The following is a 72,089-nucleotide window of genomic DNA, read 5'->3' on the forward strand; positions in this document are numbered from 1 at the left end:
TCATGGTTTATGATTCATAATTCAATTCATGATTCATGATTCATGATTCAATTCATTATTCATGATTCAATTCATGATTCATGATTCGATTCATGATTCTTGATTCATGATTCATGATTCGATTCATGATTCATGATTTAATTCATGATTCATGATTCATGATTCAATTTATAATTCATGATTCATGATTCATGATTCAATTCATGATTCAAGATTCGATTCATGATTGTTGATTCATGATTCATAATTCAATTCATGATTCATGATTCATGATTCAATTCATGATTCAAGATTCATGATTCGATTCATGGTTCATGATTCAATTCATGATTCATGATTCAATTCATGATTCATGATTCAATTCATGATTCATGATTCAAGATTCAATTCATGATTCAATTCATGATTCATGATTCATGATTCAATTCATTAATCATGATTCATGATTTATGATTCAATTCATGATTCAAGATTCATGATTCGATTCATGATTCATGATTCAATTCATGATTCATGATTCATGATTCGATTCATGATTCAATTCATGATTCATGATTCATGATTCATGATTCAATTCATGATTCAAGATTCGATTCATGATTCTTGATTCATGATTCGATTCATGATTCATGATTCATAATTCAATTCATGATTCATGATTCATGATTCATGATTCAATTCATGATTCAAGATTCATGATTCAATTCATGATTCATGATTCAATTCATGATTCATGATTCATGATTCGATTCATGATTCAATTCATGATTCATGATTCATGATTCAATTTATGATTCATGATTCAATTCATGATTCATGATTCAATTCATGATTCGTGATACATGATTCAATTCATGATTCAATTCATGATTCATGATTCATGATTCAATTCATGATTCATGATTCAATTCATGATTCATGATTCGATTCATGATTCATGATTTATTAATCAATTCATGATTCATGATTCAAATTATGATTCATGATTCAATTCATGATTCATAATTCATGATTCCTGATTCAATTCATGATTCATGATTCAAGATTCATGATTCATGATTCAATTCATGATTCATGATTCAATTCATGATTCAAATCCTGATTCAATTCATGATTCATGATGCGATTTATGATTCATGATTCATGATTCATGTCATGATTCATGATTTATGATTCATGATTCAATTCATGATTCATGTTTCATGATTCAATTCATGATTCATGTTTCATGATTCAATTCATGATTCATGATTCATGATTCGATTCATGATTTATGATTCATAATTCAATTCATGATTCATGATTCATGATTCAATTCATTATTCATGATTCAATTCATGATTCATGATTCGATTCATGATTCTTGATTCATGATTCATTATTCGATTCATGATTCATGATTTAATTCATGATTCATGATTCATGATTCAATTCATAATTCATGATTCATGATTCATGATTCAATTCATGATTCAAGATTCGATTCATGATTGTTGATTCATGATTCATAATTCAATTCATGATTCATGATTCATGATTCATGATTCAATTCATGATTCAAGATTCATGATTCGATTCATGGTTCATGATTCAATTCATGATTCATGATTCAATTCATGATTCATGATTCATGATTCAATTCATGATTCATGATTCAAGATTCAATTCATGATTCAATTCATGATTCATGATTCATGATTCAATTCATTAATCATGATTCATGATTTATGATTCAATTCATGATTCAAGATTCATGATTCGATTCATGATTCATGATTCAATTCATGATTCATGATTCATGATTCAATTCATGATTCATGATTCATGATTCAATTCATGATTCAAGATTCATGATTCGATTCATGATTCATTAATCATGATTCAATTCATGATTCATGATTTAATTCATGATTCATAATTCATGATTCATGATTCAATTTATGATTCATGATTCAATTCATGATTCATGATTCAATTCATGATTCGTGATTCATGATTCAATTCATGATTCAATTCATGATTCATGATTCATGATTCAATTCATGATTCAAGATTCATGATTCGATTCATGATTCATGATTCATGATTCAATTCATGATTCAAGATTCATGATTCGATTCATGATTCATTAATCATGATTCAATTCATGATTCATAATTCATGATTCATGATTCAATTCATGATTCATGATTCAATTCATGATTCGAATCCTGATTCAATTCATTATTCATGATTTAATTCATGATTCAAGATTCGATTCATGATTCTTGATTCATGATTCATGATTTGATTCATGATTCATGATTCGATTCATGATTCATGATTCAATTCATGATTCATGATTTATGATTCATGATTCAATTCATGATTCATGATACATGATTCATGATTCAATTCATAATTCATGATTCATGATTCATGATTCAATTCATGATTCAAGATTCGATTCATGATTCTTGATTCATGATTCATGATTCGATTCATGATTCATGATTCATAATTCAATTCATGATTCATGATTCATGATTCAATTCATGATTCAAGATTCATGATTCAAATCATGATTCATGATACAATTCATGATTCATGATTCAATTCATGATTCATGATTCATGATTCAATTTATGATTCATGATTCAATTCATGATTCATGATTCAATTCATGATTCGTGTTTCATGATTCAATTCATGATTCAATTCATGATTCATGATTCATGATTCAATTCATGATTCATGATTCATGATTTGATTCATGATTCGATTCATGATTCAATTCATGATTCATGATTCATGATTCAATTTATGATTCATGATTCAATTCATGATTCATGATTCAATTCATGATTCGTGATACATGATTCAATTCATGATTCAATTCATGATTCATGATTCATGATTCAATTCATGATTCATGATTCAATTCATGATTCATGATTCGATTCATGATTCTTGATTCATGATTCATGATTCCATTCATGATTCATAATTCATGATTCAATTCATGATTCATGATTTATGATTCATGATTCATGATTCAATTCATAATCCATGATTCATGATTCATGATTCAATTTATGATTCAAGATTCGATTCATGATTCTTGATACATGATTCATGATTCGATTCATGATTCAATATTCATAATTCAATTCATGATTCATTATTCATGATTCATAATTCAATTCATGATTCATGATTCATGATTCATGATTCAATTCATGATTCAAGATTCATGATTCGATTCATGATTCATGATTCAATTCATGATTCATGATTCATGATTTGATTCATGATTCAATTCATTAATCATGATTCATGATTCAATTTATGATTCAGGATTCAATTCATGATTAATGATTCATGATTCAATTCATGATTCAAATCATGATTCATGATTCATGATTCAATTCATGATTCATAATTCATGATTCATGAATCAATTCATGATTCATAATTCATGATTTATGATTTGGTTCATGATTCATGATTCATGATTCAATTCACGATTCATGATTCATGATTCAATTCATGATTCATGATTCATGATTCATGATTTAATTCATGATTCATGATTCAATTCATGATTCATGATTCATGATTTTATTCATGATTCATGATTTATGATTCAATTCATGATTCATGATTCATGATTCAATTCATTATTCATAATTCATGATTCGATGCATGATTCATGATTCATGATTCAATTCATGATTCATGATTCATGATTCGATTCATGATTCATGATTCATGATTCAATTCATGATTCATGATTCATGATTCATTATTCATGATTCCTGATTAAATTCATGATTCATGATTCAATTCATGATTCATGATTCGATTCATGATTCATGATTTATGATTCAATTGATGATTCATGATTCATGAATCAATTCATGATTCATAATTCATGATTCATGATTCAATTCATGATTCATGATTCATGATTCATGATTCAATTCATGATTCATGATTCATGATTCAATTCACGATTCAATTTATGATTCATGATTCATGATTCAATTCATGATTCATGATTCATGATTCAATTCATGATTCATGATTCAATTTATGATTCATGATTCAATTCATGATTCATGATTCAATTCACGATTCAATTTATGATTCATGATTCATGATTCAATTCATGATTCATGATTCGATTCATGATTCATGATTCATGATTCAATTCATGATTCATGATTCATGAATCAATTCATGATTCATGATTTAATTCATGATTCATAATTCATGATTCATGATTCAATTCATGATTCATGATTCAAGATTCATGATTCATGATTCAATTCATCATACATGATTCAATTCATTTGAATCCTGATTCAATTTATGATTCATGATTCGATTTATGATTCATGATTCATGTCATGATTCATGATTCATGATTCATGATTCAATTCACGATTCATGATTCATGATTCAATTCATGATTCATGATTCATGATTCGATTCATGATTTATGATTCATGATTCAATTCATGATTCATGTCATGATTCATGATTCATGATTCATGATTCAATTCACGATTCATGATTCATGATTCAATTCATGATTCATGATTCATGATTCGATTCATGATTCATGATTCATGATTCAATTCATGATTCATGATTCATGATTCATGATTTATGATTCAATTCATGATTCATGATTCAATTCATAATTCATGATTCATGATTTGATTCATGATTCATGATTTGATTCATGATTCATGATTTATGATTCAATTCATGATTCATGATTCATGATTCAATTCATTATTCATAATTCATGATTTATGATTCAATTCATGATTCATGATTCATGATTCATGATTCATGATTCGATTCATGATTCATGATTTGATTCATGATTCATGATTCATGATTCAATTCATAATTCATGATTCATGATTCAATTCATGATTCAAGATTCGATTCATGATTCTTGATTCATGATTCATGATTCAATTCTTGATACATGATTCGATTTATGATTCATGATTCATGATTCGATTTATGATTCATGATTCATGATTCATGATTCAATTCATGATTCATGATTCATGATTCGATTCATGATTCATGATTCATTAATCAATTCATGATTCATGATTCAAATTATGATTCATGATTCAATTCATGATTCATAATTCATGATTCCTGATTCAATTCATGATTTATGATTCAAGATTCATGATTCATGATTCACTTCATGATTCAATTCATGATTCGAATCCTGATTCAATTCATGATTCATGATTCGATTTATGATTCATGATTCATGATTCATGTCATGATTCATGATTTATGATTCATGATTCAATTCATGATTCATGATTCATGATTCAATTCTTGATTCATGTTTCATGATTCAATTCATTATTCATGATTCAATTCATGATTCATGATTCGATTCATGATTCTTGATTCATGATTCATGATTCGATTCATGATTCATGATTCATGATTCAATTCATGATTCATGATTAATGATTCATGATTCATGATTCAATTCATGATTCATGATTCATGATTCATGATTCAATTCATAATTCATGATTCATGATTCAATTCATGATTCAAGATTCGATTCATGATTCTTGATTCATGATTCGATTCATGATTCTTGATTCATGATTCAATTCATGATTCATGATTCATGATTCGATTCATGATTCAATTCATGATTCATGATTCATGATTCAATTTATGATTCATGATTCAATTCATGATTCATGATTCAATTCATGATTCGTGATACATGATTCAATTCATGATTCAATTCATGATTCATGATTCATGATTCAATTCATGATTCATGATTCAATTCATGATTCATGATTCGATTCATGATTCATGATTTATTAATCAATTCATGATTCATGATTCAAATTATGATTCATGATTCAATTCATGATTCATAATTCATGATTCCTGATTCAATTCATGATTCATGATTCAAGATTCATGATTCATGATTCAATTCATGATTCATGATTCAATTCATGATTCAAATCCTGATTCAATTCATGATTCATGATGCGATTTATGATTCATGATTCATGATTCATGTCATGATTCATGATTTATGATTCATGATTCAATTCATGATTCATGTTTCATGATTCAATTCATGATTCATGATTCGATTTATGATTCATAATTCAATTCATGATTCATGATTCATGATTCAATTCATTATTCATGATTCAATTCATGATTCATGATTCGATTCATGATTCTTGATTCTTGATTCATGATTCGATTCATGATTCATGATTTAATTCATGATTCATGATTCATGATTCAATTCATAATTCATGATTCATGATTCATGATTCAATTCATGATTCAAGATTCGATTCATGATTGTTGATTCATGATTCATGATTCATAATTCAATTCATGATTCATGATTCATGATTCATGATTCAATTCATGATTCAAGATTCATGATTCGATTCATGGTTCATGATTCAATTCATGATTCATGATTCAATTCATGATTCATGATTCATGATTCAATTCATGATTCATGATTCAAGATTCAATTCATGATTCAATTCATGATTCATGATTCATGATTCAATTCATTAATCATGATTCATGATTTATGATTCAATTCATGATTCAAGATTCATGATTCGATTCATGATTCATGATTCAATTCATGATTCATGATTCATGATTCGATTCATGATTCAATTCATGATTCATGATTCATGATTCATGATTCAATTCATGATTCAAGATTCGATTCATGATTCTTGATTCATGATTCGATTCATGATTCATGATTCATAATTCGATTCATGATTCATGATTCATGATTCAATTCATGATTCAAGATTCATGATTCAATTCATGATTCATGATTCAATTCATGATTCATGATTCATGATTCGATTCATGATTCAATTCATGATTCATGATTCAATTTATGATTCATGATTCAATTCATGATTCATGATTCAATTCATGATTCGTGATACATGATTCAATTCATGATTCAATTCATGATTCATGATTCAATTCATGATTCATGATTCAATTCATGATTCATGATTCGATTCATGATTCATGATTTATTAATCAATTCATGATTCATGATTCAAATTATGATTCATGATTCAATTCATGATTCATAATTCATGATTCCTGATTCAATTCATGATTCATGATTCAAGATTCATGATTCATGATTCAATTCATGATTCATGATTCAATTCATAATTCAAATCCTGATTCAATTCATGATTCATGATGCGATTTATGATTCATGATTCATGATTCATGTCATGATTCATGATTTATGATTCATGATTCAATTCATGATTCATGTTTCATGATTCAATTCATGATTCATGTTTCATGATTCAATTCATGATTCATGATTCGATTCATGATTTATGATTCATAATTCAATTCATGATTCATGATTCATGATTCAATTCATTATTCATGATTCAATTCATGATTCATGATTCGATTCATGATTCTTGATTCATGATTCATGATTCGATTCATGATTCATGATTTAATTCATGATTCATGATTCATGATTCAATTCATAATTCATGATTCATGATTCATGATTCAATTCATGATTCAAGATTCGATTCATGATTGTTGATTCATGATTCATGATTCATAATTCAATTCATGATTCATGATTCATGATTCATGATTCAATTCATGATTCAAGATTCATGATTCGATTCATGGTTCATGATTCAATTCATGATTCATGATTCAATTCATGATTCATGATTCATGATTCAATTCATGATTCATGATTCAAGATTCAATTCATGATTCAATTCATGATTCATGATTCAATTCATTAATCATGATTCATGATTTATGATTCAATTCATGATTCAAGATTCATGATTCGATTCATGATTCATGATTCAATTCATGATTCATGATTCATGATTCGATTCATGATTCAATTCATGATTCATGATTCATGATTCATGATTCAATTCATGATTCAAGATTCATGATTCGATTCATGATTCATGATTCATGATTCATGATTCAATTCATGATTCAAGATTCATGATTCGATTCATGATTCATTAATCATGATTCAATTCATGATTCATGATTCAATTCATGATTCATAATTCATGATTCATGATTCAATTTATGATTCATGATTCAATTCATGATTCATGATTCAATTCATGATTCGTGATTCATGATTCAATTCATGATTCAATTCATGATTCATGATTCATGATTCATGATTCAATTCATGACTCAAGATTCATGATTCGATTCATGATTCATGATTCATGATTCAATTCATGATTTAATATTCATGATTCGATTCATGATTCATTAATCATGATTCAATTCATGATTCATGATTCAATTCATGATTCATAATTCATGATTCATGATTCAATTCATGATTCATGATTCAATTCATGATTCGAATCCTGATTCAATTCATTATTCATGATTTAATTCATGATTCAAGATTCGATTCATGATTCTTGATTCATGATTCATGATTTGATTCATGATTCATGATTCGATTCATGATTCATGATTCAATTCATGATTCATGATTTATGATTCATGATTCAATTCATGATTCATGATACATGATTCATGATTCAATTCATAATTCATGATTCATGATTCATGATTCAATTCATGATTCAAGATTCGATTCATGATTTTTGATTCATGATTCATGATTCGATTCATGATTTATGATTCATAATTCAATTCATGATTCATGATTCATGATTCATGATTCAATTCATGATTCAAGATTCATGATTCAAATCATGATTCATGATACAATTCATGATTCATGATTCAATTCATGATTCATGATTCATGATTCAATTTATGATTCATGATTCAATTCATGATTCATGATTCAATTCATGATTCGTGATTCAAGATTCAATTCATGATTCAATTCATGATTCATGATTCATGATTCAATTCATGATTCATGATTCATGATTCAATTCATGATTCAAGATTCATGATTCGACTCATGATTCATGATTCAATTCATGATTCATGATTCGATTCATGATTCAATTCATGATTCATGATTCATGATTCAATTTATGATTCATGATTCAATTCATGATTCATGATTCAATTCATGATTCGTGATTCATGATTCAATTCATGATTCAATTCATGATTCATGATTCAATTCATGATTCATGATTCATGATTCAATTCATGATTCATGATTCATGATTCAATTCATGATTCATGATTCATGATTCAATTCATGATTCATAATTCATGATTCATGATTCAATTCATGATTCATGATTCAATTCATGATTCATGAATCAATTCATGATTCATGATTCAATTCATGATTCATGATTCAATTCATGATTCATGATTCGATTCATGATTCATAATTCATGATTCATGATTCAATTCATGATTCATGATTCAATTCATGATACATGATTCAATTCATGATTCATAATTCATGATTCATGATTCAATTCATGATTCATGATTCAATTCATGATTCATGATTCAATTCATGATTCATGATTCGATTCATGATTCAATTCATGATTCATGATTCATGATTCAATTTATGATTCATGATTCAATTCATGATTCATGATTCAATTCATGATTCGTGATTCATGATTCAATTCATGATTCAATTCATGATTCATGATTCATGATTCAATTCATGATTCATGATTCATGATTCAATTCATGATTCATGATTCATGAATCAATTCATGATTCATGATTCATGATTCAATTCATGATTCATAATTCATGATTCATGATTCAATTCATGATTCATGATTCAATTCATGATTCATGAATCAATTCATGATTCATGATTCAATTCATGATTCATAATTCATGATTCATGATTCAATTCATGATTCATGATTCAATTCATGATTCATGAATCAATTCATGATTCATGATTCAATTCATGATTCATGATTCGATTCATGATTCAATTCATGATTCATGATTCATGATTCAATTCATGATTCATGATTCATGATTCAATTTATGATTCATGATTCAATTCATGATTCATGATTCAATTCATGATTCGTGATTCATGATTCAATTCATGATTCAATTCATGATTCATGATTCATGATTCAATTCATGATTCATGATTCATGATTCAATTCATGATTCATGATTCATGATTCATGAATCAATTCATGATTCATGATTCATGATTCAATTCATGATTCATAATTCATGATTCATGATTCAATTCATGATTCATGATTCAATTCATGATTCATGAATCAATTCATGATTCATGATTCAATTCATGATTCATGATTCAATTCATGATTCATGATTCGATTCATGATTCAATTCATGATTCATGATTCATGATTCAATTTATGATTCATGATTCAATTCATGATTCATGATTCAATTCATGATTCGTGATTCATAATTCAATTCATGATTCAATTCATGATTCATGATTCATGATTCAACTCATGATTCATGATTCGATTCATGATTCAATTCATGATTCATGATTCATGATTCAATTCATGATTCATGATTCATGATTCAATTCATGATTCATAATTCATGATTCATGATTCAAATCATGATTCATGATTCAATTCATGATACATGATTCAATTCATGATTCATGATTCAATTCATGATTCGAATCCTGATTAATTTCATGATTCATGATTCGATTTATGATTCAAGATTCATGATTCAATTCATGATTCATGATTCAAGATTCATGATTCATGATTCATGTTTCATGATTTAATTCATGATTCATGATTCATGATTCAATTCATGATTCAAGATTCGATTCATGATTCTTGATACATGATTCATGATTCGATTCATGATTCATGATTCATAATTCAATTCATGATTCATGATTCATGATTCATGATTCAATTCATGATTCAAGATTCATGATTTGATTCATGATTCAATTCATGATTCATGATTCATGATTTGATTCATGATTCAATTCATGATTCATGATTCATGATTTAATTTATGATTCATGATTCAATTCATGATTCATGATTCATGATTTGATTCATGATTCAATTCATGATTCATGATTCATGATTCAATTCATGATTCATAATTCATGATTCATGAATCAATTCATGATTCATAATTCATGATTTATGATTTGGTTGATGATTCATGATTCATGATTCAATTCATGATTCATGATTCATGATTCGATTCATGATTCATGATTCATGATTCATGATTCAATTCATGATTCATGATTCAATTCATGATTCATGATTCATGATTCATGATTTGATTCATGATTCAATTCATGATTCATGAATTATGATTTAATTTATGATTCATGATTCAATTCATGATTTATGATTCATGATTCAATTCATGATTCAATTCATGATTCATGATTCATGATTCAATTCATGATTCATAATTTATGATTCATGAATCAATTCATGATTCATAATTCATGATTTATGATTTGGTTGATGATTCATGATTCATGATTCATGATTCATGATTCAATTCATGATTCATGATTCAATTCATGATTCATGATTCATGATTTGATTCATGATTCATGGTTTATGATTCAATTCATGATTCATGATTCTAGATTCAATTCATTATTCATAATTCATGATTCATGATTCAATTCATGATTCATGATTCATGATTCATGATTCATGATTCAATTCATGATTCATGATTCAATTCATGATTCATGATTCATGATTCATGATTCAATTCATGATTCATGATTCATTATTTATGATTCATGATTAAATTCATGATTCATGATTCAATTCATGATTCATGATTCATGATTCAATTCATGATTCATGATTTAATTCATGATTCATAATTCATGATTCATGATTCAATTCATGATTCATGATTCAAGATTCATGATTCATGATTCAATTCATCATACATGATTCAATTCATGATTCGAATCCTGATTCAATTTATGATTCATGATTCGATTTATGATTCATGATTCATGTCATGATTCATGATTCATGATTCAATTCACGATTCATGATTCATGATTCAATTCATGATTCATGATTCGATTCATGATTCTTGATTCATGATTTATGATTCCATTCATGATTCATGATTCATGCTTCAATTCATGATTCATGATTCGATTTATGATTCATGATTCATGATTCATGTCATGATTCATGATTCATTAATCAATTCATGATTCATGATTCAATTCATGATACATGATTCAATTCATGATTCATAATTCATGATTCATGATTCAATTCATGATTCATGTTTCAAGATTCATGATTCATGATTCAATTCATGATTTGAATCCTGATTCATTTCATGATTCATGATTCGATTTATGATTCATGATTCATGATTCTTGTCATGATTCATGATTCAAGATTCATGATTCAATTCATGATTCATGATTCATGATTCAATTCATGATTCATGTTTCATGATTTAATTCATGATTCATGATTCGATTAATGATTCATGATTCATAATTCAATTCATGATTCATGATTCAATTCATTATTCATGATTCAATTCATGATTCATGATTTAATTTATGATTCATGATTCAATTCATGATTCATGATTCATGATTCAATTCATGATTCAATTCATGATTCATGATTCATGATTCAATTCATGATTTATAATTCATGATTCATGAATCAATTCATGATTCATAATTCATGATTTATGATTTGGTTGATGATTTATGATTCATGATTCAATTCATGATTCATGATTCATGATTCATGATTCGATTCATGATTCATGATTCATGATTCAATTCATGATTCATGATTCATGATTCATGATTCAATTCATGATTCATGATTCAATTCATGATTCATGATTCATGATTCATGATTTGATTCATGATTCAATTCATGATTCATGATTCATGATTTAATTTATGATTCATGATTCAATTCATGATTCATGATTCATGATTCAATTCATGATTCAATTCATGATTCATGATTCATGATTCAATTCATGATTCATAATTCATGATTCATGAATCAATTCATGATTCATAATTCATGATTTATGATTTGGTTGATGATTCATGATTCATGATTCAATTCATGATTCATGATTCATGATTCGATTCATGATTCATGATTCATGATTCATGATTCAATTCATGATTCATGATTCAATTCATGATTCATGATTCATGATTCATGATTTGATTCATGATTCAATTCATGATTCATGAATTATGATTTAATTTATGATTCATGATTCAATTCATGATTTATGATTCATGATTCAATTCATGATTCAATTCATGATTCATGATTCATGATTCAATTCATGATTCATAATTTATGATTCATGAATCAATTCATGATTCATAATTCATGATTTATGATTTGGTTGATGATTCATGATTCATGATTCATGATTCATGATTCAATTCATGATCATGATTCAATTCATGATTCATGATTCATGATTTGATTCATGATTCATGGTTTATGATTCAATTCATGATTCATGATTCTAGATTCAATTCATTATTCATAATTCATGATTCATGATTCAATTCATGATTCATGATTCATGATTCATGATTCATGATTCAATTCATGATTCATGATTCAATTCATGATTCATGATTCATGATTCATGATTCAATTCATGATTCATGATTCATTATTTATGATTCATGATTAAATTCATGATTCATGATTCAATTCATGATTCATGATTCATGATTCAATTCATGATTCATGATTTAATTCATGATTCATAATTCATGATTCATGATTCAATTCATGATCATGATTCAAGATTCATGATTCATGATTCAATTCATCATACATGATTCAATTCATGATTCGAATCCTGATTCAATTTATGATTCATGATTCGATTTATGATTCATGATTCATGTCATGATTCATGATTCATGATTCAATTCACGATTCATGATTCATGATTCAATTCATGATTCATGATTCGATTCATGATTCTTGATTCATGATTTATGATTCCATTCATGATTCATGATTCATGCTTCAATTCATGATTCATGATTCGATTTATGATTCATGATTCATGATTCATGTCATGATTCATGATTCATTAATCAATTCATGATTCATGATTCAATTCATGATACATGATTCAATTCATGATTCATAATTCATGATTCATGATTCAATTCATGATTCATGTTTCAAGATTCATGATTCATGATTCAATTCATGATTTGAATCCTGATTCATTTCATGATTCATGATTCGATTTATGATTCATGATTCATGATTCTTGTCATGATTCATGATTCAAGATTCATGATTCAATTCATGATTCATGATTCATGATTCAATTCATGATTCATGTTTCATGATTTAATTCATGATTCATGATTCGATTAATGATTCATGATTCATAATTCAATTCATGATTCATGATTCAATTCATTATTCATGATTCAATTCATGATTCATGATTTAATTTATGATTCATGATTCAATTCATGATTCATGATCATGATTCAATTCATGATTCAATTCATGATTCATGATTCATGATTCAATTCATGATTTATAATTCATGATTCATGAATCAATTCATGATTCATAATTCATGATTTATGATTTGGTTGATGATTTATGATTCATGATTCAATTCATGATTCATGATTCATGATTCATGATTCGATTCATGATTCATGATTCATGATTCAATTCATGATTCATGATTCATGATTCATGATTCAATTCATGATTCATGATTCAATTCATGATTCATGATTCATGATTCATGATTTGATTCATGATTCAATTCATGATTCATGATTCATGATTTAATTTATGATTCATGATTCAATTCATGATTCATGATTCATGATTCAATTCATGATTCAATTCATGATTCATGATTCATGATTCAATCATGATTCATAATTCATGATTCATGAATCAATTCATGATTCATAATTCATGATTTATGATATGGTTGATGATTCATTATTCATGATTCAATTCATGATTCATGATTCATGATTCAATTCATGATTCATGATTCAATTCATGATTCATGATTTGATTCATGATTCATGATTCATGATTCAATTCATGATTCATGATTCAATTCATGATTCATGATTCATGATTTGATTCATGATTCATGATTTATGATTCAATTCATGATTCATGATTCAATTCATTATTCATAATCATGATTCATGATTCAATTCATGATTCATGATTCATGATTCATGATTCAATTCATGATTCATGATTCGATTCATGATTCATGATTCATGATTCATGATTCATTATTTATGATTCATGATTAAATTCATGATTCATGATTCAATTCATGATTCATGATTCATGATTCGATTCATGATTCATAATTCATGATTCATGATTCATGATTCAATTCATGATTCATGATTTAATTCATGATTCATAATTCATGATTCATGATTCAATTCATGATTCATGATTCAAGATTCATGATTCATGATTCAATTCATCATACATGATTCAATTCATGATTCGAATCCTGATTTAATTTATGATTCATGATTCGATTTATGATTCATGATTCATGTCATGATTCATTATTCATGATTCATGATTCAATTCACGATTCATGATTCATGATTCAATTCATGATTCATGATTCGATTCATGATTCTTGATTCATGATTCATGATTCCATTCATGATTCATGATTCATGCTTCAATTCATGATTCATGATTCGATTTATGATTCATGATTCATGATTCATGTCATGATTCATGATTCATGATTCATTAATCAATTCATGATTCATGATTCAATTAATGATACATGATTCAATTCATGATTCATAATTCATGATTCAATTCATGATTCATGATCAAGATTCATGATTCATGATTCAATTCATGATTTGAATCCTGATTCATTTCATGATTCATGATTCGATTTATGATTCATGATTCATGATTCTTGTCATGATTCATGATTCAAGATTCATGATTCGATTAATGATTCATGATTCATGATTCAATTCATGATCATGATTCATGATTCAATTCATTATTCATGATTCAATTCATGATTCATGATTCATGATTCATTATTCATGATTCATGATTAAATTCATGATTCATGATTAAATTCATGATTCATGATTCCATTCATGATTCATGATTCATGATTCAATTCATGATTCATGATTCATGATTCATGATTCAATTCATAATCCATGATTCATGATTCATGATTCAATTTATGATTCAAGATTCGATTCATGATTCTTGATACATGATTCATGATTCGATTCATGATTCAATATTCATAATTCAATTCATGATTCATGATTCATAATTCAATTCATGATTCATGATTCATGATTCAATTCATGATTCAGATCATGATTCGATTCATGATTCATGATTCAATTCATGATTCATGATTCATGATTTGATTCATGATTCAATTCATTAATCATGATTCATGATTCAATTTATGATTCATGATTCAATTCATGATTCATGATTCATGATTCAATTCATGATTCAAATCATGATTCATGATTCATGATTCAATTCATGATTCATAATTCATGATTCATGAATCAATTCATGATTCATAATTCATGATTTATGATTTGGTTCATGATTCATGATTCATGATTCAATTCACGATTCATGATTCATGATTCAATTCATGATTCATGATTCATGATTCATGATTTAATTCATGATTCATGATTTAATTCATGATTCATGATTCAATCATGATTCATGATTCATGATTTATGATTTATGATTCAATTCATGATTCATGATTCATGATTCAATTCATTATCATAATTCATGATTCGATGCATGATTCATGATTCAATTCATGATTCATGATTCATGATTCGATTCATGATTCATGATTCATGATTCAATTCATGATTCATGATTCAATTCATGATTCATGATTCATGATTCGATTCATGATTCATGATTTATGATTCATGATTCAATTCATGATTCATGATTCATGATTCATGATTCAATTCATGATTCATGATTCATGATTCAATTCACGATTCAATTTATGATTCATGATTCATGATTCAATTCATGATTCATGATTCATGATTCAATTCATGATTCATGATTCAATTTATGATTCATGATTCAATTCATGATTCATGATTCAATTCACGATTCAATTTATGATTCATGATTCATGATTCAATTCATGATTCATGATTCGATTCATGATTCATGATTCATGATTCAATTCATGATTCATGATTCATGAATCAATTCATGATTCATGATTTAATTCATGATTCATAATTCATGATTCATGATTCAATTCATGATTCATGATTCAAGATTCATGATTCATGATTCAATTCATCATACATGATTCAATTCATTTGAATCCTGATTCAATTTATGATTCATGATTCGATTTATGATTCATGATTCATGTCATGATTCATGACTCATGATTCAATTCACGATTCATGATTCATGATTCAATTCATGATTCATGATTCATGATTCGATTCATGATTCATGATCATGATTCAATCATGATTCATGTCATGATTCATGATTCATGATTCATGATTCAATTCAACGATTCATGATTCATGATTCAATTCATGATTCATGATTCATGATTCGATTCATGATTCATGATTCATGATTCAATTCATGATTCATGACTTGATTCATGATTCATGATTTATGATTCAATTCATGATTCATGATTCAATTCATGATTCATGATTCATGATTTGATTCATGATTCATGATTTGATTCATGATTCATGATTTATGATTCAATTCATGATTCATGATTCATGATTCAATTCATTATTCATAATTCATGATTTATGATTCAATTCATGATTCATGATTCATGATTCAATTCATGATTCATGATTCATGATTCGATTTATGATTCATGATTCAATTCATGATTCATGATTCATGATTCGATTCATGATTCATGATTCATGATTCGATTCATGATTCATGATTCAATCATGATTCATGATTCAATTATGATTCATGATTCAATTCATGATTCATGATTCAATACAAGATTCAATTTATGATTCATGATTCAATTCATGATTCATGATTCAATTCATGATTCATGATTCATGATTCAATTCATGATTCATGATTCCTGATTCATGAATCCATTCATGATTCATGATTCAATTCATGATTCATGATTCATGATTCAATTCATCATACATGATTCAATTCATGATTCGAATCCTGATTCAATTTATGATTCATGATTCGATTTATGATTCATGATTCATGATTCAATTCATGATTCATGATTCATGATTCAATTCATGATTCATGATTCATGATTCGATTTATGATTCATGATTCAATTTATGATTCATGATTCGATTTATGATTCATGATTCAATTCATGATTCATGATTCATGATTCAATTCATGATTCATGATTCATGATTCAATTCATGATTCATGATTCAATTCATGATTCATGATTCAATTTATGATTCATGATTCGATTTATGATTCATGATTCATGATTCAATTCATGATTCATGATTCATGATTCAATTCATGATTCATGATTCATGATTCAATTCATGATTCATGATTCAATTCATGATTCATGATTCAATTCATGATTCATGATTCATGATTCAATTCATGATTCACGATTCATGATTTAATTCATGATTCATGATTCAATTCATGATTCATAATTCATGATTCATGATTCAATTCATAATTCATGATTCAATTCATGATTCATGATTTAATTCATGATTCGAATCCTGATTCAATTCATGATTCATGATTCATGTCATGATTCATGATTCATGATTCATGTCATGATTCATGATTCATGATTCATGATTCAATTCATGATTCATGATTCATGATTCAATTTATGATTCATGATTCAATTCATGATTCATGATTCAATTCATAATTCATGATTCAAGATTCATGATTCAATTATTGATACATGATTCAATTCATGATTCATAATTCATGATTCATGATTCAATTCATGATTCATGATTCAAGATTCATGATTCAAATAATGATACATTATTCAATTCATGGTTCGAATCCTGATTCAATTCATGATTCATAATTCGATTTATGATTCATGATTCATGTTCCGATTTATGATTCATGATTCATGATTCAATTCATGATTCATGATTCATGATTCAATTCATGATTCATGATTCAATTCATGATTCATGATTCGATTCATGATTCATGATTCATTAATCAATTCATGATTCATGATTCAAATTATGATTCATGATTCAATTCATGATTCATAATTCCTGATTCAATCATGATTTATGATTCAAGATTCATGATTCATGATTCAATTCATGATTCGAATCCTGATTCAATTCATGATTCATGATTCGATTTAGATTCATGTTCTTGATTCATGTCATGATTCATGATTTATGATTCATGATTCAATTCATGATTCATGATTCATGATTCAATTCTTGATTCATGTTTCATGATTCAATTCATGATTCATGATCCATAATTCATGATTCGATTCATGATTCATGATTCATAATTCAATTCATGATTCATGATTCATGATTCAATTCATGATTCATGATTCAATTCATGATTCATGATTCGATTCATGATTCATGATTCATTATCAATTCATGATTCATGATTCAAATTATGATTCATGATTCAATTCATGATTCATAATTCATGATTCATGATTCAATTCATGATCATGATTCATGATTCAATTCATGATTCATGATTCAATTCATGATTCATGATTCAATTCATGATTCATGATTCATGATTCAATTCATGATTCATGAGTCATGATTCAATTCATGATTCATGATTCAATTCATGATTCATAATTCATGATTCATGATTCAATTCATGATTCATGATTCAATCATGATTTATGATTCAATTATGATTTGAATCCTGATTCAATTCATGATTCATGATTCATGTCATGATTCATGATTCATGATTCATGTCATGATTCATGATTCATGATTCATGATTCATGATTCAATTCATGATTCATGATTCATGATTCAATTCTGAAGTACAGTATATGACACATCCCATTTTACATAACAAGTCTCTCCCTAGCAAGTTAGTAGGAGCCGCTGCAGCCAAGAGAAACGAATGCTTAGTATGCAGAGGCCCGATAGTAACTTCGGCGGGTTTAGTTAGAGGATAATGTAGCACTTTTCCCGTCACCCCCATAGCTGGAATAGTTTTGCTTGTCACCTGTAGATTGAAAGGAGAGGTTATCACAGATCGGGCCGCCCCTGTATCTACAAGAAAAGTTTGTTTCCTGCCAGCTATGTCAACTATCATTGTTGGTTCTTCACTCTGACTCTCAGTTAACCTCACTGGCTGTAGACTACAGGTATGACCTGACCCCTAGCGCTGACTATTGATTTCCCGCGCAACATTTGCTGCCGTAATATGCGCGGGTAGATGTGTGTCTTCTAGTCTATGTGAATCCTTTCTTGGAGGATATCTATGTGACCCACCCCTATGTGTATTGAGTCTTTCTTTATTACAATCTCTCCTGTAATGTCCTTCCTCGTTACAGTTGAAACACCTGATCACTTTAGGTTTCCTGTTATATGGGTTGTATGCTGGTGGTCGTGTGTGCACCCCTTCTAGAGCCTGTATACTTACCGTCATTAACCTATCACTTTTCTCTTCCCTTTTTCTAAAAAGGTTCTTGTCATGCTCCACAGCAGACTCCCTAAGGAAGTCTACCGTGACGCCTCTCCAATTAGGTAATGTGGTTTGTACTCTCGTCTTTAAATTTTCCCTAAGGCCATCCATCAGTACCCCTACAGCTACCTCTCTGTGATGTGGATCTTCACTTATGTTGGATATCCCAGTAAATCGTGCAATCGCTGTTATAGCTCTAGCAAAGTAATCTGAGGCAGTTTCACTATCCTTTTGTTTAATGGTGAAAATCTTACTCCAATTTACTACTACTGGAAAACAGATGGCTAAGTGTTTGACAATTTGTTCTATATTCCGTTGGTTAATCTCATCAGTCAGGATGTCATCTTCCTCCAACAAACAATCTCCAATAAATTTTTGTATGTTAGTATTGGGAGGAAGACACGCCCTCAACACTACCCGCCAATCCTTACTGGTTGGTTCGTGAGCATTCCCTAAGTCTTTAACAAATTTCTGACATTTAGCTAACTCTTTTCTAGGATCTGGGAATTCAGTCATAATGGAACGTAATTCTGATCTAGTCCAGGGACAATGCATTGTAACATTTCTTAAGGAACTACACCATCCTTATCCGTTTCCCATTGGGAACTGATATTGTGCGGACCGGGAACACACCCTCTGGTACACTAACTTCAGGGGACGCTACAGGATTTACAGGCCCTAGATTTAGAACACTTTCACTCCTAGTGATCACGCTACTCTCACCTATCTCAGCCATTTTCTCATACTTGCGCTGAGCCTCTAGTACATTAACAGCATGGGCAATGGCCGAAATCACAGTGGGTTCATCTTCATTTTCAGATACACTTGATTGAAACTGATTTAAACAGGTACAACTTAGTAATTTTTCTATTTTCAGTTTTAACAACGGCTGTACTTACCCCTCCCGCCACATAAGGTGGCGGGGCGCGCTTGCGCTGAGTTCGCCACGCTTCACAATGGTTACATTCGCCTCGCGCGCGCTCTTCGCCACGCCTATTTCCGGTTTGCATTCGCTGCTCTGCCACGTGTTACCTTCCATTTGCCACAATTTTAAACAATCATTATGTCTATTTCTCTTTTTCGTTGACTTGATTAACCATATTTTATCTTTTACAGTATTCAGTACCTCTGCATTAAAACTCCCTATTGTTGGGAAAGGCCTATCACAAGCTTTGGTCATCCCGACCCACGTGTCACAATACACAGTTGCATACGCACCATATTTCTTACACATGAGAAACCTCGCTGAACCAATAGGGCCTTCCTTAGGCAGTACACTGACCATCTCTAGCGTATGCTTAGCACCCATGTTGAACAATATACCTTCTACCCGGAACACAGACACACCGCAATGCTCTGTTCTTTCCACTCAATAATTTCAACTCTGTTGCTATACTCACCGCTAGAGATCTATAATGCTCGGTGAACGTATTTCCTTTAGCCGCGTTCACTCGCTTTTCTCGCACCAGGCGAGGATCCCTAATACAGAAATATCACTGTGGGCCCCAAGGGCTATCAGCTCCTCGATACCCTGGCTCAACCACAAAAATCTGCTGAGTTTATTATCGCTGGAGCGCAAGTTGATACAATCAACCTGCCTTTCCAGTATAATTCCCTCCTAGCTGCCTTCACCAATTCGCACTAACGGTGCGATTGGATCGCACTGCCTACCAATACTAATTATTAGCAAACCTTGCGATCTATTGGTAGTGCTTTGCGAAAAACACGTTTTCGTATTCGGTATACCTGCCCTGTATACCGTCCTTCAGTTGGGCAATCCGCCTCGTCAGACAGCAAATGAGAACCAATGAATAATGAACAGTGTATCTACGTTACAACATCACACACTATACACCTTTTCTGCGCAGAAAATCAAAAGTTCCCAACAATAGTAATAATGTCTCAGAGGCTTTCACAAGTAATTATACTATGCATGTATAATAACTATCAAAACGATTGTTTAACCACGTGGCAAATCTACCGAAGTTCACGTACGCACAGCAGGAAATACACATACGCTAAGCAATGCAATACAGTTAAACGCACAATGACAGTAAAAAGAAACAATTTTCTCTTTTGTCCCTAGGTTCTAGTTAGCGTGCCCTAGATAATGCCAAAACGGACATTCGGTTTCACAACACAGAGTAAAATTCAGGTTTTGAACACCATGCGTTCTTACCCGTATATGACGCGTCTCCACCCTTTGTTGAGGAACCGAAATCCGTTGGTCTTGCGTATCATCGGCAACGAAACCTCCAAAGCTCACGAGCCCCCCAAATTGTTATGTGCGTATTGTCGCTAACCAATAACGATTGTCGAACCTCGAGTTGTGTTTCCAAAGCACAGAGATTTATTCGCAAATAATAGAATATATATATATGCTCAAGCGAAGTAATAGTAAATACAGCCGTTACTTATCGCAGGCGCTCTGGATCCAGTGCAGTCATTCAATCCTGAAGTCTGGGGACAAGATGTCTCCACTCTGGATCACAAGCTGCTGCTTATATACACAATCACATACAGTAATACAATGAAGATGGAATAGCTTGCATCTATTGGTCCAGGTCTCAGGAAGGTCCAAGGGGTCGTCATCATTGGCCAGTTCATACAAAGGAATCCAAAGGAGGGGGTCATCTCAGCAGGGGGTATGCTCTGCTCTTCCCGCCAAGATTCCTTAGTCTTAAGTAGTTCATAATTCCCTATCATTCATAACTTGTGTATGCACTCTGCGATTCCCTCGCAGAGTGAACAAACAGTAGGATATGTAACGAGGTTCATTATGATACCACTCATGATGTTATTCCTTCAACCCGTTCCGTGTATTTCATTAATATGCATGTAACTCTAATATAACATATAAATACTACTATATTTCGACATAACAGATTATGTGTTGCAACTACCATTAATGTGTACTATTTTATAAGTATGCGTGTTTGTGCGAATGTATGATAAAAGACCAATTACTGTTGCTGCCACGTGTAGAGGATGCGTACGCCCTTGTACGTCGTAGCGTACCGTACGCATCTTTTCAGACAAAGACAACCAAGTTTGCTAGACTTTAATTGAAATGACTTTATCCAATTTGCTGACTTCGACACTATGTAATCAACAAATGACATGCTACACATAGCAGAATATACCTCACACAGGAATGTGTCTTATACACAAAAACTCATTGCAGCCAAAGCTTGCACAATTCTTCAAAAACCAGGAACGCAGTGATCTATCTCTCTCACAATCCAACCAAAATCAGAGCAACCCATTGACCCCTGAACCTGGCTCTGAGGAGGATCTTATGGGAAACATGAAGATTCTTGTGATCACTCATATTTTGGAAAGAATAACCACTTTTCAACTAGAACTTCCCTCTGCCATAGCAGATTTTAAAACAAGCTGACAGTCATTGGCAAGTGGATATATGCCCTCAAAGCCAATGTATACAAAATATACAGTTTCAAGATGAAAACCTAACTTCACTGCATTCTGAAACAGCTTGGGTTAAAGATGTTAAGCTGGAAGACATAGAAAATAAGGAATACGAAATGTCCGAATCAAGCATGCACCGCAACGCATTGACATATCATCATTCCTAATGTCTCTAATTGGCTCCTTCCAGGTACTGCTAATGAATATTTGTTGCTGGACAGGGCCCATAAACCAAAAGTTCCAGCAGATCAACCTTAAAGAGATATGATTGTATGCTTCCACTACTATGTCACAAAGCAAAAATCTATGGCTGCTACCTGTAACACCCATCTGATCCCTTTGAAAATGATTTAATTTGCACATTTTTAATTACCTGGCTCCCTTCACAAAAAGAAGAGACATGCTTCCTATTACGAAATCTCTATAAAACCACAAAATCAGTATTCTTGGGTTTCCCGTTCCAACTTCAAGTTTCTAATGGTGGCATAATACTGTCTCTAAAAACTTTAACAAAGATCAAAATATGTCTTTATGTCTTGATCTTTGTGATCCACCTCAACCAGCATCCCCAAATGACCGAGACCGTCTCTCCCAAAAACAGGTTCACACCCAAAATTGGCAAACTGAAGAGGGTCCATTAATGTATAAGTGAAAGTACCAACATCCGTCTACAATGAGAACTCTCTCAGACTCTATATCATGAGCTTAGTGAATAACACCCTCATTTTGTGTCTACAATGTTCTTTCATTTTATTAAGCTTTAATCTAAGATTATATTATTTATTTTACTATCAGAGTAAATCTTTGTTAACTAGGTTACTTCAGACTTGAATCTTTTAAATATGTTTAAACCCACACTGATATACTACCCCTAGGAATGATTCCGGAACTTTTTACTAGACTTAACCTTATGCTTCCCTTTTGGGCTCTAGAATTACTTGCCTCGCATCCCTGTACTCTCTTGTGAACCCTGTTGTTTTGTACTCCTGTTTTGTGGTATAACAAACCTGTAAAACTACAATCCTTTGTACAAAGTTTTTTGCTTTTTATTTATTTTATTTGTACAATTGTTTTTGGTTGTAACATTTTTTTTTTTTTTTTCAATAAAAAAAAAAAGCAAAGTAATATCGTCCTCTTGCAGGAAACCCACTTCCATGACCAACACCCATCACTGACAGCTAAGTAATTTACACAACCTTTCTTTGCCTTGACCAAGAGTAAGCTAAGAGCCTTCACAAGCATTTAAAAGACGGGCTAGGCTGTTTGAGATTTTAAGAATCATCCATTCTACCTCTCATCTCATTGCATTTAAATGCACTTCTCTCCCAGCATTAAATCTGGGAAGACATTGAGTCATATGTAAACATGATATTGATTTCAACCATTCTGTGGCTGCCCATACATCTAAGACCCTTTTCTTTATATTTACATTTTTACATATATAGCCTGATATGGTCCCATAACTTACTTCCCACCACTGCAAAATTCTGCCCTTAGTGGAACAATCCTTAGTTCCATCCAGGTAAAAGTCCAATATCTTTCTCATCCTGGGTCAATAAGATGATTTCTAAATAATCTGACTATCCTGGGTTACTTGCCTGACATTCCTGAACTCCAATCTACATTCCAGCTTTCCAAACTGTTAATAAACACTTAAACCAATGTCTTTAAATTTGAGACTTCTAAGAGTGTTTTGCTAATCGCATCTGCACACACTCCACTCTTGAATCCTTGTGTCTTTTTAACTCCCCCTCAAGAGGATTTATCTCACCACTTTACATCTACCTGATAAAGACCCGATACCGGATGAACACTTGTAAAATATAAAACTGGAGCTTGATGGAGGGGCTGCCTCTTGATCTCAGTGATTGGACCATAGTCAGACAAAAATTGGTGAAAAGCTCTCTCTGTGTGCGCATCATGTATATAAATTGTGCTACAAGTGGTATATGATTACCTCCAGAATCCATTTATTCTCTCTATCTTCCTCTAAGCTATGTTGGAGATAATAGGCATAAACAATCGTGAGATACCCCGGTGCGACAAGGGGGAGAGAGAGGGGAAAAGAGAGGGAAAAGAAACGCCAAAAAATAATACATGAAGGACAAAATAATATTAAACCAAGTAAACCAGCCGGCGTACTTGTATTTATTACAGGTATAATACCTGAATAGCTCAATCAGCAGAAGATAAATTGTGTAGATGTAGACAGATAGGATTGAACCGAATCTGGGCACAGTCTTTAAGCCTAATGCCTTGTGTAGGCAGTGGTTGGCTCCTAATGTTCAAGCCAGCCGGCTCGGTCCCTAAATGGATATGAACAGTTAGGAGTGGTTACTAATTGTAACCCTACAGGAAACAGTATGTCAAATAATGGGGGACATAGTACCTGAATGTCCGTGTGCAAGATTTGTACTTGTAAGCCAAGATGTACGGTAAAAACAATCCTGGAGCAAGTGGTAACAGAGAAATAGAAGTGTATAGTCCCGTAAGGTAGCTCGAACTTAGGGATCAAATGTCTTGTTTCCAGAAGTATGTAAAACCGAAAGGGTCTGTAAAGTGCTTGTATGGGCTGAATGTCCGTGAACCGGACTGGCAGAAAATGTAATAAACCCGTAACCCGGTGTCCGGAAATGCCGCTAGAAAGTATATGGTGAGAGACGAGGGCAGTGCACTTACCCTATCCGAGAGACCATCCTCTGAGTGTTCTGTTTCTTTGCTTGTCCTCCTGATCCGTACCTCGCGCAAGGCGATCCCACCGGAAGTGTGGGGAATTGGAAGGCCGGCTTGTAGCGCATGCGCACTGGAGGAAACGGTAACAGAGCACCGCAGAGTTGAAAAGTTTGCCTTTACAAGCACATATGCGCGTACCAGATATGGATTATAATCCGCCTATCTGTATATTGTGTATATATACAGTATCTGTATATATCTCCACTGTGGAGCTATCTGGATGACCAAGAAGTAGTATTCATAGACAAGTTGCTACATATTATTATCTGAGACCACGTGTCGACTATGATGGATGCTATATACAACTTAATATGCAGATAGGCGTATTATCATATATATCTGGTACGCGCATATATGTTTGCACGCCGGGTGGTCAGTGCTGTCACCATTTAGAACTATACACCTTCTCTGGTTTTTCTGTATCACTTGCTTGGTGTCTGGAGCCCTATAATTCTGAAGCTACATAGCCGGGAATCCTTACGTACTTAGCACGCTTATAATCTCATACATTATTTGTGATATTTCTCAAATATTACACCAGAATGTGCCGTTATTCTTTTCCTTCTTCCAAGATTTTTTTAACCATCTGGTTAAAAAAATGATCTGATTTAACTTGTCTTTGAAGCGAATTATAAGCACCTTTCTACAGCTAACTGGGTTTGTCTGCAGAAGAAGATTGATTAAGTAGAACACCTGCAGAGATGTCCTTTCTAAAGGCAAGGTGGGAGTGTCACCTGTAAATCAAGCTAAGACTCTGAGAAAAGTGTAAAGTTTAAAAACCTGTCTTTTTCATTGTTCAATGCGACCGATGCCAGATAGTGGCCGGTGTCTAGACAGAAGGACTCTCTCTAGTCAGTGTTAGGTTTCCTGGTGTCATCCTGATGAAAAGTGTGCTATTTATCTGTGAAGTGAACAATAAAAGCACCATTTTTTCAGCAATTTGTTAGTGTATGTATCACCAGAAATGTGCCCATGTCACAAGTGGTGTCAGAGTTGCAGGAAGTGACCGAACATAAATTATACACAAAGCAATGAATGGCAATGATGCTATTTCCTTCTTTTGGATATCTGTAGAGTGTGTACAGAGTTACAATCTTTTCAGCAGATGGTTATGAGAGATGCAGATCTGATGGTAAATCATGTAGGCGTGTACCTATGAATCGGCATGATCATCGGGTCTTTCAGTCAATGGTAAAAATCGTTACAGAAATCGCATCTGAAGTCAGATTACATAAGTGTGTGTATGTACCCAGTTTAACATATCAACATATGGCTGATTAAAAAAAAAACCTGCTACATACCTGTTAATACACTGCACCCACTCAGTAACACCAGAAACCATAAATGGAGGACCGTATAGGGACAATTTCTTAGGATCTAAGGCACATGCCATAAGTCCCTGTAAATTTATGTTCATGTCAAATGTAAAACTGCAAAACTAATATTTTGTTATATAGCTTAAAGATTTTAAAAACATTCAACAGTTTTATCATTGTATATTTTTCTTATTTTACTAATGTGTGTTTACATGCAGTGTGCAACAAAAAAAAACCATATTCAGTCCCTGGATACTGATATTTGATGGGGGTTTCCATGTACATTGTACTGTAATAGCATTTGTGGCGGTTGATATTCTGTTAGAAATCCACCTCTCTAGGGTAACTGTTGCTGTAGTAGGAATAGGATAAAGGGGAAGGAGACTGGAAAGAGAGGAGGGGGGCCTTTGAAGTTGGTAAGGGACTCTCTTTGTGAGTGCATATCACCCTTTCACACCCGGGCTGGCATATTATAGTCCTTAAAATGCGTTCAGTGACCCTGGAATTGATTTATGTCAAAAGCTCCCCCACCACTTTGGTTTCCCTGGGTTTCAGTGGAAGAAAGCTGCCTCTTTTCACCCGTTTCCAAGGCGACCTCTGGGAGCTGAGCATCCGAGAACAATTTGGCCGAGGTGAGAAATGGTCTGAAAATCGGTGGGAATGGATGCAAGAAAGAATACCTCTTACATTCCTTATGGAAAGCTTTAAAAGAGTTTATGGCTTTCTTTGTGAAGCTTGGTGTGTCCTAGATTTGCCGATATTTATTTGGTTCTGTGACAAATAGCAAGGTGCTCAACATTTAAGTTGGTTGTACAATATTTCTGCTCTCAGCAAGGAGAAATACTTGTTTAATTAGCACATTGTTTGAGATGAAAAGAGCCCAAGGAATGGTGTGAATATAAAGTAGCAGAAGTGATGTAGAATAACGCTAATCCAACAAAACATCTGCTTTGTATGTTAGCACATAGACTTTATAGTTAGCAAAAGCAAAGTTAATAAAAATCATGCACTTTTATATTGGTATATTGAATAAATAAAAAATACCTTGTTTATTTTCCTTCACAAATTAAAGCAGCAATTAGATAATGTTTGATTTGCAGTTTCACTTAAATATTATTAAATAATTCATATAGTTCCTCTTCTTACAAAATTCACCAAAGCAGTGGAGCCCGCGCTCTATGTCCAAGGCAGCGCTGGACCCGTCGGGAGAAGACAGTGACAGTCGCATAATGGCTGTCACTGCCTGCAGGCTGATTCTTTAATGTCTTCTTCTTGTTCTATTTTTTAATATACAAAAACGGAACTATATTCCATCTAAAAACTAAGTGAACCAGTGTAAAACATTACACTAATCCATTCCTAACCTCACTGACATGTCAGCAGCACTAAGTAAATAATAGAAATCTAATCTAGCAGCAAGTACTGCAAAACAGGACTGAAACAGCCCAACTCCTTGGGCACTTAAACAAAACTGGGGTCTGTGGGGTTGCAGAGGGGAGGAGTCAGCAGCAAACTTAATGTTAACTATTTAAGTGCCAACTCCGTCTGTGCATGCGAGTGGAACATGGTAATTTTGTACAGTCTCAAACTTAGCTGACGGAGCCTTCCATGCACAACTAAAGGGGGTGGAAAAACCTGATGATGTACACATTGCTGCAAAACGGTTTATTTAAGAATCAAAAAGAGAAATTACGTCTTTTTGCCGGTGAAACCCAATCTGGCCGACGTCCATGTCTCCGGTTTTCCTTAAATTGGCCCACGGTGTGTACACAACATTTATACTGCTCATTTTGCAGCCTGCAGAGAGATAAACATAGTAATTAGTAATAATACCTTCAGATCAGACGTCACAGAGAGAATATGATGCATGTATTAGGGGGCAACCAGATTGTAGCTCATGTTTTCATCACGGTTTAGAAGATTAAAGCAAAGGTCCCATTAGTCGTGGATAACAGCACCTCTCTCCCGTGCACCAGTTTGTACAACTGCACCCACTGTATTATGAGGAAATCACCAACCATGGGTCCTTTATTAAAGTATTCACATAACGCAGACGGGTTTCTGATAGAGAATAGAAGCACTCATACATCCTAGCATAAGAATAGTCTCAGCATTTTTTGAACTACTTATGTAAAGGGTCAGTCACATCTCAATGATGGACAGTGAGGGGACTGAAAGCCATGTCTCTCGGACATAAATGCTTCACACTGGCTATGGGAAATTCAGTGATGTGATAAATGTAATCAGAAAACCACCACTACATCCAATGCCACATTAATCTTAGAGCAGTGGGCATGTTACCTAATAGGCGGTTACTTGTAATATTTGCCTAGGAGCAGAATCATTAAATAATATATCATGCAAATAAAATAGATTCCAATATAATAGCAAAACAAAAGTTCAACTCATCATAAAAAGTAAATATTTCCGAGTAATTTGCAGTTTACGCATTAGGCTTGTTATACACTAATATACACGACTCTTACAGTACAGCTTTGTAAAACACCTGAGCACATACCTTGAATACTGTTGGCCTTTACTAGCTGTGCACAATCCGCCAGTACATCTTTAGGTATATCTTCTATCGTCTGACCCTGAAATAGAGGAAGTTGAATTTCAATCCCAATCTACTTTAATTTAAACGTTAAAGAGCAAGTAAATCCCTACTTCATATTATTATAGGCTAAATGTTGTATATCATACTGCTGAATTATATGCACTAATTGGTGCATTTATATACATCCTGCATGTAACTGTGCCATGGAGTCTTCCAATGTCTAGAATTACGCAGGAGGATGCACCGCCATCCTTCCACAAGGGAGTCACTTAACGGACATCCTGCTGATGCTGGTGGAAAACGCACTTTCAGGTGTTTTCAGAGCATCCCATAAATGCTTGTTTGGGTTCAGACCAAGTGACTGGGATGGCTGTGATGTATGTATAACATAGGCATCATGTTCATCCAACCATTGGGTGATCACACGCTCTGTAGATAGGGGCATTGTCATCCTAGAAGACATCCCCATACACACTGTATTTATGCACAGATATCACAATCCTGGAGAACGCACATCCGCCCACCGTTACTTTTTACCACTGGAGCTCCTTGCTGACATCACCTATCACACAGTTGATCGTAAAACATTAGCAAGTTGAACTTTCTTGGTCACTGAAGCTGCTGCACCCGAACAGTCGCCCCTCTTACAAAGTCCCAGAGATCACTTTATACAGCCACACTAACAATAATTACAGACGAGGATAGTCCAAATACATGACCCTGACTATGCTGGGGTGGGATTTTGCTTAACCCACGAGTCGCACCAATGTGGAAGCCCTTGCCTTCAATATAATTTATGTCCCCCAATTGCACAGGTGTTTTCATTTATGTGTTCACACTACCTGTATGCGCTCCCCAAGCTCTACTTCACCCCAGCCTAAAACTAACGCTCCCCTGTAAAAGTGATATCAGTAAGTCTGAACTACAGGGCCGTTCCATGCACAGCTAGGAAAGAATGTTATAGGATAGAAATAAATCATAGCTGAGATTTTTTAGTTATACATTAGTGAGGTGGTTCCCAAAGTGTGTGCCGCGGCTTCCCAACCCGGCGGCGCCCAGGACCCAGCATCCTCCCTCCTCACTGAATGTCGGGTGTGACATCATCATGCCCTATTCAGTGACAAGCGGCAGGAGAGAGGAGCATGCTGGGTCCCGGGTGCCGCCGGATTGGCAAGTTTTTTTTTTTTCTTCCTGGCCCTCGGGATCCAGAGGGGCACAGAGTGTAAGTGTGGAGATGCAGGAGGGCACAGTGTGTGAGTTACCTGTAAATTATTCTTTAACAGAAATATAATTGAAAAAAATATATAAAAGTCTTTTCCCTTGTATTTATGTGTATTATTTTTGCATACAACTAAAGAAGTATTTCTGGCCTGATCTAAATAGTTACTACTTATAAAATGGGACTGCTCAGGTAATTATTTTGGAGGGGTGAAGTTTGGGAACCACTGCCTTAGTGTCATATGGAGGAATCAAGGGCATCGTTTCTGCTCTCCTATACCTATAGCATTCTGCAAGAAGTGTTTTATTTCCTCTATCAGTCTTGTTACTGTTGGACAATGCGGTTGTGTTGGATGACTATCTGCTGTGTTTTCACATATTATATGTGTTTTACCTTCTGTAGCTGCAGGTAAACATGAGCGGATGAGAGTTTATCCACATGGAACCTGCAGAGACAAGATACAAGGTTATCAGTGAGGATCCAGAGGACATACTCAGCCTAGCAAATCATACGTGTACAGGAGACAACATTAGGGAAGGAAGATGTGGTGTTTTGGAGGATTAACCTTTAGGCTGCTGTAAGGTTTCATATTGGCCAGCTTGATTTAAAAAACAAAAACAAAAAGGAAAAACAAAAACAAAACAAACAACAACCACCGTCCTAGTTTATAAGCCCCAGCAACACTGAAAGAGATCTTATACATACCATATATCTTCTGGCCAGCCATACTTTATAAGATCTTCATCTGCAATATATAAAAGTGGGATACTGTACAGTGATCATTGTCTCAGCTCTCTTACCCATAACCCATTTATCTTATTATCATGTAACACTCTTAATACAATAGCGTGGGGCATGGCCTAGAGGCTAGGGTTGTGCGTGACATCACAGGTGCGGAGTATGACGATGACGGATGACGATGATAATGCTGGGTTTATTAATGTTGCCTATTTATTAATGCTTCCATCATCCGTTCTTTGTGCACTATATCTGTGTCTCTCCGTAAAAATCAAGGTTCTCTCTCTGAAGCTCTGTCCCTCCTCTGTCTTCTCAACAGCATTACTTATTACGCACAGAAAAGCACAATGCGTTCCCCCAAAGATATAGACTTACTTTCAAACTTGTCCTTTCCCATGTATAATGTGTACTCCGGGGAGACAACTGCAATAGAAACAGAAATGTAACCACCAGCATTGGTCACAACAAGAGTGTTCATGTATGCACTGTGATTTGTAAGTACACGGAAATAAAAACACTACATATGGGATTCAAACAACACGATTAACAATGGAATCAAATATGTTTAATTCTGTAAAATAGATGGGTACTAGGAGTTTTTTTGACTATATATAACAACAATGATATAGGCAACTTCTAATGTCCTCTTTAAAAAACAGTTCTAGAAGAGAGAACATTAATCCTTACCAGCTGAAGTACCCAGAACAGGCGCTCCCCAGGGCAACGTTCTGCCCAGCGTACACCAACGGGAGGTCCAACCGGGACCATAACCCCCCCCCCCCCCCCAAACCTAGTCAGGATCCAACTGGACCACTTCGCATTGGTTTCATCCCAAACGGTGCAGAGGTGTCCGAATGCATAACCACCAGACAGACATATAGACCAATGATTTTTATATACATAAGATAATGACTGTTACACAAAACAGTTCCACCACTAGTCACATGACATCACAGCTCATCAAATACCAGACTATATAATACAGACATCACTACTCTGTAACCATAAGGGAATATCTTTTACAAGGGTTTTACATACACCAATCAGCAACAACATTAAAAACACCTGCCCAATATTGTGTAGGTCCCCCTTGTGCCGCCAAAACAGCTCTGACCCATCGAGGTATGGACTCCACAAGACCTCTTAAGGTGTCCTGTGGTATCTGGCACCAAGATGCACCAGCAAATCCTTTAAGTCCTGTAAGTTGCGACGTGGGGCCTCCATGTATCAGATTTATTTTTCCAGCACATCCCACAGGTGCTCGATCAGATTGAGATTTGGGGAAATTGGAGTCCAAAGTCAACACCTTGAACTCTTTGCCATGTTCCTCAAACCAGTCCTGAACAATTTTTCCAGCGTAGCAGGGTGCATTATCCTGCAGAAAGAGGCCATTGCTATCAGGGAATACTGTTGCCATGAAGGGATGTACTTGGTCTGCAACAATGTTTAGATAGGTGGTGTGTGTCAAAGTAACATCCACATGAATGTCAGGACCCAAGGTTTCCCAGCAGAACATTTCCCAGAGCATCACACTGCCTCCGCCGGCTTGCCCTTTTGACCCCCCCCCCCCCCCCCCCCCGCTGTCCACATGATGTACAAGAAAACGTGATTCGCTAGGCCAGGCCACATTCTACGATTGCGACACCTTTCTATCATAGCCAGTATTAACTTTTTCAGTAATTTGCGCTACAGTAGCTCTTCTGTGAGATTGGACCAGACGGGCTAGTCTTCACTCCCCATGCGCATCAATGAGCCTTGGGCACCAATGACACTGTCACCGGTTGTCCTTCCTTGGACCACATTTGAGAGGTACTAACCACTGCATACCGGGAACATCCCACAAGACCTGCCAATTTGGAGATGATCTGACCCAGTCCTCTATAAATCAATTTGTCCCTTGTCAAAGTCGCTCAGATCCTTATGTTTGCCCATTTTTTCTCCTTCCAACACATCAACTTCAAGAACTGACTGTTCACTTGCTGCCTAAAATATCCCACTTCTTGAAATATGCCAATGTAACGAGACTCAATGTTATTCACTTCACTTCTCAGTGGTTTTTATGTTATGACTGGTCGGTGTATACCCATGTAACTCAGCAGTATATAAGCAGGTAGTGTAAAGTCAACAATGCCAATTTAAAGAACATGTAAGTTGATTATAAATATAAAATATTATTTGTACTATTATGGTTGATTTGTAAAGCTCCATATCGCAGGGAGTGGGGTAAACATAAATAAAAGGCCATACAAGACAGACAAAAAACGCAGATGTGAAAACAAAGGAAAAAAGGGTCCTTTTCACGCGAGACCTTACATTCACAAACTAACAGAGCGCTGACATAGCAGTGTATACAGATGTACAATAGATATCACACAGTGTATACAGATGTACATATCACACAGTGTATACAGATGTATAACAGATATCACACAGTGTATATAGATGTATAATAGATATCACACAGTGTATACAGATGTACAATAGATATCACACAGTGTATACAGATGTATAACAGATATCACACAGCGTATACAGATGTACAACAGATATCACACAGTGTATACAGATGTACAATAGATATCACACAGTGTATACAGATGTACATATCACACAGTGTATACAGATGTATAACAGATATCACACAGTGTATATAGATGTACAATAGATATCACACAGTGTATATAGATGTACAATAGATATCACACAGTGCATACAGATGTACAATAGATATCACACAGTGCATACAGATGTACAATAGATATCACACAGTGCATACAGATGTACAATAGATATCACACAGTGCATACAGATGTACAATAGATATCACACAGTGCATACAGATGTACAATAGATATCACACAGTGCATACAGATGTACAATAGATATCACACAGTGCATACAGATGTACAATAGATATCACACAGTGCATACAGATGTACAACAGATATCACACAGCGCATACAGATGTACAACAGATATCACACAGCGCATACAGATGTACAACAGATATCACACAGCGCATACAGATGTACAACAGATATCACACAGCGCATACAGATGTACAACAGATATCACACAGCGCATACAGATGTACAACAGATATCACACAGCGCATACAGATGTACAACAGATATCACACAGCGTATACAGATGTACAACAGATATCACACAGCGTATACAGATGTACAACAGATATCACACAGCGTATACAGATGTACAACAGATATCACACAGCGTATACAGATGTACAACAGATATCACACAGCGTATACAGATGTACAACAGATATCACACAGCGTATACAGATGTACAACAGATATCACACAGCGTATACAGATGTACAACAGATATCACACAGCGTATACAGATGTACAACAGATATCACACAGTGTATACAGATGTACATATCACACAGTGTATACAGATGTACAACAGATATCACACAGTGTATACAGATGTACAACAGATATCACACAGTGTATACAGATGTATAACAGATATCACACAGTGTATACAGATGTACAATAGATATCACACAGTGTATACAGATGTACAACAGATATCACACAGTGTATACAGATGTACAACAGATATCACACAGTGTATACAGATGTACAACAGATATCACACAGTGTATACAGATGTATAACAGATATCACACAGTGTATATAGATGTATAATAGATATCACACAGTGTATATAGATGTATAATAGATATCACACAGTGTATACAGATGTATAATAGATATCACACAGTGTATACAGATGTATAATAGATATCACACAGTCTATACATATGTACAACAGATATCACACAGTGTATACAGATGTACAACAGATATCACACAGTGTATACAGATGTACATATCACACAGTGCATACAGATGTACATATCACACAGTGCATACAGATGTACATATCACACAGTGTATACAGATGTACATATCACACAGTGTATACAGATGTACATATCACACAGTGTATACAGATGTACAACAGATATCACACAGTGTATACAGATGTACATATCACACAGTGCATACAGATGTACATATCACACAGTGTATACAGATGTACAACAGATATCACACAGTGTATACAGATGTACATATCACACAGTGCATACAGATGTACATATCACACAGTGCATACAGATGTACATATCACACAGTGTATACAGATGTACATATCACACAGTGCATACAGATGTACAACAGATATCACACAGTGTATACAGATGTACATATCACACAGTGCATACAGATGTACATATCACACAGTGTATACAGATGTATAACAGATATCACACAGTGTATATAGATGTATAATAGATATCACACAGTGTATATAGATGTATAATAGATATCACACAGTGTATACAGATGTATAATAGATATCACACAGTGTATACAGATGTATAATAGATATCACACAGTCTATACAGATGTACAACAGATATCACACAGTGTATACAGATGTACATATCACACAGTGCATACAGATGTACATATCACACAGTGTATACAGATATATAACAGATATCACACAGTGTATATAGATGTATAATAGATATCACACAGTGTATATAGATGTATAATAGATATCACACAGTGTATACAGATGTACAATAGATATCACACAGTGTATACAGATGTACAATAGATATCACACAGTGTATACAGATGTACAATAGATATCACACAGTGTATACAGATGTACAATAGATATCACACAGTGTATGTAGATGTATAACAGATATCACACAGTGTATATAGATGTATATAGATATAATACAGTGTACATAAACCTACCATTGCTGGTGAAGTAGAACACCATGGCTGCACCGCACTTATCTCACTCTGCTGCCGCTGGTTATGTGAATATCAACAGGGAAGGAAGATAAAGGATTGAGTTGCTGTTTGGGGATAATTAGGTCTTTTTATTAAATGTGAATATGAATTATTTAATGCAGTGGATGGTTGTGGGAAATGGTTATATTTTTTAGACATAAATGCCATTTAATTTATTGATAGGGCAGTTTGGAGGGAGGGGAATGTGTTTATATATTAAATGGGGCAGTTCAACACAGAAATCCCTGTCATGAGCTCAATAGATAATGCAAACGATGCTACTGCGCTTGCAGATGGGCTATGCCAGGGGTAGGCAACCTGCAGCTCTCCAGGTGTTGCCAAACTACAAGTCCCAGCATGCTTTGCCAGTAGATAACCAGCAGATAGGTGGCAATGCATGCTGGGATTTGTAGTTTCACAACACTTGGAGCCTACCCTTGGGCTATGCCATTCAAGTGCAGACATAGCTTGTAGATTACCCCAGTATACATTGGAGTAAAAGTCCTGGGAATCTAACATAAAAGTTGCCTTCAATAAGAGAACTACCAATACCCACAGATGGTGGAGGCAGCCATTTTTGTTTTCATGGGAATGTAAACTATCAATTCCCTAGTAACCAGTGCCACAGGGATAAAAGTCAGGCAGTGCCTCAGTCATGTCATTGGATCAGCCTAAATAGCTGCCTCCACAGTCCAACAGAGATATTTAACATTGCATTTATATTTGCTCTGCAGCTGTGTGACAACTATTTTTTTTCTCTAAGCATAGTATATATTATGCAATTGTATTCCTCGTTTTACAAATATTTTAATTAAATATACAGAGTTCAAAATAGTCTTTTATGAGCACGACAAGGTAACAAACATGCAAGGGCAACAAGGACAAACTCATAAAAAAAAATAGAATAAAATCCTAAACATATACTGTTAAAAGGCTCCAATTCCCTTGTAGCTATAGTTAATGGTTTACTCAAAAGAAAAGAATAACAAAAAACTCAACCTACCTCCAAGATTAGAATCTACATTAGGTTACATTTGCATTCATACAAATATTGCACAGCTTTCATTGCAAAGAATCAGAAAAGCACGGTCACATACCATGGATGCTTTAATTTACCCCTTTGTAGGAATAGCAGCAGACAGGAGCATAACATACAAGTAAACATGAAGGCTCACCCTACATTTTGCACTTTCCACTTTTAAGCAAGCATCTGAGTGAGAAGTATGTGGAGAAGGGGGACAAGTTAGTAGAAAACACTTTTAGTACAAGCAGACTCATTCACCAAACCCACACTGATTCCAACCTATATCAACATACACACAGTAGGCAACATTATACAGATTACCTTGACGGCCCACAACAGATGTATACACTGTGCTATTTTTACAGCACCATAGTATGCTCTGCTATATAAACACTTATAGAACAACGATAAATATACACTACAAAAGAAAATGTATTGTTAAAAATAATAACCACCACACATACATTTGTAAAAAAAGTTGTTGTTCGGTAATGCCAGGCAAAGCTTCGACAAGGTGAAAAATTAAAATAAAACCAGTGGGAACCAAGTAAAATTGGAGACTGTAGCTAAGCAGGACATTATGGGAATGCAGGATTATTACGTACATCTACGCTCGCTCTGTAGCACAAAAAGGAAAAGTCAGACCTCCAATAGAATGTATCAATGCTGTGTCCACGAAAAGTTATTTTCTTGTGTGCTAACAGTCTTTGTGGTGTGAGTTTGAGTTTCAGATTCAAACACATGCATAGTATGGTATGTCACCGATCCCATGTATATAGTCACAAACTCTTAAGAGTACAAAGTTATTCATCTTATCACCGTGGACTAATCTATTCAACAGAAAGATCCTGCGTGTTATTCAAACGTGATGTCCCCAAAGGACTTGTGCTTACAATGTTTCTGACAGTAATGAGCCTTCAATCAAACACATCAGTTCACCGGTCCGCTCCAGCTGGAGACTCCACCAATGATAAACAGAAGAGAAAGGGGATCTAGTGCATTATCTTTTATTAAGCTCCAAACACGCTCAATGTAAAAAAGTTCATAATTGCAATAAAAACATAAAACTTAAAACCAGCGATAAAAATAATGGTCAAACGGACATTATGGGACTTTCCCACTTATGCCAATACACTAAGGGGCATATTCAATTGTTGGATTTTCCCACAGCGTTAAAAGTAATACCGTTATTACGGCAATACTAAGCCGGATTTCAGCTCGCAGCTCCCTGAGCTGCAATCCAGCGTTAAAGGTACCGTAATAACGGTAATTACTCACACTATTACCGTAATGATTTGCCCTACAGTTGGATGTATAGACATTTTGAATCGAATCATGAATCATGAATTGAATCATGAATCATGAATCATGAATCATGATTTATGATTCAATTCATGATTCATGATTCATGATTCATGATTCAATTCATGATTCATGATTCAATTCATGATTCATGATTCATGATTCATGATTCAATTCATGATTCATGATTCGATTCAAAATTCTTGATTTATAATTCATTATTCATGATTCATAATTCATGATTCATGATTCAATTCATGATTCATGATTCAATTCATGATTCGAATCCTGATTCAATTTATGATTCATGATTCAATTCATGATTCATGATTCGATTTATGATTCATGATTCAATTCATGATTCATGATTCATGATTCAATTCATGATTCATAATTCATAATTAATGATTCCATTCTTGTTTCCTGATTCATGATTCAATTCATGATTCATGATTCGATTCATGATTCTTGATTCATGATTCATGATTCATGATTCATGATACAATTCATGATTCATGATTCATGATTCGATTCATGATTCAATTCCTGATTCATAATTCATGATTTAATTCATGATTCATGATTCAATTCATGATTCATGATTCGATTCAAGATTCTTGATTCATGATTCATGATTCGATTCATGATTCGAATCTTGATTCAATTAATGATTCATGATTCGATTTATGATTCATGATTCAATTCATAATTCATGATTCATGATTCAATTCATGATTCATGATTCATGATTCATGATTCGTGATTCAATTCATGATTCGAATCCTAAATTAATTCATGATTCTTGATTTGATTTATGATTCATGATTCAATTCATAATTCATGATTCATAATTCAATTCATGATTCATGATTCACGATTCGATTCATGTTTCCTGATTCATGATTCAATTCATGATTCATGATTTGATTCATGACTCTTGATTCACGATTCATGATTCAATTCATGATTCATGATTCATGATTTATGATACAATTCATGATTCATGATTCGATTCATGATTCAATTCATGATTCATAATTTATGATTTAATTAATGATTCATGATTCGATTCATAATTCATGATTCATGATTCATGATTCAATTCATGATTCATGATTCATGATTCAATTCATGTTTCATAATTCATGATTTAATTCATGATTCATGATTCGATTCATGATTCATGATCCATGATTCAATTCATGATTCAATTCATGATTCATGATTCATGATTCAATTCATGATTCATAATTCATGATTTAATTCATGATTCATGATTCGATTCATGATTCATGATCTATGATTCAATTCATGATTCAATTCATGATTCATGAATCAATTTATGATTCATAATTCATGATTCATGATTCAATTCATGATTCATGATTCATGATTCATGATTCAATTCATGATTCATGATTCAATTCATGATTCATGATTCATGATTCTATTCATGATTCATGATTTATGATTAAATTCATGATTTATGATTCATGATTCAATTCATGATTCATAATTCATGATTCATGATTCAATTCATGATTCATGATTCAATTCTTGATTCATGATTCGATTCATGATTCATGATTTATGATTCAATTCATGATTCATGATTCGATTCATGATTCATGATTTATGATTCATGATTCAATTCATGATTCATGATTCATGATTCATGATTCACTTCATGATTCATGATTGAATCCATGATTCAATTCATGATTCATGATTCAATTTATGATTCATGATTCATGATTTAATTCATGATTAAATTCATGATTCATGATTCAATTCATGATTCATGATTCAATTTATGATTCATGATTCATGATTTAATTCATGATTCAATTCATGATTCATGATTTAATTCATGATTTGATTCATAATTCAATTCATGATTCATGATTCAATTCATGATTCATGATTTATGATTCATGAATCAATTCCTGATTCATGATTCAATTCATGATTCATAATTCATGAATCATGATTCAATTCATGATTCATGATTCAAGAGTCATGATTTATGATTTAATTCATGATGCATGATTCAATTCATGATTCATGATTCAATTCATGATTCTAATCCTAATTCAATTTATGATTCATGATTTGATTTATGATACATGATTCATGATTCATGTCATGATTCATGATTCATGATTCATGATTCAATTCATGATTCATGATTCATGATTCAATTCATGATTCATGATTCATGATTCGATTCATGATTCATGATTCATGATTCATGATTCAATTCATGATTCATGATTCATGATTCAATTCATGGTTCATGGTTCGATTCATGATTTTTGATTCATGATTCATGATTCGATTCATGATTCATGATTCATGATTCATGATTCAATTCATGATTCATGATTCATGATTCAATTCATAATTTATGATTCATGATTCATGATTCAATTCATGATTCATGATTCGATTCATGATTTTTGATTCATGATTCTTGATTCATGATTCATGATTCGATTCATGATTCGTGATTCAATTCATGATTCATGATTCATGATTCAATTCATAATTCATGATTCATGATTCAATTCATGATTCATGATTCATGATTCATGATTCGTGATTCAATTCATGATTCGAATCCTAAATTAATTCATGATTCTTGATTTGATTTATGATTCATGATTCAATTCATAATTCATGATTCATAATTCAATTCATGATTCATGATTCACGATTCGATTCATGTTTCCTGATTCATGATTCAATTCATGATTCATGATTCGATTCATGACTCTTGATTCACGATTCATGATTCAATTCATGATTCATGATTCATGATTTATGATACAATTCATGATTCATGATTCGATTCATGATTCAATTCATGATTCATAATTTATGATTTAATTAATGATTCATGATTCGATTCATAATTCATGATTCATGATTCATGATTCAATTCATGATTCATGATTCATGATTCAATTCATGTTTCATAATTCATGATTTAATTCATGATTCATGATTCGATTCATGATTCATGATCCATGATTCAATTCATGATTCAATTCATGATTCATGATTCATGATTCAATTCATGATTCATAATTCATGATTTAATTCATGATTCATGATTCGATTCATGATTCATGATCCATGATTCAATTCATGATTCAATTCATGATTCATGAATCAATTTATGATTCATAATTCATGATTCATGATTCAATTCATGATTCATGATTCATGATTCATGATTCAATTCATGATTCATGATTCAATTCATGATTCATGATTCATGATTCTATTCATGATTCATGATTTATGATTCAATTCATGATTTATGATTCATGATTCAATTCATGATTCATAATTCATGATTCATGATTCAATTCATGATTCATGATTCAATTCATGATTCATGATTCGATTCATGATTCATGATTTATGATTCAATTCTTGATTCATGATTCGATTCATGATTCATGATTTATGATTCATGATTCAATTCATGATTCATGATTCATGATTCAATTCATGATTCATGATTGAATCCATGATTCAATTCATGATTCATGATTCAATTTATGATTCATGATTCATGATTTAATTCATGATTAAATTCATGATTCATGATTCAATTCATGATCCATTATTCAATTTATGATTCATGATTCATGATTTAATTCATGATTCAATTCATGATTCATGATTTAATTCATGATTTGATTCATAATTCAATTCATGATTCATGATTCAATTCATGATTCATGATTTATGATTCATGAATCAATTCCTGATTCATGATTCAATTCATGATTCATAATTCATGATTCATGATTCAATTCATGATTCATGATTCAAGGGTCATGATTTATGATTTAATTCATGATGCATGATTCAATTCATGATTCATGATTCAATTCATGATTCTAATCCTAATTCAATTTATGATTCATGATTTGATTTATGATACATGATTCATGATTCATGTCATGATTCATGATTCATGATTCATGATTCAATTCATGATTCATGATTCATGATTCAATTCATGATTCATGATTCATGATTCGATTCATGATTCATGATTCATGATTCATGATTCAATTCATGATTCATGATTCATGATTCAATTCATGATTCATGGTTCGATTCATGATTTTTGATTCATAATTCATGATTCGATTCATAATTTATGATTCATGATTCATGATTCAATTCATGATTCATGATTCGATTCATGATTCTTGATTCATGATTCTTGATTCATGATTCATGATTCGATTCATGATTCGTGATTCAATTCATGATTCATGATTCATGATTCAATTCATAATTCATGATTCATGATTCAATTCATGATTCATGATTCATGATTCATGATTGGTGATTCAATTCATGATTCGAATCCTAAATTAATTCATGATTCTTGATTTGATTTATGATTCATGATTCAATTCATAATTCATGATTCATAATTCAATTCATGATTCATGATTCACGATTCGATTCATGTTTCCTGATTCATGATTTAATTCATGATTCATGATTCGATTCATGACTCTTGATTCACGATTCATGATTCAATTCATGATTCATGATTCATGATTTATGATACAATTCATGATTCATGATTCGATTCATGATTCAATTCATGATTCATAATTTATGATTTAATTAATGATTCATGATTCGATTCATAATTCATGATTCATGATTCAATTCATGATTCATGATTCATGATTCAATTCATGTTTCATAATTCATGATTTAATTCATGATTCATGATTCGATTCATGATTCATGATCCATGATTCAATTCATGATTCAATTCATGATTCATGAATCAATTTATGATTCATAATTCATGATTCATGATTCAATTCATGATTCATGATTCATGATTCATGATTCAATTCATGATTCATGATTCAATTCATGATTCATGATTCATGATTCTATTCATGATTCATGATTTAGGATTCAATTCATGATTTATGATTCATGATTCAATTCATGATTCATAATTCATGATTCATGATTCAATTCATGATTCATGATTCAATTCATGATTCATGATTCGATTCATGATTCATGATTTATTATTCAATTCATGATTCATGATTCGATTCATGATTCATGATTTATGATTCATGATTCAATTCATGATTCATGATTCATGATTCATGATTCAATTCATGATTCATGATTGAATCCATGATTCAATTCATGATTCATGATTCAATTTATGATTCATGATTCATGATTTAATTCATGATTAAATTCATGATTCATGATTCAATTCATGATTCATGATTCAATTTATGATTCATGATTCATGATTTAATTCATGATTCAATTCATGATTCATGATTTAATTCATGATTTGATTCATAATTCAATTCATGATTCATGATTCAATTCATGATTCATGATTTATGATTCATGAATCAATTCCTGATTCATGATTCAATTCATGATTCATAATTCATGATTCATGATTCAATTCATGATTCATGATTCAAGTGTCATGATTTATGATTTAATTCATGATGCATGATTCAATTCATGATTCATGATTCAATTCATGATTCTAATCCTAATTCAATTTATGATTCATGATTTGATTTATGATACATGATTCATGATTCATGTCATGATTCATGATTCATGATTCATGATTCAATTCATGATTCATGATTCATGATTCAATTCATGATTCATGATTCGATTCATGATTCATGATTCATGATTCATGATTCAATTCATGATTCATGATTCATGATTCAATTCATGATTCATGATTCAATTCATGATTCATGAATCATGATTTAATTCATGATTCATGATTCGATTCAAAATTCTTGATTTATAATTCATTATTCATGATTCATAATTCATGATTCATGATTCAATTCATGATTCATGATTCAATTCATGATTCGAATCCTGATTCAATTTATGATTCATGATTCAATTCATGATTCATGATTCATGATTCGTGATTCAATTCATGATTCGAATCCTAAATTAATTCATGATTCTTGATTTGATTTATGATTCATGATTCAATTCATAATTCATGATTCATAATTCAATTCATGATTCATGATTCACGATTCGATTCATGTTTCCTGATTCATGATTCAATTCATGATTCATGATTCGATTCATGACTCTTGATTCACGATTCATGATTCAATTCATGATTCATGATTCATGATTTATGATACAATTCATGATTCATGATTCGATTCATGATTCAATTCATGATTCATAATTTATGATTTAATTAATGATTCATGATTCGATTCATAATTCATGATTCATGATTCAATTCATGATTCATGATTCATGATTCAATTCATGTTTCATAATTCATGATTTAATTCATGATTCATGATTCGATTCATGATTCATGATCCATGATTCAATTCATGATTCAATTCATGATTCATGAATCAATTTATGATTCATAATTCATGATTCATGATTCAATTCATGATTCATGATTCATGATTCATGATTCAATTCATGATTCATGATTCAATTCATGATTCATGATTCATGATTCTATTCATGATTCATGATTTAGGATTCAATTCATGATTTATGATTCATGATTCAATTCATGATTCATAATTCATGATTCATGATTCAATTCATGATTCATGATTCAATTCATGATTCATGATTCGATTCATGATTCATGATTTATGATTCAATTCATGATTCATGATTCGATTCATGATTCATGATTTATGATTCATGATTCAATTCATGATTCATGATTCATGATTCAATTCATGATTCATGATTGAATCCATGATTCAATTCATGATTCATGATTCAATTTATGATTCATGATTGAATCCATGATTCAATTCATGATTCATGATTCAATTTATGATTCATGATTCATGATTTAATTCATGATTAAATTCATGATTCATGATTCAATTCATGATTCATGATTCAATTTATGATTCATGATTCATGATTTAATTCATGATTCAATTCATGATTCATGATTTAATTCATGATTTGATTCATAATTCAATTCATGATTCATGATTCAATTCATGATTCATGATTTATGATTCATGAATCAATTCCTGATTCATGATTCAATTCATGATTCATAATTCATGATTCATGATTCAATTCATGATTCATGATTCAAGTGTCATGATTTATGATTTAATTCATGATGCATGATTCAATTCATGATTCATGATTCAATTCATGATTCTAATCCTAATTCAATTTATGATTCATGATTTGATTTATGATACATGATTCATGATTCAATTCATGATTCATGATTCATGATTCAATTCATGATTCATGATTCATGATTCAATTCATGATTCATGATTCATGATTCATGATTCAATTCATGATTCATGATTCATGATTCAATTCATGATTCATGATTCAATTCATGATTCATGATTCATGATTCAATTCATGATTCATGATTCGATTCAAAATTCTTGATTTATAATTCATTATTCATGATTCATAATTCATGATTCATGATTCAATTCATGATTCATGATTCAATTCATGATTCGAATCCTGATTCAATTTATGATTCATGATTCAATTCATGATTCATGATTCGATTTATGATTCATGATTCAATTCATGATTCATGATTCATGATTCATGATTCAATTCATGATTCATAATTCATAATTAATGATTCCATTCTTGTTTCCTGATTCATGATTCAATTCATGATTCATGATTCGATTCATGATTCTTGATTCATGATTCATGATTCATGATTCATGATACAATTCATGATTCATGATTCATGATTCGATTCATGATTCAATTCCTGATTCATAATTCATGATTTAATTCATGATCCATGATTCAATTCATGATTCATGATTCGATTTAAGATTCTTGATTCATGATTCATGATTCGATTCATGATTCGAATCTTGATTCAATTAATGATTCATGATTCGATTTATGATTCATGATTCAATTCATAATTCATGATTCATGATTCAATTCATGATTCATGATTCATGATTCATGATTCGTGATTCAATTCATGATTCGAATCCTAAATTAATTCATGATTCTTGATTTGATTTATGATTCATAATTCAATTCATAATTCATGATTCATAATTCAATTCATGATTCACGATTCACGATTCGATTCATGTTTCCTGATTCATGATTCAATTCATGATTCATGATTTGATTCATGACTCTTGATTCACGATTCATGATTCAATTCATGATTCATGATTCATGATTTATGATACAATTCATGATTCATGATTCGATTCATGATTCAATTCATGATTCATAATTTATGATTTAATTAATGATTCATGATTCGATTCATAATTCATGATTCATGATTCAATTCATGATTCATGATTCATGATTCAATTCATGTTTCATAATTCATGATTTAATTCATGATTCATGATTCGATTCATGATTCATGATCCATGATTCAATTCATGATTCAATTCATGATTCATGATTCATGATTCAATTCATGATTCATAATTCATGATTTAATTCATGATTCATGATTCGATTCATGATTCATGATCTATGATTCAATTCATGATTCAATTCATGATTCATGAATCAATTTATGATTCATAATTCATGATTCATGATTCAATTCATGATTCATGATTCATGATTCAATTCATGATTCATGATTCAATTCATGATTCATGATTCATGATTCTATTCATGATTCATGATTTATGATTCAATTCATGATTTATGATTCATGATTCATAATTCATGATTCATGATTCAATTCATGATTCATGATTCAATTCATGATTCATGATTCGATTCATGATTCATGATTTATGACTCAATTCATGATTCATGATTCGATTCATGATTCATGATTTATGATTCATGATTCAATTCATGATTCATGATTCATGATTCATGATTCACTTCATGATTCATGATTGAATCCATGATTCAATTCATGATTCATGATTCAATTTATGATTCATGATTCATGATTTAATTCATGATTAAATTCATGATTCATGATTCAATTCATGATTCATGATTCAATTTATGATTCATGATTCATGATTTAATTCATGATTCAATTCATGATTCATGATTTAATTCATGATTTGATTCATAATTCAATTCATGATTCATGATTCAATTCATGATTCATGATTTATGATTCATGAATCAATTCCTGATTCATGATTCAATTCATGATTCATAATTAATGATTCATGATTCAATTCATGATTCATGATTCAAGAGTCATGATTTATGATTTAATTCATGATGCATGATTCAATTCATGATTCATGATTCAATTCATGATTCTAATCCTAATTCAATTTATGATTCATGATTTGATTTATGATACATGATTCATGATTCATGTCATGATTCATGATTCATGATTCAATTCATGATTCATGATTCAATTCATGATTCATGATTCATGATTCGATTCATGATTCATGATTCATGATTCAATTCATGATTCATGATTCAATTCATGATTCATGGTTCGATTCATGATTTTTGATTCATGATTCATGATTCGATTCATGATTCATGATTCATGATTCAATTCATGATTCATGATTCATGATTCAATTCATAATTTATGATTCATGATTCATGATTCAATTCATGATTCATGATTCATGATTCAATTCATAATTTATGATTCATGATTCATGATTCAATTCATGATTCATGATTCGATTCATGATTCGATTCATGATTCGTGATTCAATTCATGATTCATGATTCATGATTCAATTCATAATTCATGATTCATGATTCAATTCATGATTCATGATTCATGATTCATGATTCGTGATTCAATTCATGATTCGAATCCTAAATTAATTCATGATTCTTGATTTGATTTATGATTCATGATTCAATTCATAATTCATGATTCATAATTCAATTCATGATTCATGATTCACGATTCGATTCATGTTTCCTGATTCATGATTCAATTCATGATTCATGATTCGATTCATGACTCTTGATTCACGATTCATGATTCAATTCATGATTCATGATTCATGATTTATGATACAATTCATGATTCATGATTCGATTCATGATTCAATTCATGATTCATAATTTATGATTTAATTAATGATTCATGATTCGATTCATAATTCATGATTCATGATTCATGATTCAATTCATGATTCATGATTCAATTCATGTTTCATAATTCATGATTTAATTCATGATTCATGATTCGATTCATGATTCATGATCCATGATTCAATTCATGATTCAATTCATGATTCATGATTCATGATTCAATTCATGATTCATAATTCATGATTTAATTCATGATTCATGATTCGATTCATGATTCATGATCCATGATTCAATTCATGATTCAATTCATGATTCAAGAATCAATTTATGATTCATAATTCATGATTCATGATTCAATTCATGATTCATGATTCATGATTCATGATTCAATTCATGATTCATGATTCAATTCATGATTCATGATTCATGATTCTATTCATGATTCATGATTTATGATTCAATTCATGATTTATGATTCATGATTCAATTCATGATTCATAATTCATGATTCATGATTCAATTCATGATTCATGATTCAATTCATGATTCATGATTCGATTCATGATTCATGATTTATGATTCAATTCATGATTCATGATTCGATTCATGATTCATGATTTATGATTCATGATTCAATTCATGATTCATGATTCATGATTCATGATTCAATTCATGATTCATGATTGAATCCATGATTCAATTCATGATTCATGATTCAATTTATGATTCATGATTCATGATTTAATTCATGATTAAATTCATGATTCATGATTCAATTCATGATTCATGATTCAATTTATGATTCATGATTCATGATTTAATTCATGATTCAATTCATGATTCATGATTTAATTCATGATTTGATTCATAATTCAATTCATGATTCATGATTCAATTCATGATTCATGATTTATGATTCATGAATCAATTCCTGATTCATGATTCAATTCATGATTCATAATTCATGATTCATGATTCAATTCATGATTCATGATTCAAGGGTCATGATTTATGATTTAATTCATGATGCATGATTCAATTCATGATTCATGATTCAATTCATGATTCTAATCCTAATTCAATTTATGATTCATGATTTGATTTATGATACATGATTCATGATTCATGTCATGATTCATGATTCATGATTCAATTCATGATTCATGATTCATGATTCAATTCATGATTCATGATTCATGATTCGATTCATGATTCATGATTCATGATTCATGATTCAATTCATGATTCATGATTCATGATTCAATTCATGATTCATGGTTCGATTCATGATTTTTGATTCATAATTCATGATTCGATTCATGATTCATGATTCATGATTCATGATTCAATTCATGATTCATGATTCATGATTCAATTCATAATTCATGATTCATGATTCATGATTCAATTCATGATTCATGATTCGATTCATGATTCTTGATTCATGATTCTTGATTCATGATTCATGATTCGATTCATGATTCGTGATTCAATTCATGATTCATGATTCATGATTCAATTCATGATTCATGATTTGATTCATGATTCTTGACTCATGATTCATGATTCGATTCATGATTCATGATTCATGATTCAATTCATGATTCATGATTCATGATTCAATTCATGATTCAAGATTCATGATTCAATTCATGATTCATGATTCAATTCATGATTCATGATTCATGATTCGATTCATGATTCAATTCATGATTCATGATTCGATTCATGATTCATGATTCAATTCATGATTCATGATTCATGATTCATGATTCAATTCATGATTCATGATTCATGAATCAATTTATTATTCATGATTCATGATTCATGATTCATGATTCAATTCATGATTCATGATTCATGAATCAATTCATAATTCATGATTCATGATTCATGATTCAATTCATGATTCATGATTCGATTCATGATTCTTGATTCATGATTCGATTCGATTCATGATTCATGATTCATGATTTAATTCATGATTCATGATTCGATTCATGATTCATGATTAAATTCATGATTCAATTCATGATTCTTGATTCATGATTCAATATATGATTCATGATTCATGATTCATGATTCAATTCATGATTCATGATTCATGATTCAATTCATGATTCATGATTCAATTCATGATTCATGATTCATGATTCAATTCATGATTCATGATTCATGATTCAATTCATGATTCATGATTCATGATTCAATTCATGATTCATGATTCAATTCATGATTCATGATTCATGATTCAATTCATGATTCATGATTCAATTCATGATTCGATTCATGATTCTTGACTCATGATTCATGATTCGATTCATGATTCATGATTCATGATTCAATTCATGATTCATGATTCAATTCATGATTCAATTCATGATTCGATTCATGATTCAATTCATGATTCATGATTCATGATTCGATTCATGATTCAATTCATGATTCATGATTCGATTCATGATTCATGATTCATGATTCAATTCATGATTTATGATTCATGATTCAATTCATGATTCAATTCATGATTCGATTCATGATTCAATTCATGATTCATGATTCATGATTCGATTCATGATTCAATTCATGATTCATGATTCGATTCATGATTCATGACTCAATTCATGATTCATGATTCAATGCATGATTCATGATTCAATTCATTATTCAATTCATGATTCATGATTCATGATTCAATTCATGATTCATGATTCATGATTCAATTCATGATTCATGATTCATGATTTATGATTCAATTCATGATTCATTTCATGATTCATGATTCATGATTCAATTCATGATTCATGATTCAATTCATGATTCATGATTCATGATTCAATTCATGATTCATGATTTGATTCATGATTCTTGACTCATGATTCATGATTCGATTCATGATTCATGATTCATGATTCAATTCATGATTCATGATTCATGATTCAATTCATGATTCAAGATTCATGATTCAATTCATGATTCATGATTCAATTCATGATTCATGATTCATGATTCGATTCATGATTCAATTCATGATTCGATTCATGATTCATGATTCGATTCATGATTCATGATTCAATTCATGATTCATGATTCATGATTCATGATTCAATTCATGATTCATGATTCATGAATCAATTTATTATTCATGATTCATGATTCATGATTCATGATTCAATTCATGATTCATGATTCATGAATCAATTCATAATTCATGATTCATGATTCATGATTCAATTCATGATTCATGATTCGATTCATGATTCTTGATTCATGATTCGATTCGATTCATGATTCATGATTTAATTCATGATTCATGATTCGATTCATGATTCATGATTAAATTCATGATTCAATTCATGATTCTTGATTCATGATTCAATATATGATTCATGATTCATGATTCATGATTCAATTCATGATTCATGATTCATGATTCAATTCATGATTCATGATTCAATTCATGATTCATGATTCATGATTCAATTCATGATTCATGATTCATGATTCAATTCATGATTCATGATTCATGATTCAATTCATGATTCATGATTCAATTCATGATTCATGATTCATGATTCAATTCATGATTCATGATTCAATTCATGATTCGATTCATGATTCTTGACTCATGATTCATGATTCGATTCATGATTCATGATTCATGATTCAATTCATGATTCATGATTCAATTCATGATTCAATTCATGATTCGATTCATGATTCAATTCATGATTCATGATTCATGATTCGATTCATGATTCAATTCATGATTCATGATTCGATTCATGATTCATGATTCATGATTCAATTCATGATTTATGATTCATGATTCAATTCATGATTCAATTCATGATTCGATTCATGATTCAATTCATGATTCATGATTCATGATTCGATTCATGATTCAATTCATGATTCATGATTCGATTCATGATTCATGACTCAATTCATGATTCATGATTCAATGCATGATTCATGATTCAATTCATTATTCAATTCATGATTCATGATTCATGATTCAATTCATGATTCATGATTCATGATTCAATTCATGATTCATGATTCATGATTTATGATTCAATTCATGATTCATTTCATGATTCATGATTCATGATTCAATTCATGATTCATGATTCAATTCATGATTCATGATTTAATTCATGATTTGATTCATAATTCAATTCATGATTCATGATTCAATTCATGATTCATGATTTATGATTCATGAATCAATTCCTGATTCATGATTCAATTCATGATTCATAATTCATGATTCATGATTCAATTCATGATTCATGATTCAAGGGTCATGATTTATGATTTAATTCATGATGCATGATTCAATTCATGATTCATGATTCAATTCATGATTCTAATCCTAATTCAATTTATGATTCATGATTTGATTTATGATACATGATTCATGATTCATGTCATGATTCATGATTCATGATTCAATTCATGATTCATGATTCATGATTCAATTCATGATTCATGATTCATGATTCGATTCATGATTCATGATTCATGATTCATGATTCAATTCATGATTCATGATTCATGATTCAATTCATGATTCATGGTTCGATTCATGATTTTTGATTCATAATTCATGATTCGATTCATGATTCATGATTCATGATTCATGATTCAATTCATGATTCATGATTCATGATTCAATTCATAATTCATGATTCATGATTCATGATTCAATTCATGATTCATGATTCGATTCATGATTCTTGATTCATGATTCTTGATTCATGATTCATGATTCGATTCATGATTCGTGATTCAATTCATGATTCATGATTCATGATTCAATTCATGATTCATGATTTGATTCATGATTCTTGACTCATGATTCATGATTCGATTCATGATTCATGATTCATGATTCAATTCATGATTCATGATTCATGATTCAATTCATGATTCAAGATTCATGATTCAATTCATGATTCATGATTCAATTCATGATTCATGATTCATGATTCGATTCATGATTCAATTCATGATTCATGATTCGATTCATGATTCATGATTCAATTCATGATTCATGATTCATGATTCATGATTCAATTCATGATTCATGATTCATGAATCAATTTATTATTCATGATTCATGATTCATGATTCATGATTCAATTCATGATTCATGATTCATGAATCAATTCATAATTCATGATTCATGATTCATGATTCAATTCATGATTCATGATTCGATTCATGATTCTTGATTCATGATTCGATTCGATTCATGATTCATGATTCATGATTTAATTCATGATTCATGATTCGATTCATGATTCATGATTAAATTCATGATTCAATTCATGATTCTTGATTCATGATTCAATATATGATTCATGATTCATGATTCATGATTCAATTCATGATTCATGATTCATGATTCAATTCATGATTCATGATTCAATTCATGATTCATGATTCATGATTCAATTCATGATTCATGATTCATGATTCAATTCATGATTCATGATTCATGATTCAATTCATGATTCATGATTCAATTCATGATTCATGATTCATGATTCAATTCATGATTCATGATTCAATTCATGATTCGATTCATGATTCTTGACTCATGATTCATGATTCGATTCATGATTCATGATTCATGATTCAATTCATGATTCATGATTCAATTCATGATTCAATTCATGATTCGATTCATGATTCAATTCATGATTCATGATTCATGATTCGATTCATGATTCAATTCATGATTCATGATTCGATTCATGATTCATGATTCATGATTCAATTCATGATTTATGATTCATGATTCAATTCATGATTCAATTCATGATTCGATTCATGATTCAATTCATGATTCATGATTCATGATTCGATTCATGATTCAATTCATGATTCATGATTCGATTCATGATTCATGACTCAATTCATGATTCATGATTCAATGCATGATTCATGATTCAATTCATTATTCAATTCATGATTCATGATTCATGATTCAATTCATGATTCATGATTCATGATTCAATTCATGATTCATGATTCATGATTTATGATTCAATTCATGATTCATTTCATGATTCATGATTCAATTCATGATTCATGATTCAATTCATGATTCATGATTCATGATTCAATTCATGATTCATGATTCGATTCATGATTCATGATTCATGATTCAATTCATGATTCATGATTCGATTCATGATTCATGATTCATGATTCAATTCATGATTCATGATTCATGATTCATGATTCAATTCATGATTCATGATTCATGATTCATGATTCAATTCATGATTCATGATTCATGATTCAATTCAGGATTCAATTCATGATTCATGATTTATTATTTAATTTATAATTCATGATTCAATTCATGATTCAATTCATGAATCATGATTCATGATTCAATTCATAATTCAATTCATGATTCATGATTCATGGTTCAATTTATGATTCATAATTCATGATTCAATTCATGATTCAATTTATGATTCAGGATTTAATTCATGATTCATGATTCATTATTTATGATTCAATTCATGATTCATGATTCAATTCATGATTCATGATTCATGATTCAATTCATGATTCATGATTCGATTCAAGATTCTTGATTCATGATTCGATTCATGATTTATAATTCATGATTCATGATTCAATTCATGATATATGATTCAATTCATGATTCATTATTCAATTCATGATTCGAATCCTGATTCAATTCATGATTCGAATCCTGATTCAATTCATGATTCGAATCCTGATTCAATTCATGATTCGAATCCTGATTCAATTCATGATTCGAATCCTGATTCAATTCATGATTCATGATTCGATTTATGATTCATGATTCAATTCATGATTCATGATTAATGATTCATGATTCAATTCATGATTCATGGTTCATAATTCATAATTCCATTCATGTTTCCTGATTCATGATTCAATTCATGATTCATGATTCATGATTCAATTCATGATTCATGATTCGATTCATGATTCTTGATTCATGATTCATGTTTCAAGTCATGATTCATGATTCATGATTCATGATACAATTCATGATTCATGATTCATGATTCGATTCATGATTCAATTCATGATTCATAATTCATGATTTAATTCATGATTCATGATTCATGATTCAATTCATGATTCATGATTCGATTTATGATTCATGATTCAATTCATAATTTATGATTCATGATTCATGATTCAATTCATGATTCATGATTCATGATTCAATTCATGATTCATGATTCGTGATTCAATTGATGATTCGAATCCTGATTCAATTCATGATTCATGATTTGATTTATGAATCATGATTAAATTCATAATTCATAATTCATGATTCATGATTCAATTCATGATTCATGATTCATGATTCATGATTCGATTCATGTTTCCTGATTCATGATTCAATTTATGATTCATGATTCATGATTCAATTCATGATTCATGATTCATGATTCAATTCATGATTCATGATTCGATTCATGATTCATGATTCATGATACAATTCATGATTCATGATTCATGATTTCATTCATGATTCAATTCATGATTCATAAATTATGATTTAATTCATGATTCATGATTCGATTCATGATTCATGATTCGATTCATGATTCATGATTCATGATTCAATTCATGATTCATAATTCATGATTTAATTCATGATTCATGATTCGATTCATGATTCATGATCCATGATTCAATTCATGATTCAATTCATGATTCATGATTCATGATTCAATTCATGATTCTTAATTCATGATTCATGATTCAATTCATGATTCATAATTTATGATTCGATTCATGATTCATGATTCAATTCATGATTCATGATTCATGATTCAAATTATTATTCATGATTCAATTCATGATTCATAATTCATGATTCATGATTCAATTCATGATTCATGATTCAAGATTCATGATTCATGATTCAATTCATGATTCATGATTCAATCCATGATTCGAATCCTGATTCAATTAATGATTCATGATTCGATTTATGATTCATTATTCATGATTTAATTCATGATTCATGATTCATGATTCATGATTCAATTAATGATTCATGATTCATGATTTAAATCATGATTTATGATTCATGATTCAATTCATGATTCATGATTCGATTTATGATTCATGATTCAATTCATAATTTATGATTCATGATTCATGATTCAATTCATGATTCATGATTTATGATTCAATTCATGATTCATGATTCATGATTCGTGATTCAATTCATGATTCGAATCCTGATTCAATTCATGATTCATGATTTGATTTATGAATCATGATTCAATTCATAATTCATAATTCATGATTCATGATTCAATTCATGATTCATGATTCATGATTCATGATTCGATTCATGTTTCCTGATTCATGATTCAATTTATGATTCATGATTCATGATTCAATTCATGATTCATGATTCATGATTCAATTCATGATTCATGATTCGATTCATGATTCATGATTCGATTCATGACTCTTGATTCATGATTCATGATTCAATTCATGATTCATGATTCATGATTCATGATACAATTCATGATTCATGATTCATGATTTCATTCATGATTCAATTCATGATTCATAAATTATGATTTAATTCATGATTCATGATTCGATTCATGATTCATGATTCGATTCATGATTCATGATTCATGATTCAATTCATGATTCATAATTCATGATTTAATTCATGATTCATGATTCGATTCATGATTCATGATCCATGATTCAATTCATGATTCAATTCATGATTCATGATTCATGATTCAATTCATGATTCATAATTCATGATTCATGATTCAATTCATGATTCAATTCATGATTCATGATTCATGATTCATTATTCAATTCATGATTCAATTCATGATTCATGATTCATGATTCATGATTCATGATTCAATTCATGATTCATAATTCATGATTCATGATTCAATTCATGATTCATAATTCATGATTCGATTCATGATTCATGATTCAATTCATGATTCATGATTCACGATTGAAATTATTATTCATGATTCAATTCATGATTCATAATTCATGATTCATGATTCAATTCATGATTCATGATTCAATATTCATGATTCATGATTCAATTCATGATTCATGATTCAATCCATGATTCGAATCCTGATTCAATTAATGATTCATGATTCGATTTATGATTCATTATTCATGATTTAATTCATGATTCATGATTCATGATTCATGATTCAATTAATGATTCATGATTCATGATTCAATTCATGATTCATGATTCATTATTCATGATTCAATTCATGATTCATGATTCAATTCATGATTCATGATTCATGATTCGATTCATGATTCATGATTTATGATTCAATTCATGATTCATGATTCATGATTCAATTCATGATTCATAATTCATGATTCATGATTCAATTCATGATTCATGATTCAATTCATTAATCGATTCATGATTCAATTCATGATTCAATTCATGATTCAATTCATGATTCATGGTTCATGATTCATGATTCATGATTCAATTCATGATTCATAATTCATGATTCATGATTCGATTCATGATTCATGATTCAATTCATGATTCATAATTCATGATTCATGAATCAATTTATGATTCATAATTCATGATTCATGATTCAATTCATGATTCATGATTCATGATTCAATTCATGATTCATGATTCAATTCATGATTCATGATTCATGATTCTATTCATGATTCATGATTTATGATTCAATTCATGATTTATGATTCATGATTCAATTCATGATTCATAAATCATGATTCATGATTCAATTCATGATTCATGATTCAATTCATGATTCATGATTCGATTCATGATTCATGATTTATGATTCAATTCATGATTCATGATTCGATTCATGATTCATGATTTATGATTCATGAATCAATTCATGATTCATGATTCATGATTCAATTCATGATTCATGATTGAATCCATGATTCAATTCATGATTCATGATTCAATTTATGATTCATGATTCATGATTTAATTCATGATTCAATTCATGATTCATGATTCAATTCATGATTCATGATTCAATTTATGATTCATGATTCAATTTATGATTCAATTCATGATTCATGATTTAATTCATGATTTGATTCATAATTCAATTCATGATTCATGATTCAATTCATGATTCATGATTTATGATTCATGAATCAATTCCTGATTCATGATTCAATTCATGATTCATAATTCATGATTCATGATTCAATTCATGATTCATGATTCAAGAGTCATGATTCATGATTTAATTCATGATGCATGATTCAATTCATGATTCATGATTCAATTCATGATTCTAATCCTAATTCAATTTATGATTCATGATTTGATTTATGATACATGATTCATGATTCATGTCATGATTCATGATTCATGATTCATGATTCAATTCATGATTTATGATTCATGATTCAATTCATGATTCATGATTCATGATTCGATTCATGATTCATGATTCATGATTCATGATTCAATTCATGATTCATGATTCATGATTCAATTCATGATTCATGGTTCGATTCATGATTTTTGATTCATGATTCATGATTCGATTCATGATTCATGATTCATGATTCAATTCATGATTCATGATTCATGATTCAATTCATAATTCATGATTCATGATTCATGATTCAATTCATGATTCATGATTCGATTCATGATTCTTGATTCATGATTCATGATTCGATTCATGATTCGTGATTCAATTCATGATTCATGATTCATGATTCAATTCATGATTCATGATTTGATTCATGATTCTTGATTCATGATTCATGATTCGATTCATGATTCATGATACAATTCATGATTTATGATTCATGATTCGTGATTCAATTCATGATTCATGATTCATGATTCAATTCATGATTCATGATTTGATTCATGATTCTTGATTCATGATTCATGATTCGATTCATGATTCGTGATTCAATTCATGATTTATGATTCATGATTCGATTCATGATTCAATTCATGATTCATAATTCATGATTTAATTCATGATTCATGATTCAATTCATGATTCATGATTCGATTTATGATTCATTATTCAATTCATAATTTATGATTCATGATTCATGATTCAATTCATGATTCATGATTCATGATTAAATTCATGATTCATGATTCATGATTCGTGATTCAATTCATGATTCGAATCCTGATTCAATTCATGATTCATGATTTGATTTATGAATCATGATTCAATTCATAATTCATAATTCATGATTCATGATTCAATTCATGATTCATGATTCGTGATTCATGATTCGATTCATGTTTCCTGATTCATGATTCAATTTATGATTCATGATCCATGATTCAATTCATGATTCATGATTCATGATTCAATTCATGATTCATGATTCAATTCATGATTCATGATTCGATTCATGACTCTTGATTCATGATTCATGATTCAATTCATGATTCATGATTCATGATTCATGATACAATTCATGATTCATGATTCATGATTTCATTCATGATTCAATTCATGATTCATAAATTATGATTTAATTCATGATTCATGATTCGATTCATGATTCATGATTCATGATTCAATTCATGATTCATAATTCATGATTTAATTCATGATTCATGATTCGATTCATGATTCATGATCCATGATTCAATTCATGATTCAATTCATGATTCATGATTCATGATTCATTATTCAATTCATGATTCAATTCATGATTCATGATTCATGATTCATGATTCATAAATCATAATTCATGATTCATAATTCATGATTCATGATTCAATTCATGATTCATAATTCATGATTCATGATTCAATTCATGATTCATAATTTATGATTCGATTCATGATTCATGATTCAATTCATGATTCATGATTCATGATTCAAATTATTATTCATGATTCAATTCATGATTCATAATTCATGATTCATGATTCAATTCATGATTCATGATTCAAGATTCATGATTCATGATTCAATTCATGATTCATGATTCAATCCATGATTCGAATCCTGATTCAATTAATGATTCATGATTCGATTTATGATTCATTATTCATGATTTAATTCATGATTCATGATTCATGATTCATGATTCAATTAATGATTCATGATTCATGATTTAATTCATGATTCATGATTCATGATTCCATTCATGATTCATGATTCGATTTATGATTCATGATTCAATTCATAATTTATGATTCATGATTCATGATTCAATTCATGATTCATGATTCATGATTCAATTCATGATTCATGATTCATGATTCGTGATTCAATTCATGATTCGAATCCTGATTCAATTCATGATTCATGATTTGATTTATGAATCATGATTCAATTCATAATTCATAATTCATGATTCATGATTCAATTCATTATTCATGATTCATGATTCATGATTCGATTCATGTTTCCTGATTCATGATTCAATTTATGATTCATGATTCATGATTCAATTCATGATTCATGATTCATGATTCAATTCATGATTCATGATTCGATTCATGATTCATGATTCGATTCATGACTCTTGATTCATGATTCATGATTCAATTCATGATTCATGATTCATGATTCATGATACAATTCATGATTCATGATTCATGATTTCATTCATGATTCAATTCATGATTCATAAATTATGATTTAATTCATGATTCATGATTCGATTCATGATTCATGATTCATGATTCAATTCATGATTCATAATTCATGATTTAATTCATGATTCATGATTCGATTCATGATTCATGATCCATGATTCAATTCATGATTCAATTCATGATTCATGATTCATGATTCAATTCATGATTCATAATTCATGATTCATGATTCAATTCATGATTCAATTCATGATTCATGATTCATGATTCAATTCATGATTCATAATTCATGATTCATGATTCAATTCATGATTCAATTCATGATTCATGATTCATGATTCATTATTCAATTCATGATTCAATTCATGATTCATGATTCATGATTCATGATTCATGATTCAATTCATGATTCATAATTCATGATTCATGATTCAATTCATGATTCATAATTCATGATTCATGATTCAATTCATGATTCATAATTCATGATTCGATTCATGATTCATGATTCAATTCATGATTCATGATTCATGATTCAAATTATTATTCATGATTCAATTCATGATTCATAATTCATGATTCATGATTCAATTCATGATTCATGATTCAAGATTCATGATTCATGATTCTATTCATGATTCATGATTCAATCCATGATTCGAATCCTGATTCAATTAATGATTCATGATTCGATTTATAATTCATTATTCATGATTTAATTCATGATTCATGTTTCATGATTCATGATTCAATTAATGATTCATGATTCATGATTCAATTCATGATTCATGATTCATGATTCAATTCATGATTCATGATTCAATTCATGATTCATGATTCATGATTCGATTCAGGATTCATGATTCAATTCATGATTCATAATTCATGATTCATGATTCAATTCATTATTCATGATTCAATTCATTAATCGATTCATGATTCAATTCATGATTCAATTCATGATTCAATTCATGATTCATGGTTCATGATTCATGGTTCATGATTCATGATTCATGATTCAATTCATGATTCATAATTCATGATTCATGATTCGATTCATGATTCATGATTCAATTCATGATTCATAATTCATGATTCATGAATCAATTTATGATTCATAATTCATGATTCATGATTCAATTCATGATTCATGATTCATGATTCATGATTCAATTCATGATTCATGATTCAATTCATGATTCATGATTCTATTCATGATTCATGATTTATGATTCAATTGCATGATTTATGATTCATGATTCAATTCATAATTCATAAATCATGATTCATGATTCAATTAATGATTCATGATTCAATACATGATTCATGATTCGATTCATGATTCATGATTTATGATTCAATACATGATTCATGATTCGATTCATGATTCATGATTTATGATTCATGATTCAATTCATGATTCATGATTCATGATTCATGATTAATTCATGATTCATGATTGAATCCATGATTCAATTCATGATTCATGATTCAATTTATGATTCATGATTCATGATTTAATTCATGATTCAATTCATGATTCATGATTCAATTAATGATTCATGATTCAATTTATGATTCATGATTCATGGTTTAATTCATGATTCAATTCATGATTCATGATTTAATTCATGATTTGATTCATAATTCAATTCATGATTCATGATTCAATTCATGATTCATGATTTATGATTCATGAATCAATTCCTGATTCATGATTCAATTCATGATTCATGATTCGATTCATGATTCATGATTCAATTCATGATTCGATTCATGATTCATGATTCGATTCATGATTCATGATTCGATTCATGATTCATGATTCAATTCATAATTCATGATTCGATTCATGATTCATGATTTATGATTCAATTCATGATTCATAATTCATGATTCATGATTCAATTCATGATTCATGATTCATGATTCATGATTCGATTCATGATTCATGATTCAATTCATGATTTGATTCATGATTCATGATTCGATTCATGATTCATGATTCGATTCATGATTCAATTCATGATTCGATTCATGATTCAATTCATGATTCATGATTCGATTCATGATTCAATTCATGATTCATGATTCGATTCATGATTCATGATTTAATTCATGATTCATGATTCATGATTCAATTCATGATTCATAATTCATGATTCATGATTCAATTCAAGATTCATGATTCATGATTCATGATTCGATTCATGATTCATGATTCAATTCATGATTCGATTCATGATTCATGATTCGATTCATGATTTATGATTCGATTCATGATTCATGATTCAATTCATGATTCGATTCATGATTCAATTCATGATTCATGATTCATTTCATGATTTATGATTTAATTCATGATTCATGATTCATGATTCAATTCATGAATCATGATTCATGATTCAATTCATAATTCATGATTCATGATTCAATTCATGATTCATAATTCATGATTCAATTCATTGATTCATGATTCAATTCATGATTCATAATTCATGATTCATGATTCAATTCATGATTCATGATTCATGATTCGATTCATGATTCATGATTCAATTCATGATTCAATTTATGATTCATGATTCATGATTTAATTCATGATTCAATTCATGATTCATGATTCAATTCATGATTCAGATTCATGATTCAATTCATAATTCATGATTCATGATTCGATTCATGATTCATGATTTATGATTCAATTCATGATTCATGATTCATGATTCAATTCATGATTCATAATTCATGATTCATGATTCAATTCATGATTCATGATTCATGATTCGATTCAGATTCATGATTCAATTCATGATTCGATTCATGATTCATGATTCGATTTATGATTCATGATTCGATACATGATTCATGATTCAATTCATGATTCGATTCATGATTCAATTCATGATTTATGATTCGATTCATGATTCATGATTCAATTCATGATTCGATTCATGATTCAATTCATGATTCATGATTCGTTTCATGATTCATGATTTAATTCATGATTCATGATTCATGATTCAATTCATGAATCATGATTCATGATTCAATTCATAATTCATGATTCATGATTCGATTCATGATTCATGATTTATGATTCAATTCATGATGCATGATTCAATTCATGATTCATAATTCTTGATTCATGATTCAATTCATGATTCATGATTCATGATTCAATTCATGATTCGATTCATGATTCATTCATGATTCATGATTCGATTCATGATTCATGATTCGATTCATGATTCATGATTCGATTCATGATTCATGATTCAATTCAATGATTCGATTCATGATTAAATTCATGATTCATGATTCGATTCATGATTCATGATTTAATTCATGATTCATGATTCATGATTCAATTCATGATTCATGATTCATGATTCAATTCATGATTCATGATTCATGATTCATGATTCGATTCATGATTCATGATTAAATTCGTGATTCAATTCATGATTCATGATTCATGATTCAATTTATGATTCATGATTCATGATTCAATTCATGATTCATGATTTATGATTCAATTCATGATTCAATTCATGATTCATTATTCATGATTCATGATTCAATTCATGATTCATGATTCATGATTCATGATTCAATTCATGATTCATGATTCAATTCATTAATCGATTTATGATTCAATTCATGATTCAATTTATGATTCAATTCATGATTCATAATTCATGATTCATGATTCAATTCATGATTCATGATTCATGATTCATGATTCAATTCATGATTCATGATTCAATTCATAATTCATGATTCATGATTCGATTCATGATTCATGATTTATGATTCAATTCATGATTCATGATCATGATTCAATACATGATTCATAATTCATGATTCATGATTCAATTCATGATTCATGATTCATGATTCAATTCATGATTCGATTCATAATTCAATTAATGATTCATGATTCGATTCATGATTCATGATTTAATTTATGATTCATGATTCATGATTCAATTCATAATTCATGATTCATGATTCAATTCATAATTCATGATTCATGATTCAATTCATGATTCATGATTTATGATTCAATTCATGATTCATGATTCATGATTCAATTCATGATTCATAATTCATGATTCATGATTCAATTCATGATTCATGATTCATGATTCGATTCATGATTCATGATTCAATTCATGATTCGATTTATGATTCATGATTCGATTCATGATTCATGATTCGTCATGATTCATGATATGATTCAATTCATGATTCGATTCATGATTCAATTCATGATTCATGATTCGATTCATGATTCATGATTTAATTCATGATTCATGATTCATGATTCAATTCATGATTCATGATTCAGATTCAATTCATGATTCAATTCATGATTCATGATTCTTGATTAAATTTATGATTCATGATTCATGATTCATGATTCAATTCATGATTCATAATTCATGATTCATGATTCAATTCATGATTCATGATTCATGATTCATGATTCACTGATTCATGATTCGATTCATGATTCATGATTCAATTCATGATTCGATTCATGATTCATGATTTTGATTCATGATTCATGATTCTGATTCGATCATGATTCATGATTCAATTCATGATTCGATTCATGATTCAATTCATGATTCATGATTCGATTCATGATTCATTATTTAATTCATGATTCATGATTCATGATTCAATTCATGATTCATGATTCATGATTCATGATTCGATTCATAGATTCTACTTAATTCAGATCATGATAGAATAGATTCTACTAGAATTACAGATTCATGATTAAATTCAATTCATGATCATGAATCACTACATATTCATGATATCATGATTCATGATTCATGATTCGATTCATGATTCATGATTAAATTCGTGATTCAATTCATGATTCATGATTCATGATTCAATTTATGATTCATGATTCATGATTCAATTCATGATTCATGATTTATGATTCAATTCATGATTCAATTTATGATTCATGATTCATGATTCATGATTCAATTCATGATTCATGATTCATGATTCAATTCATGATTCATGATTCAATTCATTAATCGATTCATGATTCAATTCATGATTCAATTCATGATTCATGATTCATGATTCAATTCATGATTCATGATTCAATTCATGATTCATGATTCATGATTCATGATTCAATTCATGATTCATGATTCAATTCATAATTTCATGATTCATGATTCGATTCATGATTCATGATTTATGATTCAATTCATGATTCATGATTCATGATTCAATTCATGAATCATGATTCATGATTCAATTCATAATTCATGATTCATGATTCGATCATGATTCATGATTTATGATTCAATTCATGATGCATGATTCAATTCATGATTCATAATTCTTGATTCATGATTCAATTCATGATTCATGATTCATGATCAATTCATGATTCGATTCATGATTCAATTCATGATTCATGATTCGATTCATGATTCAAGATTCGATTCATGATTCATGATTCGATTCATAATTCATGATTCAATTCATGATTCGATTCATGATTCAATTCATGATTCATGATTCGATTCATGATTCATGATTTAATTCATGATTCATGATTCATGATTCAATTCATGATTCATGATTCATGATTCAATTCATGATTCATGATTCATGATTCATGATTCGATTCATGATTCATGATTAAATTCGTGATTCAATTCATGATTCATGATTCATGATTCAATTCATGATTCATGATTTATGATTCAATTCATGATTCAATTCATGATTCATTATTCATGATTCATGATTCAATTCATGATTCATGATTCATGATTCATGATTCAATTCATGATTCATGATTCAATTCATTAATCGATTCATGATTCAATTCATGATTCAATTTATGATTCAATTCATGATTCATAATTCATGATTCATGATTCAATTCATGATCATGATTCATAATTCATGATTCATGATTCAATTCATGATTCATGATTCATGATTCATGATTCAATTCATGATTCATGATTCAATTCATTAATCGATTTATGATTCAATTCATGATTCAATTTATGATTCAATTCATGATTCATAATTCATGATTCATGATTCAATTCATGATTCATGATTCATGATTCATGATTCAATTCATGATTCATGATTCAATTCATAATTCATGATTCATGATTCGATTCATGATTCATGATTTATGATTCAATTCATGATTCAATTTATGATTCAATTCATGATTCATAATTCATGATTCATGATTCAATTCATGATTCATAATTCATGATTCATGATTCAATTCATGATTCATGATTCATGATTCGATTCATGATTCATGATTCAATTCATGATTCGATTTATGATTCATGATTCGATTCATGATTCATGATTCGATTCATGATTCATGATTCAATTCATGATTCGATTCATGATTCAATTCATGATTCATGATTCGATTCATGATTCATGATTTAATTCATGATTCATGATTCATGATTCAATTCATGATTCATGATTCATGATTCAAATTCATGATTCAATTCATGATTCATGATTCTTGATTAAAATTTATGATTCATGATTCATGATTCATGATTCAATTCATGATTCATAATTCATGATTCATGATTCAATTCATGATTCATGATTCATGATTCATGATTCATGATTCATGATTCGATTCATGATTCATGATTCAATTCATGATTCGATTCATGATTCATGATTCGATTCATGATTCATGATTCGATTCATGATTCATGATTCAATTCATGATTCGATTCATGATTCAATTCATGATTCATGATTCGATTCATGATTCATTATTTAATTCATGATTCATGATTCATGATTCAATTCATGATTCATGATTCATGATTCAATTCATGATTCATGATTCATGATTCATGATTCGATTCATGATTCATGATTAAATTCGTGATTCAATTCATGATTCATGATTCATGATTCAATTTATGATTCATGATTCATGATTCAATTCATGATTCATGATTTATGATTCAATTTATGATTCAATTTATGATTCATGATTCATGATTCATGATTCAATTCATGATTCATGATTCATGATTCAATTCATGATTCATGATTCAATTCATTAATCGATTCATGATTCAATTCATGATTCAATTCATGATTCATGATTCATGATTCAATTCATGATTCATGATTCAATTCATGATTCATGATTCATGATTCATGATTCAATTCATGATTCATGATTCAATTCATAATTCATGATTCATGATTCGATTCATGATTCATGATTTATGATTCAATTCATGATTCATGATTCATGATTCAATTCATGAATCATGATTCATGATTCAATTCATAATTCATGATTCATGATTCGATTCATGATTCATGATTTATGATTCAATTCATGATGCATGATTCAATTCATGATTCATAATTCTTGATTCATGATTCAATTCATGATTCATGATTCATGATTCAATTCATGATTCGATTCATGATTCAATTCATGATTCATGATTCGATTCATGATTCATGATTCGATTCATGATTCCATGATTCGATTCATAATTCATGATTCAATTCATGATTCGATTCATGATTCAATTCATGATTCATGATTCGATTCATGATTTCATGATTTAATTCATGATTCATGATTCATGATTCAATTCATGATTCATGATTCATGATTCAATTCATGATTCATGATTCATGATTCATGATTCGATTCATGATTCATGATTAAAATTCGTGATTCAATTCATGATTCATGATTCATGATTCAATTTATGATTCATTGATTCATGATTCAATTCATGATTCATGATTTATGATTCAATTCATGATTCAATTCATGATTCATTATTCATGATTCATGATTCAATTCATGATTCATGATTCATGATTCATGATTCAATTCATGATTCATGATTCAATTCATTAATCGATTCATGATTCAATTCATGATTCAATTTATGATTCAATTCATGATTCATAATTCATGATTCATGATTCAATTCATGATTCATGATTCATAATTCATGATTCATGATTCAATTCATGATTCATAATTCATGATTCATGATTCAATTCATGATTCATGATTCAATTCATTAATCGATTTATGATTCAATTCATGATTCAATTTATGATTCAATTCATGATTCATAATTCATGAATCATGATTCAATTCATGATTCATGATTCATGATTCATGATTCAATTCATGATTCATGATTCAATTCATAATTCATGATTCATGATTCGATTCATGATTCATGATTTATGATTCAATTCATGATTCATGATTCAATTCATGATTCATAATTCATGATTCATGATTCAATTCATGATTCATGATTCATGATTCAATTCATGATTCGATTCATAATTCAATTAATGATTCATGATTCGATTCATGATTCATGATTTAATTTATGATTCATGATTCATGATTCAATTCATAATTCATGATTCATGATTCAATTCATAATTCATGATTCATGATTCAATTCATGATTCATGATTTATGATTCAATTCATGATTCATGATTCATGATTCAATTCATGATTCATAATTCATGATTCATGATTCAATTCATGATTCATGATTCATGATTCGATTCATGATTCATGATTCAATTCATGATTCGATTTATGATTCATGATTCGATTCATGATTCATGATTCGATTCATGATTCATGATTCAATTCATGATTCGATTCATGATTCAATTTCATGATTCATGATTCGATTCATGATTCATGATTTAATTCATGATTCATGATTCATGATTCAATTCATGATTCATGATTCATGATTCAATTCATGATTCATGATTCATGATTCATGATTCGATTCATGATTCATGATTAAATTCGTGATTCAATTCATGATTCATGATTCATGATTCATTTATGATTCATGATTCATGATTCAATTCATGATTCATGATTTATGATTCAATTCAGATTCAATTCATTATGATTCATGATTCATGATTCATGATTCAATTCATGATTCATGATTCATGATTCAATTCATGATTCATGATTCAATTCATTAATCGATTTCATGATTCAATTCATGATTAAATTCATGATTCATGATTCATGATTCAATTCATGATTCATGATTCAATTCATGATTCATGATTCATGATTCATGATTCATGATTCATGATTCAGGATTCAATTCATAATTCATGATTCATGATTCGATTCATGATCATGATTTATGATTCAATTCATGATTCATGATTCATGATTCAATTCATGAATCATGATTCATGATTCAATTCATAATTCATGATTCATGATTCGATTCATGATTCATGATTTATGATTCAATTCATGATGCATGATTCAATTCATGATA

The 72,089-nt window shown here is 30.1% G+C and overlaps 1 protein-coding gene across 1 annotated transcript; it reads right to left on the reverse strand.

Moving 5' to 3' along the window:
* Window positions 1–29,898: 29,898 nt before the first annotated feature.
* LOC142134596 (coiled-coil domain-containing protein 25-like) lies at window positions 29,899–37,663 on the reverse strand. Its single transcript, XM_075194558.1, has 6 exons — window positions 37,590–37,663; window positions 33,154–33,201; window positions 32,746–32,785; window positions 32,434–32,485; window positions 30,783–30,858; window positions 29,899–30,061 (listed from the first exon to the last, which is right to left on the reverse strand). The coding sequence occupies exons 1-6, from the start codon at window positions 37,612–37,614 to the stop codon at window positions 29,934–29,936; spliced, it is 369 nt and encodes a 122-aa protein (XP_075050659.1). The 5' UTR covers window positions 37,615–37,663; the 3' UTR covers window positions 29,899–29,933.
* Window positions 37,664–72,089: the final 34,426 nt, after the last annotated feature.

Source organism: Mixophyes fleayi, unplaced genomic scaffold, assembly GCF_038048845.1.
Source record: "Mixophyes fleayi isolate aMixFle1 unplaced genomic scaffold, aMixFle1.hap1 Scaffold_54, whole genome shotgun sequence".
Classification (NCBI taxonomy): Eukaryota; Metazoa; Chordata; class Amphibia; order Anura; family Limnodynastidae; genus Mixophyes; species Mixophyes fleayi.

Excerpts from the sequence above, each read along its gene's own strand:
- LOC142134596 (XM_075194558.1), bottom strand. The coding sequence starts at position 37,614 with ATGGTGTTCTACTTCACCAGCAATG. Across the intron at positions 32,486-32,745 it reads GGCTGGCCAGAAGATATATG|GTTCCATGTGGATAAACTCT; the intron begins GTATGTATAAGA and ends TTGTCTCTGCAG. Across the intron at positions 30,062-30,782 it reads AAAGGCCAACAGTATTCAAG|GCTGCAAAATGAGCAGTATA; the intron begins GTATGTGCTCAG and ends ATCTCTCTGCAG.